The sequence below is a fragment of the Melospiza georgiana genome, chromosome 4 (genome assembly GCF_028018845.1).
Source record: "Melospiza georgiana isolate bMelGeo1 chromosome 4, bMelGeo1.pri, whole genome shotgun sequence".
NCBI classification, from domain to species: domain Eukaryota; kingdom Metazoa; phylum Chordata; class Aves; order Passeriformes; family Passerellidae; genus Melospiza; species Melospiza georgiana.
In genome coordinates, this window is record NC_080433.1 from 56,463,700 (window position 1) to 56,535,788 (window position 72,089).

Sequence of the window (72,089 nt, forward strand, 5' to 3'; positions counted from 1 at the left end):
TGCTTCAGAGCTAGAAAACCTCTGCACCAAAAGCTTCCAAGTCAAACATCAGAATAAAGTGGCCAAAATGAATTATATGACATGTATTTTAATTTTAAATGAAGGCACAGGTGTAGGAAAACTATCTCTGTGGCTGACTTATGACTCTCAGCTAGCATTCCCACCTGCTGGATCAGAGCCTAAACTTGTATTTCAATAGAGGCAGCAAATGCTAGACTCATATCAAGGCCATATTATATTATGACATTGTTATATGAAGAAGGATTAGAGTGCAGTAGAAAGTCTTCCAGGACTGATAAAAACAGAAGTGGCAAGCCCAAGCAGGGAGTTGTCCTAATTTTGATTTTGTCCTAATAATAGTCCTAATTTTGATTTTTCTTTCTGAATACCACATACACCATCTGAAATTATAAATCATGTCCCCTGAGACTAGTCCTTCGACAACCTGTAAGTTACTGAGGAAGATCTCAAGTGGGTACCTTTTTGGCTGGGCTAACAGTAGGTTTGATCAGTAGAAAAAGCAAGAGTCTTTGATCTATCAGAGTGAGAGCTTGGACACCTATGACCCTAATGACAACTTCAGTCCATTTAATAGAAAAAAATTGTTCTTGCAGAACCAAGCCAGAGAAATTTTTTGATGACTCTGAAAGGAGTCCTGTATGCAGAAAGTCTGATCATCAGAGCCCTTTTCCTAAGACATTACAGGTTTGCTTTTCTCAGATGTGGGTGGCAAGTACCACAGGATACTGGATTATGAACAGACACATAAAGAATTCAATTATCTATTAATGTTCCTTGGCATCTGTAGTCATAAAAGCATGATCTCATATACTGAAACTACTTTCTTTCAATAGCATTAGACATCATCTCTTCAAGCATAGGCTGAAGTTATTAAATACAAATTATAGCAAAAGACTTGCTCTGATTCTATCCAGATGGTACTTAAATTATCCTTCTCTAGACATATACAATCTTTATGTAAATTATTACTAATGGAAAATCTGAGAACCACAGAACCTTTGCTGGAGCTCTCTTGCATGGGAAAGAAGCCAAACAAGTGCTCATAACACTATATTGTTAGCAGAGCTGTATAGGAAATTAGTTCCATTCCGCAGTTTTTTCGAGACCAGAAATAAAAAATTCTCTCGCATTGCATTGGAACAAAACCAAGAATGTTCCAAGTGAGAAACATGACAGAAACAGCCTTTATCCTTTATTGAACTAACTACTCCCAGAGTTGAAGTATTCCCCACGGTTACAGTCTTCTACTCTGACCTAGGCAAAGCAGCATCAGATATTGCACTTCTGCAACTCATGTAAATACCTTAGTCCTAATGAGGGTTCTTTTTTTTTTGTGTTCTCTACTGTCATGAAAATTCCACTCCTAGTATTTGAACTCCTGCAGAAAAATTTGATTTCAAAGAACTGCTCTGTGGTCATGACAAAATAAAAAGCTGTTTGCCATAAAATTTCTAAAAAACCATAGTTTCCAAAATTTTGCCTCTGGATATTGAGAGACCTCTGACATAATTCACAACAACAAAACATAAAAAATAGATAACTTATTGACTTAGATGAAGTCCATGGAGCTAATAAATAAACATCAAATTTTTGATCTCTCTTCAGATGGAAAATACAAGTATGTAGATAGCTGCTCCAATGATGGACACAATGCTTCCAATGAGGCATTATCAGCGGATAAAGGGGAAGGATCACCCCCCTCAACCTGCTGCCCAGGATATCCTATGTCTTCTTTGCCACAAAGGCAAATTGCAAGTGTAGGATCAACTTGGTGTCCTCCAATACCACCATGTCCTTTTCTGCAAAGTTGCTTTTCAGTGGCTCAGCCCCCCGCAGGTAATGGTGCCTGGGGTTGTTTCTCCCCAGCTGCAGGACTCTGCAATCCCTGATGAATTTCAAGAGGTTTCTGTCAACCCACTTCTCCAGCCTGTCCACATCTCTCTAGATGGCAGTCAGACCCCCTGGGGTGTCTGTCACACCCATATGTTTTGCATCATCGGCAAGCTTGCTGTGAAAATGCGCTGCCCCATCACCCAGTAATGAGGATGCTTCTCTCATCTACCAAGCCACTTATCTCATGGATGCACCTCAGGACCATATCAGGTTGGTCAAGCATGAATGGTAAATCCATGCTGAATACCCTCCTCCTTTACGTGCCTGGAAATGATTTCTGGGATTAGCTGCTCCACCAAACATCACAGGGATAAAGGTGAGGGTCAGTGGCCTGTAGTTCCCTTGGTTCTCCTTCTCCTGCTTCTTTTGCAGATAGGAGTGACATTTACTTTTCTCTAGTCATCAGGCACTGCTCCCCGTCACCATGATGAATCCAAAATGATCAACTGGTCTCACAACAGCATCATCCACCCTTCTTGGCAGTCACGGATACCTCCCATTAGGACCTATAGATTTACATTTGTCCAGCTTGCTTTTGTATGCCCCAACCTCACCTTCTCCCACCAAAGGTATGTCTTCCTTGTTCCAGTCTTTCCCACTTCAGATATCTGGGATATCTGAAGGCCAGTCTTATTAGTAAAGACTGAGGTGAGGATGGCAATGCCTTTTGCATGTCCCATGTCACCAGGACCACTTCCCCATTCAGCAGCATGTCCACACTTCCCTTACTCCTCCTTTTGCTACTTGTGTACTCAAGTAGCAAGAACTTTATCTTGCTTCTTTTGACATCCTTTCTCAGATTCAACTACAAATGGGCTTTGCCTTTCATAGACATATCTTTGCACGCCAGACAGTGCCTCAGTATCCCTCTCAGGTTACCCATTCAGGTTTCCACCTTCTATAAACTCCCTTTATATGTTTGAATTTTGCCAGGAGCTCCTTTTTCTTCCATGAATGAAATATGTATGGAACTTACATACTATACAATAAGCTTTTCAAAGAACAAGAAGTGCATCTCTGGCTTTACTTAGTATTTTTCTGGTGCCATACATTTAATTTCTTATAATTTGTATTACCTTTTGAGGAGGTGTTTGAGAAGGTATTGAGTAGGGTTTATTAAATCTATTAGAGATTTAATAATGCAGGAACCTTCTTCAGATTTTAACTACACATGTTGTGACTGGGACTGAAAACCTGAGATGAAATAAAAGAATTAGCTACCTTCTCCAATACATCATTTCTGATTTATATCCAATAATTGACTTAGAAACCTAAAAGTGACATGTTTAGTTTCCATGCTAGGTGACCTAAGGCACACAGAGGTCATGGAGAAGTCCCATAACTCAGAATAGGCTCAGAGCCATGAAGCATACTGAGCAGAAAAGAAATGATAGTCAGCAAACAGCTGTTTCCCAACTCAGCTGAATCACCCATACTTGATAGAAAATATCTCTGCTTGTTAGGAAACAGAGACTCCTTCTAACCCAATTCTTTCAAAGGAAAGAGCACAGTTTACTCTTTCCTTATAGAAGAGTTTTTTTTCTTTTACTGTTTTCTCCCCTTCTCTTTATGCTCCTAAAACTGTCTACAAAGTTGACAAGTTCAAGTTCCTCTTCTGGTTGAAGGAAGCTTTGATTTTCCCAGCAAGTGCCATAATCATCAAGCTACACCACATTTTGCTTTGTGTTTCAAAAGTCACAGGGATGGTCAGGGAGAACAAGAAAGAGCATGACTGCAGCCTGTGTTGAGGGTTCTTTGGATAACAAACCCTCATTTGTCAAACTATAAGTCTACCCAACATCTGGCCAATGTAGGCCTTGGGACTGCATGGCCACAGAGACAGATCCACTGTGTCACTGCTTCAGTGAGCTCTTTTTCTTTTCTGTACAGTGGAACTACTTTAAAAGCATAGCTAACACAATGTGGCCAAAGTCTGGGAGCTAGTCCACAGTCCTAACAGATGGAAGCTGTAGTTTGATTCCCCATCATGCTGATGAAATCTTAAGACATTGCATTCTGACTTGGGGGAAGGTTCAATATCTACTCAGGCTTTATAGAAAAAGTGGGGCAGAGCCTCTTCTTTCTGTATTCTTTTAAAAGGCAACAGCTGCTACCAAAAGCTTTACAAGGTTCTTAAATCCACCTCTATTTCATGCATGGTTGGAAACTTCCTAACGTAATAAGCCTCTCTGTAGAGTGAAATACAGTGAAGTTTAGTTTCTAGAGTTGCAATGGATGAAGCGTGAAATAATTATCAAAATTACTGTGTCAATATTAACACTTGCAGCCTCTGAAATCTGAGACAGTAAATAGCAAAATAATTAAAGTACAATGGAAAACCATGTATATGCTTACCTGGTAAGCAGATAATCAGTAATGCCTCCAGACTTACAACTTTTGATCTCCGCACCCAAATTCCCTTCTGGGTTTTTATTGGACGTGCCACAAGACATTTTATTTAACATTCCTTTGTTTTATTCAAATAGATACAAAAATGCAAATATTATTCCCTTCTCAAAATGGAATGCTTTTTTAAAACTAAATTAGTGTGTTAAGCCACTTTGAAGCAAGACAGACTCCTTATATTTATATCACACTTCAGATTGTATTTACAGAAAAAAGATCTTAAAAGCACAGTGTCATTTCTTCTAACATATAAAGCACTGAGAAAACAGAAAAACTAGAAGAATTTCACTGGAAGCTAATCTCAAGTATTTGCTTGAAAAGTTTAAACAGAAGAACTGTTTATTAAATAACAGCTTTACTGGAAACAAATTTTCAGCATTGCTCAGTTATGATACCTTCCATCTGAGGATGGACATATAAATCAGCTATATAATCTACATATCTAATGTTTGGAGAAATGTAGTTACATTTATCATTATGGTATCTGAGTGCAAAGAAAACTGTAAAACCAGGAAAATTATCTGACAGACCATCCATTCCCTGCTGTCCTTGTTCCCAGAAATGTATATGGTAGAAGTATTGTCTTTTCCATTTTCTGCCTGTTGGCTTCATGAACCTTGCTGTGGGAGTGCTGGGTTACATTGTGCTCTTTCCTTAGAAAATACTAATATTTAAAACAGGTATTGGATTTCCCAGCTGTAATAAAGCCCAGCTCTGTGCCCTGGCATGTCAATGTTGCTCCCCTGGCAAACTTCAGAGTCTTTAAGTAGAAGAGTCGTATAGGATCATATTCACCGAATAGGGAATTATTTCTGCCAGGCAAATTAAAGCCATAGAAAACACAGAAAAAAGTTACAATCTTAAAATTCATTCTTTATGGGTCCCAGAGAAAGTGTGTTCCAACCAAAAAGTGTGTTTGCAAACCAGAAGTTTTATATTATTGTCTGCATTTTTCATTAGATACACAAATTTGTAGGTTTCATATATGAATTTGCAGATAGGAGAGTTGTTAAAAGATTACTATATTCTGGCACTAGATGACACAATTGCAACATGCACAAATCACAACCAGAGCATCTCCAAGTCAAGAAGTTTAAGAAAAATATGAAGCAAGCAAATGAAATTATTATTAACTCAGCAGTGTTATAGCTTAGTAGGAAAAAAAAAAAAGAAAAAATACATTATCAAAACCATTATTATGCAATTATACCCAGAGAGATAAGGATAAACAAAATACACTTAAATCATACAAGATTTTCTTTCACTTCTTTTTTGTTTCCTAGAATGAAAATATGCTGCTACATCCATTCCCAAATGAAAAGCATACAATGACAACTATGATGGTTTCATTTCTCTGCTCAGTAGGTCAAAAATACCTATCTAGTCCTTTTAATTGCTGGCATTCAACAGCACATTTACTGAACAGGAATAATCTCCTGCTTGCTCCTTTGACTGTAGTCTGAGGATGTTATGAGGCTTGATGGTATTCAAACTATAGGGTCCCAGGTACAGCAACATCAGGCACTCTTAACTTCCCCTTGTCTTTCACCCCCAAACCACCAGGAATTAACCACTAAACCAAACAAAAGAGAGTGAGAACCAGAAATGAAAACCAAAGTGTCAAACCCAACCAAACAAAATACATGCAACAGTTCCTATTGTTCACCTCTGTAAGGGAGACTCACACTGAATACAGCAGCATTACTTGGTGGACTATGTTCTCCCATTTTTCTAATGATACAGCGTGACCCCACCCTCTCTTAGTTTTTTTACTGAACTTCTTGGTGAAGATCTGCTGCATAGATTTACCTGCAGGAGCTGTTGGCCCATGGCATACACCACAATGCCAGTCCTAGCTGAAAAGTCAGTTTTGCTTTCATCTGCTACCAGACAACAAACAAACAATAAAACAAACAAAAACATTTTTGCTTTCTTTCAACAAGTGGTGTCAGACAAAAAAGATTAAATGCTGAGATATAAGTATCTCTGGTCTCTGGGGAAGAAACAAAACTACCTCAGATCTACTTGAGAAAAGCTAGTAATAGTGGAGAGAAAACACTAGATTCTGCAAATGAGTGAAAAAATATCAAAATTTTCACCATCAATTCCTAGGGTAGCTATAAAGTCTGTATGAATGTTTGCTACTTTTTCCAAAGATAAAAGAAAAATGAAACATTAAAATATTTATGGAAGTATTCAGTCTTGCAAATGCTTAAATTTTTTGTCATTTTGCATTACGTATACATTACGGGTAAAATACAATTCATCTTATCAGTGGCATCCGAGGACTGAACACACGAGTGTTGGAAGCCTGGGACCAGGCTCGGATTTCGTTCCCGGCAGGCAGGGAGGTGGAGCCTGGCCCAGCCCTTGCGGGCACGGCCCTGCTTCCCAGGAAGTCGCTGGGAATGCGGGAGCAGTCTCGGCCAGGCGGGGCAGGGTGGGACCTTGGCCGGCTCCTGCTCCTCCTCAAGTCCATAAACCACAGAATTGTCAGGGTTGGTGGGGACCTCTGGAGATGATGTAGTCCAATGGCCCTGACAAGGCTGGGGCGCTTAGGGAAAGTGGCACAGAAATGTGGCGAGGTGGAATGTCTCCAGTGAGGGAGACTCCATGACCTCTCCGGGCAGCCTGTTCTAGTACTCCGTCATCCTCAAAGTGAGAAAGTTCTTCCTTATGTTGAGGTGAAACGTTTGTGTTTTAGTTTATAGCCATTGCTCCTGGTTCTGTCGCTGGGCACCACTGAGAAGAGCCTGACAGGAGCCAGCTGACAGCCGCCTTTGAGATATTTATGCATTAATGTGATCCCCTCTCAGAGGTCTCTAGACTAAACAGGCCCAGCTGCTGCAGTCTCTCCTCATAAAAGAGATGCTCCAGACCCCAATGATCTTTGTGGCCCTCACTGGGCCCTCTCCAGCTGCTCTTTGTCTCTCCCGTGCTGAGGAGCCCAGAATGCAGCCCAGCGCTCCAGATGTGCCTCACTAGGGCCGAGCAGAGGGACAGGACCACCTGCTGCCCATACTGCTCCCGATGCACCCCAGGTTACGACTGGCGCTCTTGGCCTCAAGGGCACACTCGCATTTACAGCCCAAGATTTCCTCTTTTCTCATGCTTCAGGAGGCTCAGCATTTGCATGGGTATGACCCGAAGGCGAGAGCCCGCACCGGCAGCGCCCCGCCCTCACCTCCCGCCGTACCGGGGCTGACTCAGGGCCGGGCCGGGCCGGGCGGGGCCGGGCGGGGCAGGGCGGCGCGGATTGGCTGCCGGGCCGGCGCCGGCCGGCGGGGATTGGCTGCCGCGCGGCCTTTGTTCGGCTGCAGCCACTGCCGCAGGGCAGCGGAAGTTTGAGCGTGGCGGAGCGCGCGAGCGGAGACTCGTCCGTGGGAGCTGCCTCAGAGCCCGAGCCGCCCCGCCATGGACCTGGAGAATAAAGTGAAGAAGGTAAGGGGGGCTGCCCGCCGGGCTGTCTGCCGCGCACGCCGCTGTCCGCTCTCCGGGGAGCGGCGGACCCGCCTCGGCGCTGCAGCCCCCGCGGGGACTGCCCTGGGCTCGCCCCTCGGGTGCCGGGGTCAGCCTTTGCCGCTCCCCGCGTTCCCGCCCGGGCCCCGTGGCAGCAGAGCCCCTGCCGGGTGTCCCGGGGCGCGCACGGCCGGGCTGCCTCCCTGCTGCCGGCCCTCGGTCATCGCCGCAGCTGGTGCCCCAGGTGGGGACGTGCCGCTGTTCTGTCATTCAGTAAAACATGTGTTCGGCACCCCCAGTAAACCCCGAGATGTGATAGTTGTTTTCATGTACGTGCGCTGTGTGTGTAGTATGAAACTTAAATTGCGAGCAGCCGAGTCGCTGTTTGTGGTTATGTTAGTGATTGATTGCAGACCTGTGATGTGACTGAGTCCTTACAAGTGTGTTATCAGCGGTCCTGTGGATCACCCCCTTGAGCCAGAAGCCTGGCCTTGATTTTTCTTCATTTTTAAAGGTATATTGACTAGTTAGTCTGCGTCAAACTGGCAGGAAACAAAAGCGATAGGTAATCCAATTGTATTGAATCTCTTTCCAAAATTGACCATTTAAAACTTCCTATGTAAAACTGACTTCATGTGGGATACTCTTTGCTTCTAATTCTTTCACAAATTAAATGTACTGCTAAAGCCCTGACTTTTTTAAAATTAAAAAAACGTATTCGCAGTATCTTTTTTTGATACTATTTGATAAGGAGAAAAGGAGCTTTATATGTGAACATGGGTGAAATCTGTACACAACCTTCATGGATATGTGAAAAGAAGCCCTTTGAAATGCATGTTGAATGAATTTTTTGGGGGGGCTTATTACTGAATTGTTTTATTTAAAGGTAGCAACTTGCTTTAAAACACACCTATGCACTTTGTATACCTGTGTGCTTTTCCAGCTTGCAGGCTAGAAACTGACCTGGGGGTGGAAGTAGTTGTGTAGTGTGGAAGGACACCGGTTAAGGCTGAATCCTGGCAGCGGTGGCCTTGAGTTACAGCTTGCTTCAGGTGATGTCACCGTGTGATAGTGTCACTTGGGTGAGGACCCTGCTTTGGAGGAGCTGCCTATCTCAACCCCCGGTTATCAGGCCATCAGTTTATAGATGGGTGTAGCTAAGTACTGTTGCTGTCTTTAGGAGCTGGTTGTGCGCCCAGCGTTGTTCCCCTTCTGTGACTCCTTGAATGCAATGAAAAATAAGCTTCTTGAGTAGATTTGCTTGTATTTTCTAAGTACAATTTAAAACTTAGACTTGATGGCATCACAGAGTTTGTTTGCTGGAAGCTCTTTGAGCTCCAGGAGGTGAAAGACGCATATTTGTGGAAGATAGAGCATTCTAATTCAGAATTTATCTAAAGAGAAAATAAATATGGGGTGTGAAATCACTGATAAAAATTCTGCTGATAACGGAGTCATGGTTTGAGTGAACTTGTAGTTGCTGAACCTCTGCTTGAAATTAATTATTGGGTAGTTGTGTGTGGTTTAAATGTATTGACTATTTTGCTATATTTTTCCTGGTTATCTTTTAGTTCTCTTCTCCATCAACTTTGAAGGTTCCTGAAGACTTTTCTGAACCTGCTCAAATAGACACAAAAGCTAGTGCCACAAAAGAAACCAGCAAAGCTCTGTTTTATGAAAGTAGCATTTCTCTTCTGCTCTGCTTTAGTGTTAATACACAGAGATGTCTATGATTTGAAGACCGTGACATTTTCTCTGTTTCTACCACATGTATATTCAGAAACCTGTGTCTGTTATTGTGCTGTCTCTCCTCCCTTGCTCGAGTGTTCTCATCTTTTCTCTTTGTAACTTGGGTGAAGCTCATTTTCCAAGAGAACAGAAGAGGCTCTCTGAAAATCCCTACAGGGAGAACCGGGAAGCTTTACTAGGTTACCAGCAAGCTCAGTACAAAATTCTTCCTTTTTGACTACCAAAACTTATTCAATCAAAACTTCTTAAATTTTGTGAATTTTGTACACTGAATAGAATAACAGTTTCATGTCAACTCTGGAATAATTGTGTGTCTTCCTTTTCTGTCCTTTAATTCTAATTCTCAACCTGTTTGTTTTATTATCTTTTTGCTTCTGTCTTTATTTGGCAACTTCCTTCTTTCTTGAAAGGTGGAGGAACATTCTGAGAAGTGTCCAGTCAAGATTGTCAGAACCAGTGAATTACTTGGCTTTCAGAAGAAACTTGTCCTGAGATGGAGATGCCTGTTGGCATCAGTCAAAAGCAGCAGTCAGATTTTTAGTTAATCAGCAGTAGTGGGTTGCTTTACCACATGCTGTAGTTCTCAACTGTCTTTGTCTAGCACCCTGGAGCAAAATAGCTTCAGTTCTCTTACAAAATGTACATTATGTAACCTTTTATTTTGTAGTGACTTGTAGGTATTTGTTGCCTGGCAAATAACTGATAAATATTATGGAGTGGTGAGTGGCTAATCTTCCTGTTGGGCAGGAATTTCCTAAAGCACTGGGCAGAAGCAAGCAGGAATTGTCATGTTGTCCCCAGATGAGTAATTCCATTGCATTTTTGAACTCTGAGTTTAGATGTTGGCTATTCTGTAGCCCTGGTGTTCAGCAGAGCAGAAGGAAATGAATGCCTCTTGGAGCAGCATGTGGTGTGGAGGCTCAGACACTCAGCTGGTGCTGTAGAAAAGCTTCCCCTACCCACGACTGCTAATTTATAACTGTACAGGGTAATATAATGGAATGTTTTCTGTTTCTGGGAAACCTGATAGATCAAGTTTCCAAGGTCACATTCCTAAGATTTCTCTAAGTGTCAGTAATCCATGAGTCCATTCTTCCTTTTTGAGCTTCTGTATTGTCTCTTTGGCAAGTTGCTATATGGATTTGTATCTACATGTCTGGGTTTGTGTGAAGAAAAAAAAAACACTCGGAGAAAGTCTGTTTTCATTGCTGATATTAGGTTTGGTGGGTTTTTCTCCAAATGTAGCAGTTCTATCACAGTCTGTCTGATTGGAACTGCTTCCCTCCAGGACAAGACCACTGGGACTCCAACCATGTGCCTGTTCTTCAGCAGGAGAGCTACTGCCCCACCTGCACAATTTCTAACCCATCCTTTCAGCAGTGGATGCCTTATATACTTTCTTTTCTCTTGTGACAGAAAAGCAGCAGTCCTGTTTAACATACCCTTCTGAAGGAATCTTAAGGGCACAGTTCCTTTGGCTCACACTTTTAATTTAGCTTCTGTTTGGTTTCTTTCATGTGTTGTAAAACTCATCTTGCTGTCTTAATGAGTGGCCAAAGGAACAAGTACTACTGTGTAGCCAGATGTCTCCCTTGGTCTGAATCCTGGGCTCTGGGCAGCCACAGCCTGCCAGAAACAGAAATTTCAGCATGAACTTTCTGCACTGAGCAATATATATGCAGAACATATGCAAATGTGTGGTCATGTAGATTTTGTAGTCAGTTCCCCGTGCATTTTAGAGCTATTAAGTAACAGGCAAACATCTAGGCAGTGAATAGTGTCTTTTTGGCTGCCTTGTGAGTACTAAGACTTTCCTGATCTGTTACAATTTTCCTTTTGAATTCAGGGGAAACTGTACAGTTTTCTTCTTTTTCTCAGGGGGAATTAGATTTGCTCTTGCATTTGAGGATCATGAAGATAGTGTTTGCATAAAACTATTGCACAGCAGAGCTGAAGGGTAAGAACAGGAGCTCCAGCTTGAAAAGTACTTGTGCAAAAAACAGACCACTGTTTCTCCCAAATACAATATATGCTGTGTTCTCAAACCTTGCTTTGAGACTAAAGGGAGCATAAAGATTTAATGCTTTGTGCTGAATACTCTAGCAGAACTTTGTTCTGAGAGCCTGGATTGCTGCCCTGTCTGCCACCTCTGTGAACTTGGGGAAATGAATCAGTAGGTCACGGTCCTGCTTCTCAGCCGTGCTGGCAGCACGGTCTCATGCTTCACTAGAGAAAATAAGAATCTGGCACTGAGTCTGTTCTGTATAAACTTTCACAGTATAATACTTGCTTTATTAAAGGAACTTTGCTTGCAGTGGAGAGGGGGCAGGGCAGTTTGGGGGGAAGAGGTGCAACTTCTCTAGTGGGGAATTTGTGTGTGGTTATTTTTCAGTGGCGTGAGACCATGTTTGTTCTGTTACAGTTGGAAAACCAAACACTGAGTGTTTTAGACATTGCTAAGTCAACAACTGTAATGATCTTTGATAAATGAATGGTGAATAAAGTATGTATAGGAGCAAAGTCAACTTTTCTGTGTTTTGCAAAGCATCATTTAGTAATGTCTGCCGGGCTGTACTTCCTGTTGAGGCCACTGTTTGTTTTGCTGTTGCTGCTATGGAAACCCATTATAGTAGATCTTTTTTGCTGTTTCATATGTATAGTAAGATCAAGGAAATGTGCTTTTATTCAGGGATGAGTTTTGCCTGAAAGTGGAAGAACAAAAACATTTATATAGATATGGGGGAACTACTTCAGTTTTGTTCACAAGCTAACTGCTACCTGCATATGCTGTGGGGTTTGAGGGGTTTTTCCCCCAGCAGAGTAAAAAATTATGTGAATAATTTTTTGAGACACCTGTCTGAATCTACACCTCTAGGTTATTTTTTGTCCATCATCCCTGGATAGCAGCTTGGCAAATATGGCACAGCTGAACTAAACTTTTTGACTCTTACTCTTTTTTTTTCCCATGGCAAAAGTACTCTCCAGGTGTCTGACTACGAAATATCATCAAATGCCTGAATAACAAGTCAAGAAATTCTTTGAATGCAGGGCTGCAGGACTTTTAATATCATATGAAAGTTTCTTCAATAGGGTATAATTATAAACCAAGTATTTTGCAGCAAGGGTGAAAATCAACTAACTTTGAGTTACAGTATTCTGTCATAAAAGTAACAAAGATCTGATTCTGAAGTTGTTCCTGGAAAAAAAGAAAGAAATGTTTCTATTTTTCTCTAAGTAATAGTAATGGTGAGTTTCAATTTTTAATGAAATGTTATTGGTAAAAGTTGCATGAAAATACTTTTTTTACTTCAAGAAAATATACTGAACATGTCATGCAAATTACTGTCTTCTTCCTAGCAGATACAAAGTTTACGGTTATGAGGGTGTAGATGTAAATATCTATAATGTAGTATATTTTAAAATTGTATTTTACAATCTAAATAGATATGCATGTTTTATTTATATAAATAAAATAATACTAATACTAACTAATACTTATGTGTATTGGTTATGTGTATATATATATATATATGTATGTGTGGTTTTTTATAGGGATGTACATGTACAAGCCCCCCATATAAATAGTTTTTGCTGATGACCAAAGTTGTTGGGGTTCTTTTAGGTCCTGGAGACCTTCAGGAAGAGCAGAGCTCTGAAGATGAAAGCATGTCACACCTGTTACCTACCATCTCAAACTTGCTCAGATGAACAGGTTAAGGGAGTAAGGAGGCTTCTGTCATTCATGATATTTCCAGAATACACCAGATCTAACTGTACTCCAGTACTGCTGTGTATGTGTTTCTGGTTTTGTTGCGGAATTTTTTGTTGTTTTTCAAGTCTGCCTGACTCTTTATTTGTGCCTTGTTTTCAGTCTGAGGTTTTCTAGCTACAGCTTTTAAAAGCAGAAAAGAGGTTGCACTTTCCTGCATGACTAAAGCTCCTAACAATGAATGTGTAGGTTTTCAGGTCTGCTTCTCAAAACCTAATGTTAGAGGAGACGACTGTGTGAGAGTGCTGATGTCAGAACAAAATACATGGAGTATTGTGAAAATGCCTCTGTGGTTCTGGATGATGGATAGTGTTGTATTGGAGGTTTACAGATTGTTACTGTGTGTGTCAGCTGCATTCAAACTTAGCTAGTGTAATGCTGGACTTTTTGTGAATACAACACTTGTTTTCTATCCAGCTGAGCTGTGTTTGATAGCTGTTAGCCTTTTGAAGGTACACTATGTAACAGTGTCCTAAATATTTAAATTCTGAGATGGTTGATATTTAGTAGACGATAACACAATAAAATAAATTCCGGTGACTTTTGTACTATCAGGCTACTGCAGCTCCTTGATTTATTCCTCTGCCGGTCCAGATCATCTTGCAAGTATTTTTCTTGGATGCAACCACTTTTTGGCATCCTTCTTTGTGTGCAAAATGGACCTCTGTACCCAGGGTTCTTAATTCCAGTCAACTTTCCCCAAACCAAAACACATTTTAAAAAACCCCAGGGTCACAGTTGCCATCAATTTTAATGGATGTGTTAAAAACAAATATGAAGTGATTTGTGGGATACTGCTCTTTGTTACAGATCTGAATTTTTTTTTCCTTCTCATACAGTGTCTGTCAAAGTTTTTTAAGAGCATTGTCCAGATATTCATGTGTCTTTTGTAGTGGTTGGTTCTTCTATCATTTTAAAATCATAAGAAGTATCATTGCTCTGTTTTTAAAGTTTAAATGCTCTAACCTATTTTAATTTTCTGTTTGTTGTGTTTCCCTGCTGGAGGTGACTTCTGATAGTACAGAATACAGTGACACAGGATCAGATCTCAGCAACAGAGCATGCACAGCAGTGAGGTTTCTTAGGTTTTTCAGGGGTTTTTTGCCTGTCCTTCCTGCTTTACCTTCTCTGAAAGTGCCTAAAGCACATTAAGATGTACTAGAAATCTCTTGTTCTCTACAGGTGCTTTCCCACTCAAACACCCAAGTAGATCAATAGTTAACTAATCTTCAAATTCCTAGGATTTAAGGGTAAATCTAAGAATAGCTTTAGCATGGATCACTTCAGTTCTGTGCTTGGAGCACCTTCAAGCACAGGAGAAAGCTCTGCAGAAAGGACAGTGAAGAGGATTTAATTCTGATCTGGGGCTCCCTGTTAATTGTTGCAATCCATTAATGACAGCATTCTCACTGTATAGCCACATCCTTTCAAATTCTGGAGGGATCTGTAGCACTGGAAAGGTTTTTGATCTTTTGCAGAGGCTGAGTACAAGTATTGTGGCTTACTGTCTGTGGCAGGGTGAAGCTCTCCTGTCTGGTGGTACAGGAGTCCTCTTGGGGTGAGGAAGGAAAAGCAGCTGGAGCCTGAGTTAATTCTGGTCTCGGGGTGGGACTGAGGAGATTAGAAGTGTTAAATAAACTTAGGAATAAATCCTTCTGGTAAGCCATTTAAACTATTTCTTCAGAACTGCTGTTTCTTTTACACTTCTGAACGAACTCTTAGACACTTGAATATGATCATTTGAGTTTTTAAGATGATAGTAAGCTTCTGTGCATGACTCTCTCCTTACTGTAAGGCAGCCAGCTTTTGTCACTAGATTCCAGAGTGAACTGAAATGGGCAGTCTTTCACTAATTGTCACTTGGCTGTAACCACTTAAAGCTTTTTGCCCTTGGGTACTATGTATTCTTGAAAGCAGCATGCAGTGGATGATCTCAGTCATAGTTATACCATCTTCTGTACTTGGGCTGTTTAAATCAGTACTGGGTGTTTTGGTAGTACCAGGTGGGTTTGGTTAGCTTTTGTTGTAAAATGAAAATTGATGGTGGTAGACAGACAGACAGGAACCTTCTTCTGGCAGGATTCAGCTGGCCTGTCTGTGCCATTTCCTCCATAACTCCATTTACGGGGAAAATGGGCTCCCTGCTGTTCCAGACATGCATTACCTCTCCAGTGCTCAGCCTGCTCTGTATCTCTGGGTGTTTCTGCCTGCAGCTGGCCATGTTGTGCAAACACATGGAGATAGATATGGATAGCTCCAAAGAAGCACCACACTGAAGGTTTAGGCTTTCTGAATTTCCTAAACTAAACTGAATTGGCTGCTGAAGAACAAAATCATTTCTGAGGCTGATGCTTTCTTAGAGCTGAAGGATGTCCTGTTACAGGACTCTGGAGAAACAGGTGTAGTGCACTGACTTGTGGATAACAATAGCCTGCAGTGCTTTGGAGTTTGGCTATTTTAGATCTTAATTTTTGGCAAGTAGCCATATAGTTTCTCTGTCAGAACAGAGGCTGAGGCTGTGTGTGCATCTAGAATCACATCTAGTTTGGTTTTTAGTGTGCCTTTCAGTCTTGAGCTAAACCTTTTCCATAAGGTGCCCAGACATTGCGTATAGCAAGGTAAATCCCTTCTTTCTGTTCCACAGCAAACTGAAAAACCTGTTTCAAACAAGTCTCTCTCATTTGCTAATTTGATTTATTTGTCTTGAGCTGCACAAGCATTTACATGGTGGCGTGCTCTTTATTTCTGGGGAGGTAATATGGAATGCTGTATTTCTAAAGAAATCTGCCCTAAGACTGCTGGTTGTGAAAGTGCAAGTAGGCTGGCTGGTTGTCTCTGTAGTCTGGAGAGAGTATGTTCTGGGTGGAGCATTTAGATAGCACATATTTCCTCTCCTTAATTTGTTTCTGAAGAGGTTTTAAGAATTTTTTTTTTTTTTTTAGCTTAAAAAACCCCTTAAATGCTAAGAGGCTTGGAAATGATAGTTAAAATGGTATTTGCAATTTTTTTATATTTCCTACTTGAATTTCAGATACTGCTTTGGAAATTCTTGAAATGCCAAGCTTATTTCTCAGTAGTATAAAACGGTATAACTGTTGTCACAGCTACAAGTGATCCTGTGTTTCTAAATCTAATTGCAGTACTAATGAGTTTATGATTATTTCCCTTTCTTCTCATTCCACTCTTTTTGAAGGAAGGGAGAGCCTGAGCATAAAAAATGCCAGGTTGTAACTGAAGTAGCAGCAAGAGAGAATGGGTTAATGTTGTATTTTTTATTTTTTTTTTTTTGGTGGGGGGGTGTTTATTTATTAGGGCAGTGCAACCATATTTTAACAACTTTTTAGAGAGGATGACTTTAAAAACAGGAAAAACAACACCAAATGAAAAACAACCTGTCTCTCCCTCCTCCCCCCCTAAAAAAAAAGTTGCTTTGTGTTGCTTTAGCTTCCTTTTTCCCTTTAGAAAACATCCTGGCCAACATCTTATTCTCTTTGAGTGTGAATTGGGAAGAGTGCTCAGGTTTTTTGTGATTTGTGGTGTGTGTCTGTGTGTATATGGGATCTCTGGATTCCAGATGAGAAGAGTCCTGTAAATGACTATCTTCATTGAAGGTGAATTATTAACCAGTTAGCATATCAAAAGTGTAGCTGATGAAGAGCCTGATCTTCAAAGTTATGCTTATTTTACATATCTGCTGGTAGGTTTCAGGTTAGCACCTCATGTGAACTTCATGAGCCCTTAGGTTGATGAAGATGTCACCAGGATCACAGCCAGCTTGTATTCATCTTCCTTATACAGAAGAAATAATGTCATGTCCTTCTATCCATCCCTGCAGTAGCTTAATAGCTGCCAACATACCTCCTTCTTCTAAATAGCTCACAATCTTCAAGGTAGTTTTCCTCAGGGATGTCTGATGATTGTTGAGGCAGTGATCCTTTTAATTATAAAGTAACTGAAAATGTGATATTCCCTGCATTTTACCCTGTGTTCTGTATTAAACAAGTGGTTTGTGAATAATCTGTTCTTTATTTTGGACAGAGACCAAGTTGAAAAGTTGACCTGGTTTATATCCTTGTACATACAATAATAGTAGTATAATTTCTCTCAGTAAATGGCAAAATTAATATTAAAACTCTATCACCAGATGTAATTAACTCTGGCATTGTGTTGTTGCCAGAACTAAAGTTAGTACCAGAACTTGTCAGTTCTAGCTCAGTTTCTGTTCATGGTAAGAGCTAAACTGCAGGTGAGCTGTTTCTACCTACAGCACTCCTCCTGCTGCATGGGGTGTGAGGATGGGTTCCTCTCTCATGTTGGGCATGACCCTGCATACCCAGCTGTGGCTGCACTTCAATGGTCCTTAATCTGTCTGATTTGAGAACCATACTCCTCAAAGGTTGAAAGTGCTGCAGTGAGACACTTTATTTTACTGCATTATATGAATGCATAAGTTATCATGCTTCATGTTTGTTAATCACCTCAAACTTACAAGTGGCTGTTACTTGGTTAAATTTGCTGATGTGAATACTTTTACTCTGCACTATTGTCTATATTCTCTGATATTTCCTCTGCATTATGAATATGTCATCCATCCTTTTGAAACCCTTTACATATTGCTTCTGGCCACTGGTTTTGCTAACTGTGCTGTTTCTCTTTCAGAAAGTCAGCTGGTATGAGTCCAGCTGAAATGTAATTGTAAAAGGGATATGCTACTCTTAGTCGCTATCAGAGTAGCCTCAAATATACTTGGAAATATTAGACAAACCACTTAGTTGTTTCCTTTATTCGAGATTAGTGCAAATAAATCTGGAGTCTGTTTATTTCTTGGTCTCCTGTATTTTGCCAAGTCATATACTGTAAATCACTTTGTCCAGATAGCTGGATTAAATGTCCTTTGACTTGAGGTCTTCTGGCCTCACTTGCTCTGATTTCACAGCCTTAGGCCTAAGGAAATGCTGCCAAGAATCTGCTTATTTATTCTCTTGTGTGAAGTTGGTGTAGAGCAAGCTGGGCTGGGGAGAAGTCGTCACCAGAAAAGTACTGAGGCTGTCTCTGCCTGCTGAGCTCAGTCCTGTGTAGAGCCTTGTGTGACCACTGCTACTTATATAGTTACACTAGGAAGGTGTGCACCCCAAATGCTGTCCTTGTGTCAGCTTAGTCAAATGCTTAATCTTTTGCTTTAGCTGTTGATTGCAGATTATAAAAGCATCATCAGTAAGATCATTCCTGCACCATAATACTTGAAGCTGACTGTAGTCATCTTCCTCTGTACACAGATGGGCTTGGGCCATGAGGAAGGATTTGGTGCCCCCTGCTTAAAATGCAAGGAAAAATGTGAAGGATTTGAGCTTCATTACTGGAGGTAAGTGACACCAAATGTATCCTGAGCTGTGACTCAGCACTACAGACCTCAGTATATGTATGCAAATGTCTAAGCAACAATTTTTGTTCTTTCTCTCAATTAAACTCTTAAGATGTTTTTAAAAAGCTGACATGGTTCAGGGCCAGAAATCCTCAGATGCATTACAACAGAGTATCTCATCACTTGTGAGCATGCATTTTATCTGTCCTGAAGTGAATGGTAGTACTTCTACTGCAGCATTTGCTTTAGCTGACTAAACAATTGAAGTAGATTTGTAAAAATGTCTAGCTTTACTGTAAGAGACATGACAGGGAAGAAGTGTGTTTTATCTCTTTAATGAAATGCTTTTTCAACTCCTGACCAAACACATAAGCTTTGATCTGAGATGTTATGTAAAATTATTTTGAAAGTATTTGAAACTTTGTACACACCTACAACTTACTTAGATGGGGAGGAGGTGTCACTTGTGTGTGTCACATAAATTCAAATAGGTTAGATAATACTGAGCCTTGGATGAGGTACTGTTCCTAAATCAGTGGGTTGATGAGAGCAGCAAATAGCCTGTCATTACTTTTGCAGAAACTTTCTGTTTCATTAAGATCTTTCTTGCTTTACTGAAACAGGATGTATATATGTATATTAATGCATTTGTGTATCACTGGCCCAGTTCACTCATAATACTGGGTGTGCTCTAAAATGTAGCTTAGTAATTCTGATTTTTTAGGAGAAAGGTTCCTCTCAAAGGGAAAAGCCTGAAAAGAACAGAAAAATAGCTGCTAATAGCACTAGCACATGCTATCAATGAAAATTACTGCATTTAACCAATGCTAACTAGCTGAAGTGAAAGTGTTGATCTCTTATTGCAAAGCTCTTACCTTCTCAGTGATTTCTCATGGACATCTCCTCACAGCACTGACTCCTTCACAGCTCAGCCAACTCCATCTCTCCCCTCACCCAGCTACCCCACTCTTTTGTAGCACTCGTCTTCTCATTGGACACAGCTGTGCCCCATTAAGGGCAGGCCTGTTCCTAATCCTTGGTGATTGGTACAGCTGCAGCTCCTCAGGTGTGAGACTGCCTTCTGCTGTATTTTTATTTTCTTACATTCTCTCCCTCCACATGAAAGTTGCATTTGCAGTAGAATTTAGTTTTGTCTTATAAGGTAGCCTTTGTACGCCAGCTGTAGTGACATCAGGTGCTGATAAGGCCTAGGAGATTTTACATCTTCACCCAAATTTTTGACTGCAAGTGAGACTGTTTAGAAAACAATCAGGCAAATGAAAACAAAAAACAGCAAAAAACTTGTTATAAGTTGATACATAATCAAGAAGCTGTATTCTTATCTGTAATATGTAGCTATAGAAACAACTTACAAATAATGACAAGGATCAAGAAGTGTTTATGTACTAGTAGGTAAACGTGGTCATCTAAAGATAAAAGAAATAACTTATGGAAGGACTTTTTCAATATCCACTGCATCACTGAGGGGTCGTGTGTAGAAGTAATAATAAAATAAAACAGAATTACTGTAAGTAATGCAATAAAAGAGAATTTTTAAAAGTGCAGCAGTTAATAGTTTGTCCATTGTTAGATGAGAAATTGTATTACTTTCTACTGAGAGCTCTTTTGTTCATAGTCACTGTGGCAGATGGGGAAATTACAAGTGAGGGAGGAAACAGTCCAGTTAACTTTCTCTTTTTTTTTTTACTTAGTTGCCAATATTACACTTTGTAATTGCTAGGTTATTCTATTACATGAAATAATTTGGAATAAAAAGAAATAAAATGGATAAAGTGGTTTATTTACATCCTAGTATGATTGCAAAGTTAAAAGGTGTCTGCTTCTGTGTGGGTATTTAGAGGATTTTGCCTGTGTTTCTCTTTATCTATATTGCACTGTCTTCCTGTGGTTAGAGCTCATTGTGCCCGGTCCTGAAAACATACCTCATCAGAACATTGTCTCTCCTAGAAAAGTAGGAATTTGTAGACAGCAGTGGATTAAAGAGTAAGTAATGAAAAAGATGTAAAACCAGCGACTTTCTAGCTAAGATTTAATTTGGAAATTGAGTCCAAATAGGATAGACCAGGTAAGTAAGGTGGCTGGAAGTAGTCTGAGAAGCTTCATCTAAGTGTCAGACAAATGTGGCACATACCTCTGAAACAGTCAGAAAGTTAGCAATTGAGAGAGTTCAAGAATGGGTTGGAAAATAGCTGTTTCTCCAGCAGAGCTGCTACTGGGGACAGTAAGAGTGTGAATCTGAAGTCTTAATTCAGTTCTGTGTAAATAATTTTCAAAGGGAAAAATACATTAATATGCTTTGGATTATGCATGTATTTTTGTAGTCTACCACTTACTTAAATGGAACACATTGCGTCCCAAATAACTGTTTACTCAGTTGTTAGCCTTTAAATCTGAAACTCTGTTTTAAGTAGGAACAAACTGTAGCACAAGTGGACAGACTATTGTCTTTATAACATCAAAATCAGTTCAAGTTTACCCACTTACTTAATTGCTACTTGTCTGTAAAAGACAAGCGGTGAAGTAAGAATTGTAATTAGAGAAGCAGTTAGACATTGGGAGAATAATTGGGGTAGGGATTGACCCTGGTCAGCAGCCAAACATCCATACAGCTGCTCTTTCACTGTCCCAGACATCAGAGTGGGAGACAAAAAAGGAGAAACAAAAGTGAGGTGACTCATGCGTTGAAGTAGTCAGTTTAATAGGTGAAGTGGTGGGTGAGCAAGTGCTGCAAAGGGAATCACTGGCCATCCCCACCATCACAATGATGCCCAGCCAGTCTCCAAGCTGTAACTACTTAAGAAGTCAGAAACCCTGACGTCATCCTGTATTTCTGATTTGTCACTTTTTGTGATATTATATAGCATTTAAACCCCACTGACCAACTTGAGTCAGATGTACCCCTTCCCAGCTTCTCTGCCCCCACCTCAGCAAGTAGAGTTCAAAAACAGCAAAGCCTTGACTTTGTGCCAGAAGTGCCCAGTACTAGCAAGTCCTGTCAAGGCTGTTTTAGCTAGAGCCCCAAAGCACAGCTCCACAAGGGCATTATGAACACAGCGACCTCCATGGGAGCCAGATGCAGCCCAGCAAGCGGGGCAGTGGCCGCAGCGTGTGCCGGGCGTGGTTCTGCTGCGGGCTGTGCAAGGCTGACACTGCCCTCTCCTGGGGACAGCCGAGGAGCTTCAGAGCAGCGCACAGCTATTGGTCTGATACATGAAAATGCTGTTCCTCAAAGAGCCAACATGTAATTTCTTTTGGTACTTCCATACAAAAGACCTTCAGTTTTACCTCTGGGGAGTCAGATTGTAAAGTGCACAAAAAACCCAAGTGTACCTATTGAGTAGCAGGGCTTTACAAGAAGTTACTACGCCCTTCTTCTCTATACTGGGAGTATTTGGAATATATCTCTTCTGGGGTGGAATATACTGTTTTAAGACATTTGTGCTGTAAATCTTGACACACTGTATGGGCAAGTTTTATAGGTGCAGAACTATAAATTGAGGCTAGTATAGAAATGGTGGCAAACCAAGCCTTTAGTAAAATTTATTTGTAAATTTTGACGTTCTGATGGCCTCACTGTTGCAAGCTGAATATAAAATGAGAGATGTGGTATACAATGGTAATTGAATGGTTACAATTGCCTGATTTTATCTTAGTGAGTTAATAGCTTTTGCTTTTAAAATTGTCATCAGAATCATGTTTCTGTCCAAGTGTAACAGCTGCAGAAGGTGGAGAAGGTCTTTTTAATTTAGATATTAGATTTATTTCAGGCTGCAAAACAGCCCCCACACCTGTCCAGTGGGTCAGGCTGGATGTAAGAGATTGCTACTCAGTTAGTTAGATATTGCTCTTTGGGAATGTATTTCCCACTAGAGGGAACTATGGGGCTGGAGTGAGAAGTTGCTAAAAACAGGAGAGAAGGTTGTGATTTATCTTGGTTGCGTGTATACCAGAAAGTGGTAACTGTCCCCTATGTGACTTCCCAAGATGTTAAAATAAACCTCTGAAAACAAGGCTCTTAAGCTTGGGAATGGTCTTTTTCATCATGTGGCTTCTCTGCACAGATACAGTATGTGGAAGGCAGGGAGAGCTCTAAGTTTGCCCTAAGATTTTCTAATACTACAGCTGGCCCAGAAGCATTGAGATGCAGTTCAAAGCAGTGGCAATTACTTATAGCTGCATTAATAGCAAGAAAACATGACAGAAGGAAGCACGAAATGATAGACTTGGGTGACGAAGCAAAATGCCTTCTCAGTTATTTCATTGATGATGCAAAGCTGGGAGGAGTGGCTGATACACCAGAGTCCTGTGGAGCATTTTGACAGGTTGGAAAGAATGGGTGGAGGAGAACCATCTGAAATGCAGCAAAGGCAAATGCAGGGTCCTGCACCTGGGGAAGAATAATGCCATGCACCAGCACAGGCTGGTGCTGAAGGCTGGCCTGCTAGAAGGCAGCTCTGTGGAGAAGGATCTGAGCATCCTGTGGAATACAAGCTCTCCCTGAGCCAGCAGGATGCCCTGGGAGCCAAGAAGGCCAGTGGTGTCCTGGGGTGCATTCTGCTTGTGGAGTGCTGTGTCCTGTTCTGTGCTCCTCAGTGCAAGAGAGACGCAGAGCTCCTGGAATGGGTTTGGTGGAGGGCAGCAAAGATGATGAAGGGGCTGGAGCATCTTGGAGCATCTCTCTCTAGAGGAAGGGCTGAGAGAGCTGAAGTGAGGGGACCTCATCAATGTCTATCAGTATCTCAAGGGAGGGTGTCAAAAGGATGGAGCCATGCTCAGCTCAGTGGTGCCAAGCAGTAAAGCAAAGGGCAATGGACAGAAACTGCTGCACAGGAAGTTCCACCTGAATATAGGAAAGAGCTTCTGTACTGTGCAGGTGACCAAGCACTGGAACAGGTTGCCCAGAGAGAGGCTGTGGAGTCTCCCTCACTGGAGATATTCAGACCATCTGGATTTCTGATTCTATAATAGGAGGAGGTTAGTTGTTGTGCATGGAGGGCACAAGCCTCGGGACTTGCAGGCCTTTGAGGATTTCTCTGTGCTTGCAGCTACTGCCTCCTGTCACTAGGAGCCAGCATAGGAAGGATCATGAGCCATCTTATTTTTCCTCTCCATACACCAACCATGTAGGCAATCAGGAGCAATCAGGAGGATGGTTTACATTTGATTTTGGAGAAGGAACTGGAAGTCTTTGATCCTTCGTGTCAGTAGACATTCAGGACACAGGAATTCATCACTAGAGAGAGTTGAATCTCCATACCTTTCTTCCTTGTTCTTTCTAACTACTGAAGACCTGCTAGCAAGGCATTATCTAACAGACCTGTCTTTACAATGATATGCAACTTTTCATTGCATAGATTTTGAAATTTCCTCCCTATCTTCCATGTTTTGAGTGGGAAAAGCTTTTCAAATTGATGCTATTGGGGGAGAGGGGGGCTGTCAACAACATTGCTCTGCTTTGATGAGGTCCTGAGAGCTGTGAAGACATAAGCAGGGGTACCTAGCACCTCCTTACTATATACTAGATACTCCAAAATACAGTCAAAAAAATTACCTACCAGTCTATTCTAAAGAGAATTAATTGGCAATATACCTTCTTCACAGGGGACAGTGAGTGACTAATGTGGCAACTAGTGAAAGAAATTAGGACTAAATTGTGAACAGTACTATTCAGGAACAGTTATGTATGTAAATATCAACTGGATATCTTTTAGTGCTGGAAATTATTCAAGAGGAAAGATTATAAATCAGGACAGGATGCTTTTTTACTCTGTTAGCAGCTGTATGGACATCTTCTTGTGGCTGAGATCCAGGGGGAGCGTTGGGGAGGATGGGAAATGGCAACAACCTAAAGGATTTTCCTTCGATTTACTGAGATATGCTGACATCAGTTGTGACTCAGCATTCTCCACATTCTTTCTCTATTGTTTTGTCATGTATTCAGAGGCATAATGGTACACAAGTTCTAAGGCCAGTATTACACTTGTAACATAGCCCCTGTAACAGCTTCTTGTAAACTGTTGGCAAAGAATTATTCACTTAAATTTGAAAGAGCAAGGAAGTTAAACTAAAATGTACACAGTCAAATTCTTAATTTCAGTGGGTTCCTGGTGGGGAAGATGAGTGAGTATATCATTATTTTCAATGCAAATATAAAGCACAGTAGTTCTATGCCAGTTTTCACAGTGAGTCCCAGGAAGGACCTAAGGACAAATTGTGTGCTTTCACTTCTTCACCACTACTGCTTTATGAGGAAAGCAAAAAAAAACTCTCTCACAGAGAAACTTCAAGCCTTCAAGGTGGGACCAAGAATAGTAACAGCAGCTGAGTCAGGCATCTAATGGGAAGTAGAAACAGGATCTCTAAGCTATTCTGAAGGCATACTATTAGGAGAAAGATATGCAATTTCATGATGGAGCATGAGCAAAAATAAGGTGTTCTTGCGGCTTTTCCAGCACACATGAAAGTCTTAGGATGAATTCCACCACAGCTTGTGGAGGGTGGTCTGGTCTCTCCCTGCTGTGAGTGCTGCTTTACTGTGGCTGGATGCTGTAGTGAGGGTGGAGTGCCCAGCCTGTGTCACACAGGCAGTACAGCAGTATGAGCTGTTCTTACTGAGCTCTGTCTTGCAAGCAGAGCAGTTCTGGACAGCAGGATTGTACTTCAGTTGTGTAAGTCTGTGCAGGGAGCCCAAGAATGTCTGGTCTTCACTGGTGTTATTAAATCACATCCTATCAAGACACAAGTCTAAAACTGGGGGTTACTCTTGCTAAAGATTTAAGTTGTAAGAGTAAGTAAAGTGTTTAGTGTCATTGTTTGGATGGACAAACTGCTTCAATTCCAGTGGCATGTGTGCTTTGAGGCATAAAGCTGCATGGTGATCATGATGTAAATCACTAAATCTGCAAAAAGCAAGGTCTGATTCTGTCACCTGGTATTAGATCTCAAAAAAGATATGACTGGGAATTGGTAATAAGGTATAATCACATGCATGCCATAAAAGATGAGCCAAGTGAATGTGAATTGCTTTATTAGTATATTAAATAGTCTCTAAGTATTAGCTATGTAAAGGACTTGTGTAGACAGATGTTGAAGATCTTGCAAAATTTTATGTTTTGAGTGCTTAAGATGCATAGTAAAGATTTTAAGCCTAGTGGAAAATGCTAGTTCATGGTTGAATGTTGTGGTAAACTGGGAGATTGCAGTGAATAGTGTATGGTAGCTATTCAGGTAAGTATCAGCTTTGAAATTCTGCACATCTTTCCTTTTGTAGAAATGAGTTGGAAGCTCTCAGACAATCTACATCTCAGTTAGTGATCTCTTTAGGTATTTGTGTTGCAAAGTGAAGTCCCTTCTGCTTAACATTCTTATTTTGAATGAGTGGCTCATTTTTAGAGTTTAGGTATTTTTACTTGGAGTGGGCTTTAAAACTTAAGTTACAACCATGTATGTTTTTTGTGTAACCAAATGACCAGTGCAGCATTCACCACACACTGAAATATTATTACACCACATCCTAAACTGGTGTCCATACAGAGAGCATATGTTTGTGGCTGGCTGTGTATCACTTCAGGTTGCCAATTAAAGGTCCTCCTTCCTTTCCTGTTACCTCAGGGCCTTGCTGTAGTCATGGCATGTTCTTGTTGTGTTCCTGTGACACACCTTGTGGTACCTAACTTGCCTTCAAGACTGTAGAAAGCAAGATGCAGAACAATGTTAGAGTCTGATGAGTTTTGGCAGGCAGGGTTCAGAAGCATTTTATAGCTAAAGTTTATGCTATTTGTTGTATGAAGGATAAATAATGGGGTAAACCACTGCTCATTCCTCTTCAAACTCCAGAGATCCAGAAGGTTGGTATGTTTTCTTAGTCTGTAATAAGAACCTTTAGTTAACATCTAGTTTCTCTGATTTCTGGCTGACTGCTTTGAACTGAAGTTCTGGAGACACTTATAAATAATGAACTAGCTTGTCTAATCCAAGGTTCTGTTCATTATATGTGAATTGTTTAATTATGCTCAAGGCAACAAATTACTTTCTAATATTCGTTAGCCAAAGCAGTTGAAATATGTTGTATATGACAGAATATAATTTATATCCAAGGAAGTAGATATACTTCTACCTTTTAAGGCTGTTTTCTGTGAAAAGTCTCTCTATAGCTTGTGCCAGACTACCTCTGACTTGGTTCAGTACCTCTGTTTTGAAAGGCTTTATCTATATAAGCCTTTAGCTTTTCTTTCATCTTCTCTTTAAATTCTGTGCTTTGAACAGAACTTGGTGCAATTATACTTTTCATATGTCTGTATGCATTTTCTTCCTTTCTTGGAAATATTTGTTTCCAGGCAATAGCAACCTGGTGATAACCAAATATCATGCATACAGTGAAATGCATATGAAGAAAATAGTATAGTGCATGTAACTTTGAATGTATGAAGAGCAGCTGAAAAACTAAAATCTCAAGCAAATAATTGCTGGGGGAATCATGTTGATGCATTGAGTTATAGTAAATCTGGTAGGTGACTGATAATGGATATGTATGTGTTTAATCAGTATTGAGATGCAACTGAAGAAATGACATAGCTTCATATTAAAAATGCATTCGTGTAGTTGACTGATATCTATCTGATAACAGTATCTGTAAATAAACAATGTAAATAATACAACAGGACACATAAAGGAGGTGTTTGACATATTACAGAAAAAGTGTGTATTTCCTAAACAAAGCACTGAAAGCAAAGGTTTGGGCTCCTGGTGATGTTACTACACAACCATATGGTGTGAGATTCTAATTTTGTTGCTGTTTCCATGAATTTCAGGAAAATATGCCGAAACTGCAAGTGTGGCCAGGAGGAGCATGATATCCCTTCAAGCAGTGAGGAAGATCGGAAAGTGGGGAAGCTCTTTGAGGATACAAAATACACAACCCTCATTGCAAAGCTGAAGAATGATGGCATTCCCTTGTATAAACGCAATGTGATGATACTGACCAGCCCAGTGCCCTACAAGAAGAGCGTAACCATTGATACTGTGACTTATGAGTGGGCTCCTCCTGTTCAGAATCAGACACTTGTAAGTCCAACTCACATTTTTTCATGTTCAAGTCAAGAGTTGGTGGGAGATAAACTAGTAGAGCTTACTGGAAGGATAAGTATGCCTCTTGTAGTCTTCCTTTCTTCCTCCTCAAAACTGAAAATATGGTGCCTGTTTAATGAGTCTTGCATCTCTCATCTTGCTTTATGGAAGTTTGTCTGTAGAAATTCTTAAAAACCTGGGGAGATGAGGTTGTTTTTAATACACAGGATTAAGAGTTATCTGCTAACTCCCTGGAGTCCAGTTTCTGTAACCTGCTCTCTTTCTATTTTTTTTTTCTTTTTTTAATAAAGTTGAAACATTTGCGTGGAGTGTAGGCTTAAAGGAAAAAAAAAAAAACAATACCCAACACCACATCAATTTATATAATTGTTTCAAGTTAAGGGGAGCACTTGGTCTTGCTTATAGCTTTTACTGTATATGGCAAGAGCAAGGTCGGTGTTGACATCTAAAAGAGCAGCTCTCTTCTAGTATATTTTCAGCTGAAGTAGATGAGATGGTAGATAGCCTTCTGAGGATCTTGCTTCGCTTTTCAAACTTTGATTACTAATTTATTTTACCAAAATGTTGTGCAAGCCTTGCCAGAATGACATTATCTCAAATTATTCCTTTTCAGTGAATTAATCAAACCTTGTGCATCTAAGATTTACTTAACATTCAGTTGCCAATTTGGTTTTTAGCCTTGTCATTGCTTTATTTAAACTAGAGATTTTTTCCCCTAATTTAGCTGGAGTTATTTCTTCAATGGGCTGTATGCCCCAAGCAGAATATTTCAGTTTTTACTTTTCTAAGACTATACTCGTGATCAGTATTCACAGATAGAGACATGGTGCTGTGTAAATGTTATTTATTCAGAGAAGTAATAACTCTTTTCTGTATGTTGTAAAAGGCTTAAAAAGGAGTCTTTCTCTTACTCTGGGAAGAAGCCAGTTAATGCATCTGCTGTATTTTATCTCCATTACTTTTTCAGGAGCTTAATGTTTATGGAAAAAAACCCTTGTTTTTGACAAATTTGACTGTCGCTAAAAACAGTAGAGGTCAGTTTAGTTGTGTTTGCTCATGAGAAGGGGTGTGTGGCTGGCGTGCCATCTGATGTGTGGTTCCTGCTGATTCAGGCTAAGCAGTACATGCAGATGCTGCCCAAGGAGAAGCAGCCCGTGGCCGGCTCGGAGGGCGCGCAGTACAGGAAGAAGCAGCTGGCAAAGCAGCTGCCTGCCCACGACCAGGACCCGTCCAAGTGCCACGAGCTCTCCCCCAGTGAAGTCAGGCATATGGAGCAGTTCGTGAAGAAGTACAAAAAAGAGGCACTGGGTGTAGGAGATGTCAAGCTCCCTGGGGATGTGGAAGTGAGAGCTCCTGATGAGAATAATTTGAAAAATGGTGGTGGCAGAGGTACCTCATCTACTGTTGGAACAATGGAGAAGTCCCCAGATCGGAAAGCATCTCAATATGTAAGTATAAGAATGGAAAGATAAAGCAAGAAGGTATATTATCATCTGAGTGTTCTTTATGGTCATTTTAACTGGGTTAAATTGTTTGTTAATTTGGAATAGCAAAAATCTGGGGAGGGAAAGAAGGAACTGGAAAATGTTGTGAATGTCTGCATAGAGCCATGGTTTCTGAAAGTATTTAATTCATTGCAGCAAATAACTTCCTAGGTGACACTTTCATCCTCAGTGCAAAAACATGTTAGCTTGGAGATAGTATATTAGGGTGGCTTTTACAGAATAACAAGCAAAAAGTTTGTGTCATCTTATGGACTAATTGTTACATTCTTCTCCTCTTGAAGAGTTAGTTTAATTTTAGAAGCTTGTTTTTTCCTCTTTTTTGGAAGAGCACTGAAATTACCCACTTGACAAATTGTGTTTAAAGTGAAATTAAATTAAGGAATAATAAAGTAACATGCCTCCATCTTGTGTCCAACAAGTTGAATCATACAATGGCTCTTTTGACTAGCCTTCTTTTCATATTCAGCTCCATTTTCTTATCTATTTTTTTTCCTTTGGCATCTGATTTCTCCTTGTAATAGCCCAACAAAAAACAAAGTATATAAAACTACCCAGTTTTCATGGGTATTTCAAAAATTGTATCCTTAAGTATTTCTGACATAACTACTGCTGTGCATATCTCAATTACCAATTACAAATTCAAAATAGGGGTAGGATTACTGAAGGAACATTAAATCAGTTTAGTGGAGGTAGACATTACTTAGGAGTGTCAAAAGCTCTACTATAAGTTGATTTCTAGAAAAGTTGTTATTATGTGTATGAATCCTTAAAAATATTTGTCTGCAGGTTGCTTAGAGAAAATTAATATACAAGTTCTAGATGGAGAAAAAGGTTTGGTTAACATTGGTTGTAGAATTTGAGTTTTGGTATTATTAGGGTGTGTGATGTGTTTTTTGTTGTTTGTCTCTGAACTGACAGAAATATATATATGATTTTCATATATATGACTCCTGGTGTGAAATATAAAATCAGCACTTAGGTTTTAGCTTTGAACATGGCCACTTACCCTAAAAATTTTCAAGCCATTTGGTTACCTGTAGCTATTTGCCTTTTTTTTTTGGTACCTGTCTTGTTATAGAGAATCTAAGAAACAAGTTATTTTACCATGGCTTGATTAGGTTACTGTCATTTTGTCTTATATCAGCCTTTCCTGCTGGTTTACTTTAGTTTCACAGCAGCAATTCTTAACTTACCTCCTCAAGGAGGATCTACAGAAATGCACATCTTGCATTGTGATAGCATAAATGAACATTTGAGTTTCTTATCTGTTGTTAGGTACTGACTTTACACTGGGTTAAATAACCAGGATTTAGATATGTTATTTTTAAGTATTTTGGTGGGGGTGTCTTACTTTTGCAATGAGACTTTCTTTCAGCTTTACGATTTAGCATTATCTCAACTGGTTTTTAACAGTTCAGCATAAATTGATACAGAAGAGCTCTTAAATACTTAGCAGAAGAATGCCATCCATGTCCACACTTTTTTATTGGTTCTGCATTTTTCCTCATCAGATTTTCTTGTACACTGTTTTTCAGACTAAGTTTGAAAGCTGTACTCCTGTAGCTGTGGTAAAAAGAATCTCTTGAAAATTAATTTACATTATAGGAATAGACTGCACTTATTTGAAACTATTAAAAAATAAAAAAGTAAAACAAACAACACTAACAACCAGGTCTCCACTATTAATGTAAATATACCTATAGTAATTGTCTCTGTGTTTGCAAATACAATTTTTTTTCACCATGATTGAAAGCTGAATTAAAGAAAAATATGTACTTAGCATATTTTCATCTTGTAAGGAAGGAAATTTTTCTGTACCTTTTAACCACCAAAGCTGGAGATGTTCTAAGTGGTAGGCAGGTGAATCACATTGCCTAAGCTTAGGTCTAGGCAGCTACTTAACCTTCCTCCAGTGGGCTTCTTTTGGAGTCTGAGGTCTAAAGTAAAAAGGTCAGAAACCTTTATATACATGTATATTTGAACTTTCCCTTTCATTAATTTTCCTACATTCTGCATTCTGTTTCAGTTCCAAGTTTTTCTTCTTTTGGTGGCTTTCTGTCTATCTTTTGAAATTGTCAGGTATCTGGGATCTGATCAATATGCCTTGTAGCCAAGGCACTTTATATGTATTTTATTTTTATATGCACACACAAAGCCATTTGTGGCTGATGTGAGTCATAGAGGAAAACCTTCCCAGGATGTTCAGCCCAGTCCACGGACCAGCTGGAGTGCAGGAAATGCCAAACTGGTGATTAAACTGTAGATAAAAAAAATTTGCTTCAGTAACATAAATCATCTGATGTTTTTATTTGGTGGCACAACCCTCTCTGTAGGCAGGTATAGGGCAGATTGGGAAGTCTCTGGAACTATTTGTAGTGTAGCTGTATATGTATGCTTTGTAATTTATCCTTAGTCACTCTTGTCCTAAAATCATTAATCACAGACTGTTGGACAGCAGCCAGGAGTGACTAGCATCCCTAGAACATGGCTTTAAACAGAATCAGTTTGAAATATTCACTATTTTTTTATTTTCCCCACCAGTGATGCAGATATGGCTTGGTCTTCTCATGACCTATAAGTACAGCCATTCCTTTGTCATGCATTCTATATCCCTTGTCATAGCTGGTTAGCTTGGATGAAGGATCATTATTCTGTCCTTGTTCCTAAGCATGTAAAGTTTACAGAGCATAACATGAATTTTAATTGCATGTTGTTTTCTTTAAACACTGGACTGCAATTGCAGAATGTGAATACAGCAAAGTACAACAATCCCTTTAAGGAGCACTAATGCTATGACAGTGGAATGTGCATCATCCTGAATGGCTTAGTTGAACCTCACCTATGGTACAGATATATCCTGAACCACTGCTGTCTACTCATGGGATTAAACTAATGCTTTAATTTCAGTCTGGAAAGATGGAATTTATTAAATATATTCATAGTATGTAATTTTTATAAATAGAGCTCTCAAAGACTTAATTAACTTGGTGATAACCTCTTTCCAGTCCTGCTATCACTGCAAACTAAGCATGAAGGAAGGTGACCCAGCTGTCTATGCAGAACGTGCTGGATATGACAAATTGTGGCATCCAGGCTGTTTTGTCTGTGGCACCTGTGGTGAACTGCTAGTAGACATGATCTACTTCTGGAAGAATGGTAACCTCTATTGTGGAAGACATTACTGTGACAGTGAAAGACCCCGCTGTGCTGGATGTGATGAGGTAGGAAATATCCTAGTCCTTTCTTGTAGCTCAAAAGTTTGTTCTCCTGATAAGTGTTCAGGAGTTTTACTAAAACATTTCAGTGCAGGAAGATGATATGCCTTCACCAGTATAGTTGATATTTTAGTTACAAAGAACTGAAACCAGTATGGACGCTGCACATTCAGGAAAACCCATAGTTTGCTTTGGATTTGGTGGTGATTCTGTATAATCTATGGGGACATAGGATGTGATATGTGAGGGCAAATTCTCCAACAAGTCACACTTATGCAGTTGTTTCCTTATCAGGGACACCAGGGGCCAAACTGACCCTGGGCAGCACCAGGGAACAGCTCTCCTGGGGCCTCTGGCATCTCTGAGCTCTTGGGAGCAGCATGGAGGCTTTTGGGGAATAAACAATGGTGGAACCACTGGGAATTCCCTGCAAATCACAAAACATCCAGAGGCTAGGTTTATTAAAAGGTACGCTGTTCAAATGAATGTGCTTGTTCACTTGTACCCTTGTTTGTGTCTTCCTCCTAGCTAATATTCAGCAATGAATATACTCTCGCAGAAGGGCAGAACTGGCATCTGAAACACTTCTGCTGTTTTGATTGTGATTGTGTCCTGGCTGGGATAACCTATATAACAGTGAATGACAAGCCAGTCTGCAAATCCTGCTACATGAAGAACCACGCTGCGGTAAGGTCCTTACAGATGTCTTGGTGTTGTGAAGGAAGGGAATGTAAGTCTGTGGAGTTTCAAACTCTTACTTTTTCTCAGTCTGGGAGTATCTGAAGAGTATAAATTGAATATTTAGGCTTGAGTCAATCATCTTCTTCCCCTTCAGGAAAAAGTAAACCAAAACCCACAACTTTAGGCAGACAAGTGTTTTGTGACTTCATAAACTTGAACAAAAACCACTGCTGGGGTGGAGGGGGGAACCTGTTGGAAAAACACCTTGAACTTAGCCAGTGGTGAAGCAGGGTTTGGTAACAGGAGTAAAGTAGATGAAGATGAGTAATACCTGCTAAATGTTTATCAGTTGTAATTCATTGAGCCTGCTGGGAATCAACTTCAGCTGCTGCTAAAGGCCTGTAGTTAAATACTGCAATCTAGGTACTTTTGTTTCATTCATTTCTACCCACACATGTTAAAAAGGAGAGTGATTGACAGGATAAAGCTAGAAGTTTGGAAAAGAATGGTAGTTCTTGATTTGTGGTTATTCTAGCAACTAATCTGAGATGATGGTCCATTTATATCTATAACTTAGCTAGCTACTAGCTGGGGGCTCAGTCTAATGTGCACCTAGCTGATTTATATAGTGAATGGAGAAAAAAGTGGTCATCTAGATGGCAGTTAATAATATTCTGAGGTTGAGGTGAGGAATTGGTTTTTTTGGAGAGGCTTTTTTTTTCCTCTTTAACTTTCTCAATCTAAATTATAATTTATGAACAACCAGATTTTAAGATAAATTGCCTTCAAGACTTTCTAATAACCCTTAATTATTTGGCATAACCAAAGAGATGTCAATGCACAGGAAGATTTGTAGCTAATCTCTTCACATATTTAGGTTAATATATGAAGATCTGTGCTGTTTGACATAAAAGGTTTTTATGATGATTTGGGTATCGGGAAGTCCTAACCATAATAACTGTCTAAGCTTGGTCCCTGCAGCAAATAACTCGTGTGTTCATTTTATTATTCTGTGCCCTCAGCTGAATTCTAATCAAAACACTTCAAAAATAAAGAAAAAAATCAAAAGCTGGAGGCTTTTTTTTTAAAGGCTTCTTTTAACACTTGTCTCTCTCCTCCAAAAGCATTTAAGAGTTCCAGGTTTTATTGCATTTGAAGAGAGCATGTGTGTGTTTCATTTCAGTGTTGTTTTATTTCTCACCAGATCTGCCAGGGCTGTCACAATGCCATAGATCCAGAGGTTCAGCGTGTAAGCTACAACAACTTCAACTGGCATGCTAAGAGGGAATGCTTCCTGTGCTCCTGTTGCAGCAAGTGTCTCATTGGCCAGAAGTTCATATCTATGGAGGGGATGCTTTTCTGCTCAGTGGCATGTAAGGAAAAGATGATGTCCTGAAAGAAGACATGCACAGAACTAATCAAGGATTGCTGTGTTCCAAAGGCTCTTGCATTTCTACTGTAAAATATATAGTGTCAGGGCATTTAAAATTATTGAAAGTATTAAATAGCATTTCCCAAAGATTTTTTTTTAATGTCTAAAGCTTCCTATGTAATCCTCATTTCTTAGCTATAATAACATTTTCTCTTTTGGAATACTGTTTCTGAATCTCACTTCAAATTACTTCATATCACAGAACTGTAAGAAAAAATGTGTTACAAACTCTGTACATTCTAAGGGAGCTCTTCACTCTGAAGAATCTTTCTGCTGTATCTTGTCTAATGGAACAAGAAAATGTGAAAAATGCTCCAATTTATCTTGTTTTGTACGATAAATGTAACTCTTCCACCTTTGGTTTCACTAATTTATCATTTTTATAGTTTATCTGCTTTCATCAAGCACTTTAGATAAAATGATCGGTTTTACTGCCATGTACAGCTTTGTTTTTCTGACTTCAAGTATGCAGACTGAATGACACTTAAAAATTTTGCCTTTAATAATTTCTTTGGGTTTGATGCATGGGTTCTTGGGAGAATAGTGACTTCTCATGTCTAGTATTGAAAGTAACTCCTCCAGTAGAAAAATGTTGGCTCATGTTCATGCCTGGAAAAGCTTTAATTTTACAAATACTAAAGTTATGTTATAGATTGGGGTGGGGGGTGTTGGTGTTAGAAAATAAGAGCAGGTCTTGCTTACATTAAAAAAAAAATTGCCAGAAGTAGTGGGTGTCACTTTAAGCCTTTCAGAACTGGCTTCTGTTTTATATCATGAATGTTCCTTTCCTAAGTTGTGCCTTCTATCAAGAGGGATGTGGCACATAGTACTGTATGCATTTCCAAGAATGTATTTCTGCAAATGGATCCTGCTTTTGATTTCCAAGTTCTGAACCAAAGCATGAAGAAGTCTTTCCCAGAAAACTTCCTGTATCTGAATGAAAAAATTCACAGCTGTGTATTAGCTTTGCTTACTAGATAAACCAAATGTGTGGTCCTTTCTTTTATTTCATAATTATAGACCTACAGTGAAGCTTCTGAGATATCTTTGTGCCAAACACTACATGGGGAATCTTTGGCCTAAAAAAATGATAAAATAATTAATTTTTAAAGAAAAGTCTATGCAATTCTTATGTTTGATTCCTGTAAGTTTTATGGTGATTGTATTGTAACATCTATAAATAAAACTAGTGGTTTTCACTTTAAATTGTCTACTAATTCTGTTCTTCAGTCTTATTCAGGGGAGGTGAGGAGGAAAGGAAATGTTCCCTTGCTTACCTTGGACATTATTTCCTAAAAACTGAACGCCTGTATCAGTCACTGTGCAGTGGTTACTGTCCTCTGTAACATTGTTCATGTGCTTATAGGTGCAAAACAGTGGATCTTGTTCCAACAAATGCACAACTTCAGAACTTAGTGTTATTTTTTGTTCATATAAACTATTTTGAGACATTGGATGGGAAGTTTTGAATTCATACAAGTGAGGTAATGTGTTGAGAAAATAAATTGCATTGTGATCCTTTGAGTCCTGTGAAAATAAGACTCACTGAGATACACTGGGATTTTTATATGTTATCTTAAGTTATAAACTTTGCATCCATGTTCTTGAAGCCTGTACAGCTTTTCTCAGAGGTCCTCAGGAAGTACAAAAATATATGTATTTCAGCTCATACCAATAACCTGTATCCTTGCCAGATTTCCTGGTTTAAACCAAGGAACACCAGAATATCTCAGTAAGAGAAGGTTTTTCAATGTAAGTGCTACTTAACCTGCACCAGGTTTTGTACTTTAACCTGTACAGGAAATGCTGTGTCTGGGGGAGGGATAAGGTCTTATCTAATGATTATCCATAAGGTAGCTTAACAGTGGCTGGGTTTTATGTGTCTTGAGTACATCTGTCCTCACCTACTCACTAACATCTCTTCTGAAAGATGCAACTGACTTCTATAAAGAACTGTGAAAAGACCTTTTGCACCTTTCCTTGCCCTTCCTTTGCCACGCTGTGTAACAGCTTTCTCATTAATGTGATTACTTGGACTGATAGCAGTCACACTTTTCACTTTAAATCTTGTTTTGAACAGTTTTGTTTATTAGAATTTATTATTGTATAACCTTCATTTACAAAGCTGAGCTAGAGATACCTCAGGAGTTACTTATTCCATCAAGACACAATTGCTAAGGAAATTTATGTCAAACCAAACAATTTCAATAGTCCATCAACTAGGACTAAGTTTTTCCAGGCCTCTTCTCAAGCATGTTGGCTTGCTGGCTTTAGCTGGCACTTTTCTTGAGTATCTTCCCTTGCTTGCTTCATCCCTCTGGCTGTGCTCCCTGGAACCTGATGCATCTAGGTGTTTCTCCTATGGGGTATCCCAAGTTTATTTTCTCTTCATGCAGTAGTTGGAAGGGATCATGTCTTGAGAACATCAGGTGTAACGTACAGATTGTACAGAGAGTACACAAAGGTACTGCTTGTTACTTCACAATAGGTCAGAGATTATTAGGAGTGCTGAGCTGTTCTTGTAATGAGCTAGGAAAGAATTTATGTTCCTGCAGATAATGCTTTTTTGTGTTAGCTGAAAGATATATCAACATAGTGGAGCTTGAAAACAAGCATTAAAGAGATTTTATTCTGTCACTGTCATAATAAAAATATTGGCCGTAAAGTGTTGGGGTTTTTTCTCTTGGATTTTTTGGCTATTTTATTAGAAGTCCCTTTGGGCCTATTTATCTTAATAAGCTAAGAATAGAAGCTGGAAGCTTTTGCATACTTCAGTAATAAAAATATATACTTTCCAGATGAAATTTTGACCTCTCTTGAATGTTGAAGTTCTTTGCTGAAGAGTAGATCTTCGTTGGTTAGAAAGAGTTATAAGCAGTCATTTTAACAACTAAATCTTTTTATTTAAGGAAGAGCTATCCTGTGCATCTGTAAAATTGAGACTGGTAAAAGCTTTGCAAAAATTTTAAAGTACAAAGCTAAGGAAACACATCTTTAAATTAGGAATGTATTTGTACATGGTAGGAATAATCTTTTACTGAGATTTGGATTACATTTCAAATTTAGTATGGTTGTACATATGCTAGAAACAAAAGAAAAACATCTTTTTATCAGGTCTTATATGTATTTTTACCTCTGGAAATCTAAAGTTTATGTATTTAAAGACATGCTAAAGAGCAATCTACACAGCAACTTCCCATTTGCTTCCAGAATCATGGGTTTTGAATCTGAACATAGTTAATGGTGTGAAGCAAAATTATCTGACTTTGTAGTAGTGATGACCACTAGCACAGAAGTGTTTGCTTGCAGAACTAGAAGTACTTGGACACTCCAGACCCTCTGTTCCCAGAGCTGGTGAGGTGGGGGTGGCAGCATGGTAACACTTTGCTCAATAGCTCTGATAAATCTAGCATGGGTTTGGGATCTAGAGCGAGGAATGGGTGGCAGGAAGGAGGCTGGCAGTCCATGAAAGAGGCAGCAATTCACCCAGCAGCAAGCTCTCCAAGGGACCAGGGACACAATGGCTGCACTGAGAGCAGGATGGAGGGAGCTAGTGTGCGTAACAGTTCAAGGGCAGAAATTCAGGTAGAGTGTCCTCAGGTCCTGGGCATGCTCTCCCACCACAGCAGTGTCCCATGCCTTGTTGAATCTCAGGGGAAAGTCATCTTAAAAATCACCTCCACAAGAGCAGTCCTCTGGATCCCAAGCAGAGGGACTTCTTTCTCAGCCCAAGCTAAACACTGACAGAGAAGATTCCAGTCTGGTTGACATCAATATATATGAACGTTTTTGTGCAGTGAAAAAGGATAGGAGAGGCCAGTAGAAAATCTTTTGCTAGGTTTTGACACCTCTCCGTGTGTCAGGACTGTGGAGTGCCCTAGAACTGACAGGAGCACACTCCAACTGCTTGTCACATATCCATCAGTTTCCATTGAGTGCAAATGTTATTTTCCTTATTGTTTTCAGTGTGAAACACAGGGAAGGTTTGTTCACCTTTTTCTGTGTCTCTCAGTGAGTGAAGTGTTTGTTTCCAGAAGTGAGAAGTCTTGATTCAAGACTGTCCTCAAGCATTTTATCTCCATATTCTCCCTCTCACCTTCTAGGAGAATGTCCCAGCCATCAAGCTGTGGTGTCAGCTCCAAGTAGGCACCCTTCATATCATCCATTATAGGTAGACCAAAGCACTTAAGAATTCCATATTCAACCTGAACTACCCATGATACTATGTGCAGCTAGTACTACACACAGTACAAAAGCTAATGATTTTTAATGTTAACTGGAAAACACCAAGTTGTATTGCTATGCTGTTTGCACTCAGCTGTGAGTAGGGTCACACACAAGTAGATTTGGTGATTTTTGTCTTGCAAAGAGCTGCTTGTTAATGGTATAAAGTTGGAGCCTCTCTGCACTCATTGCATCTACTACATTATTGCCTAAAGTGCTGAGGCTGAAAAAGTCTATGGGCTGGGGTCTTCTACCTCTGCATTTACTCCATCCTTCAGCCAAAAAGTAAATTGAGTTTGTTAATTAAGGATAAGGCCAAAAAATGATACTTAGGAGAGTTAAGTGTACTGCCAAAGAGGCCCTAGAAGTGCTACATGGAAAACATATCTAATTAACATCAAGTACTGAAAATAACAAGTTCATTCTTTCCATGTCTTTCTTAACATAAAATGGTGGATAAAGGAGCTTTAGGGACCTGAAGTCCAAAACCATCTGAGCCAGGACTAGGCTCAGACTGTACACTGCCACCCTGTGTTCGCTGCCTCACTCACACAAACTGAGCCAGATAGGTTTTACCTCTGGCAAGCACCAACAATACCTGCTTCAGGGTGCCATCACCAGGGCTGCAATGTGACTGCTATGAACAACCATGACAAAGTGTTACAGATCAGTTTCCCCCTTTGCCTCCCCCACTAAAAACAAGTGAAAAAAAAAAAAAAAAGAGGATGTTTCTGCTACAAATTAAGCCCAGCATTGTTCAGATTTGGATTCATGCCCAGCATTGTCACAGAAAACTTTTGCACCCAGTTTATGAGAAACTAGTCAAGCTTCATAAATTTGTTAATGTTTCATTTGTTAAAAAAAAATGGTGCCACAATAAAGCATCGAGACTATTTATTGGTTGCCCTGACAGAGTTGTTTACATGAGTCAAGACATGATTTTCTGTTGGCACTAAGTGGACTCTTGGAAGCAGCCACCTGATGTTCCTCGGTTCCCCAGCAGATGCCGTCTGTGCTGCGCTCAGCGCACGGGCTGCGGCATCCGCAGGGCAGGGCTCTGGGAAACAGCAGGAAAATCAGTTTTGAACTGAAGGACATGCTCTGAAGGCTTTCAGGAGTAAGCTGAGGACAGGGCTATAAGTCTAGAAGGCAGTGTAGAACTGGAAAACAGCATGACCAGGAATTTGGATGGGAGAAAGAGGCTCAATGAAGATATTTTAGAATTAACATGAGCAGAGTGAGAAAACAGAGGGAAAACATGTAATAAGCCAGGGCATAATCCTGAATCATGGAAGCACTGTGAAATACTTTTGACTTGCTATTAAAAGGTAAGAAACGTGGAGTGCTGAAGTTCAATTGCTCTAGAAAAGGAAAATTGATGATGCTGTTTAATTGCTATGAGTAGAAATCAGGCCATGAGGGTAAGAAACGGGCTGCAATAATCAAGGCTGTGAGATAAGAAGAAGAGGATTTCAAGATGACAGGTGGTGAGGAGAGGTGGTTCTTTAGCCCTAATGAGGCATATCTGGAGTGCTGTGTCCAGTTTTGGTCTCCTCAGTACAAGACAGACCTGGAGCTTCTGGAGTGGGTTCAGCTGAGGACAACAAAACTGACTGAGGAGCTGAAGCATCTCTTATGATGAAAGTCTGAGGGAGCTGGGCCTTATCAGCCTTGACAAGAGACAGCTGAGTGGGGACATCATCAATGTCTACCAGTATTGAAGGGAGGGTGTCAAGGGCATGGGATCCAGGCTCTGCTCAGTGGTGCTGAGCACAAAAAGCAACAGGCAGAAACTGCTGCTCAGGAGCTGCATCCCATACTCACCTGTGTATAAGAAAGGACTTCACGGTGCAGGTGACTGCACTGGAACAGTCTGCTCAGAGAGGTTGTAGAGTCTGCCTCACTGGAGATATTCAAGAACCACCTGAACACAATCCTGTGCCATGTGGTCTGGATGACCCTGCTTGAGAAGGGAAGTTGGACCAGATGACCCCTGTGCTCCTTTCCAGTCTTACCCACTCAGTGATTCTGTGATTCAGCAGTAATCCATGCTCGTAATGTTGCACACTTACATCTAAAAAGTTATGTCTTACACCTGTATGGTGATTAACAGGTGTGCCTCATTTCAGTAAAGCAAAAGTGGCCTTGTGTGCTAATGGTGTGTTGCAGTGTGCTGCCTGAGGTCAGCTTTATGACTCTTCCCAGCAAGGAGATCTGGTTCTGGGGAATTTCACATCTCATTCAGAGGAATTAGAGCACTGGTAACAGCTAAGCAACATAAAAGCAAAATCAAGTGTCCATCTTTTAACTGTGGAATCAGTTTTTGAGGGCTCATTACATCAAAGATTTAATTAATTTACAAAGATTTAAACTGAAGAGACCTCTAGGAGTCACCCAGTTCAATCCTCTGCTGAAGGTCAGATAAAATTTGTGGACACATTGTTACTCAGGGCCTTGTCCAGCCAAGTCACAGTCACAACCTGCTTATTCCAATGACAATTGTAATTTAGTTCTATTTATCTCCTGGCCTGCTCTGGTTTTCACTGTCACACATCCCTGAAAAGGTAACTACCAGCTGCCATTTCTCCCTCCAGCTAAGATTATTGCTCCATAGCATCTTTCTTACAACAATCAAAGCATTTCCAAGTATCTGAACCAAAGCTGCTTAGCTCCCAGAGGCTTTGTGATTGACAATCTAATTGTACTATATTAATTTGCAGCAAGAGCTTCTCCTTTAGAGACTTCAAAGAATCTAATTGGGAAACCATACTTGTAAATGTATTTATGACTTTTATCATCATCTTCATTTACTGTGTAGCAGAGACTCCACACAGGCAAGAACTCTGAGGGTTTCTGTGGCTTAATACATTCTCTGACTAATGCATTTCCCATGATTTGGGAATTCATTAGATCTTGCCCATGTGAAGTTTATGTTGTCTATTAAGAGGCTGAGGCTCAGCAGAGGTTCAGCATCAACAGACAAAACTTGTTTTGCAAGTTTTTTGAAACTTTTAGGAACTTAACATTAGATGTCTATCCCCCTGCCAAGTTTGGCTGAGGTTGCAGGAGAAGAGGCTCCTCTGTCTCACACACAGACCGCCTACATGGCAAACACATCCACACGACTCAGTCCAGAGAGTCTTTCCAAAGTACCTTAACCAACACTTCAGTGTGGTCTGCACCCATTTCTAGCTGACACTAGCAAGCTTCAGATCAGGCAGAAAAATCCACATTCAGCATTTGCAGCATTTCCTACGGGTGTGTTTTGGTGGGGTGACCCTCTGTTCAACCTTATGGCTCTAACCTTTACCGCATTTCACATTCTGGACCCAAAAATGGCACATTCTGAAAGGCAAGATTCAGGTACTGACACTTTTTAGTTATTTCATGCAGAAATTTGACTCAATGGAAGCTACTGAGACTTATCTTTTTTCAGTTGGATACATTCATCAAATAAAATATGGAAAAAAAGTCAACAACATAGCTTAAAGTTCCAGCTGAAACAAGCTGGGAGGTATTTTTAATTACTAAGTTTGGTGGTGTATTCAGGAGACAAATCAAGAATAATCAGTAAGAATAAAATCAGCAAACAGTTCATCAGTTCTTAGAAAACATTTTAATGACCTTTCAGAATGGGGAGCCAGAACATTGTGGGCAGAATGCAAACAGCATCTCTCTCATTCCAGGAATTCAATGCACTTTTTTCGCTTCAAAAACTCTCAATATGATAGGCATTCAGAAGCTTTTCAGGCCACTTTTGTGGACTTGCATCTATTCCATGTCTTTGTTTTATTTTGGTTAGGTTTTTTTAATGTGTTAGGGAAATTATCTCTAAAACTGAATATTCCTCTATAGATACCTTAGTTGCAGCAAACATCCTAATTTAACTGCAATGCATGGAAAGTATCAATATAGACTGCTTGGAATACTTTTTATCCTCTTACCTCTTTCTAAAAGCACAAGGAATCAGCATAGTTTAGCAGACTGCAGAGTATGACTGCAAAGCAGAAACATCCAACATCTAATTCCAGTTGCTGGCTGAATGCAACAGACATTGTCTAAATTCCTTGGGCATTCTGCTCCTCCATTCCCATCCTATGTGGGATGGCTGTAACAGCAACTTCACGGGGATATTTTGAGGCCTGGTTCACTCTAACCAGTAAAGTTTATTGAATCTGTAAACTGTATAACTGCAGTGCAGTTCTATAAATGGTCTTAACAGTCTTTTCTGAAATACCTTTTCTTTTCATTTTGAAATTCTCATATAAACTGCCAAACAGAATCTGGGCTTTATATTTAGGAAGCCTGTAATCATTCCATGAAGTTTAAGAAACCTGGCAGTGTTCTGGAAAACTTAGGAGGTAATGGAAGGTTACCAGAGGAATGCAGAAGTGCCTTGTATGGTAGTGGAGAGTAGAGCCAGTACATATTATGATAATACAGCCCAGCTCTTGTCTTTGGGCTGGGCCTTGGTTGTATAGCTCCGCCTGCATCTGAAAGGCATGGCAGTGTAAACATCACCCAGAGATTCTCTTAAACATTTGTAAATAGTTCAGCAATTTTGAGAAACGGGGTGGAGCCTGCAGATGGCTAAAGAAAGAAGCATTATTCTCATGCTTGCTGAACTCACTGTCCCAAGCCCAGTTCTGATCCTAATGTAAACCACTGCCACTTGCCTTCAGGCACAGTTGTACAACGTGTGTCTGACCAGACTTGGAAGGCACACGCTGTTCCAGAGAGGGCTGTGCTGCACCAGCCTGACCCAAATGTGATACCCCAAACTGAGGATTTCTTTCTACTTGGCAAGAAAAGGTGCAGTGTTGAGTGTATTGTGGGTGGCTTGAAAGAGATGAATTTTTTTTTTTTACTAAAAACTAGTTCTGGAAACCAGAAATCCTGAGACATCATCTTGAGGCTGGGTTTTCTTTTTCTCACTGCTAATCACTTAGAGAGAGGGAAAACTTTTCTAGTTCTGTGGTTTAATTTTCTTTAATTAGAATGGCAGCACCAATGTTTCTGGAACCTTCTGAAGTCAATTAATAGTTTTAAAATAACTTGAAGATGAAAGGTAGTAAATGTTTACTCCAGGTGACTGTGTTCTCAACATTCAAGTTTCACAGAACTCAATATGGAAATTTGCTTGGCTGACAATATCTGGCTATTACATCTAGGCCTTGAGGCTCTAGTTGCATGTTGCCACTCAGCTCCCCTGCTCTGAATCTTGGCTCAAGGTGTGGTATCTTTTATTTCAGAAATACCCTGATGCTGTTACTGCAGGTAAATTTTAGTTCTCAGTTCAGCCAATTGAACTTGTATACTGAGTTAGCTGCAGCTATTTATTTACTTACCAGAAGACAACATTTAAATAAAGAATGAAATAAAATCAAAAATAATCAAATAAAAGTTTTTAAAAGCCCAATATCCTTTAATCCAACATAACCCCAAATGGTCTCATTAGGATTGCATGATTAGAAGTGCTATTTGCTATAGCAGCACTACACTAGTCTGCACTCCTAATCATTCAGAGAACATCTATGGGTGGGCAATCTCATTAGTGCAGGAAAAGGTTGTATTAGCAAGTGTTCCATCTTTCAAACTGATAAGAACAGGTCCCTGCTGACAGAAGTCTGTGGAAAGGGAATAGGATGTGGAATTTTAGGCTCCCATTTCGGAGGAGCCTGCCAGCAGTCCTCATACGTGGTGGTACACAGGTCTCAGTCCCATTAGCAGAGGTAATAGGAAGACAGAGCTCTTTGGGAGGGGTTCTCCAGGGACTCCAGTAACAGGACAGGAATTAGAAGCCTCCGAGGAATGTCAGAGTCCCACCCCATCAGCTACCCCATATCCTTCACTTTCCATTCATAGCGATAGGGCTGACATCCACAAGTGAGGCAACACTGAGTCATCAGTCATCCAATCCAGCAAATTACTTTCACAGGATTCCCCACAGCTCACAAAGCAGACAAGAAATGTGGAGGTGTTATTTTTTGGTCGAGCACGGTCCTTTCACGCCAGGCCAGTGACTTTGCCCCTTCTATTGTTAACAGTGACCCCTACAGGAAACCTCTCTGGGGGAAGGCACAGAAGTGAGACCTGGCCAGCTGCCTGCTCATACCGATCTGCAGCCAGTCCAGCTGACTGAGGCAATCATAGGATGATCACAGTTGGAAGAGATCTTAAAGATTTTCCAGTCTAACCACCCACCCAGCACTACCACTGTACCCACTAAACCACATCACCCATGCCAGATGCAGATGCCTCTTAAACATCTCCAGGTATGGTTAGTCAAGAACCTCTCTGGGCAACTTAATCCAATCACCCCAACAGTGATTTCTTTTTTCTAACATCTAATCTGAATCTCCCATCTCAGCTTAAGGCAATTTCCTCTCACTGCAGGCACAGTAGAAGAGACCAGCCCCACCTCACAACAGCCTCCCTTCAGGTAGCTGAGGGGAGTGATGAGCTGCTCCCTGAGTGTCCTCAAGACTAAACAAACCCAGTTCCCTCAGCCACTCCTCATAAAGCATGTTTTCTAGACTTTCACCTTATTGCCCTTCACTGGACAGGATTCAGTGTCTCCATGACCTTTGTAAAGTGAGGGCCCCAAAACTGAACTGTCCTCAAGATGTGGCATCACCAATGCTGACTACAGGAGGGAAGGTCTCAGGTTTTGGGTGGGCTCTTTTCTTTTGGGGCACTGTGTTCTTACTCCAGCCAACAACCAAACTCTGCACAGCTGGTCACTCACTGCCCCACCACCAGGATTGGGGGTAAAATCAAAAGGAAAAAAGCTGGAAAATTCTTGAATTGAGATAGAGATGTTTAGTAGGGAAAGCAAAAGCCATGCACACAAGCAAAGCAAAACAAGGAATTAAGTCACTGCTTCCTATGGGCAAGCAGGTATTCCACCATCTCCAGGAGAGTAGAGCCCCATCACAGCTAATGGTGACTTGGGATGACAAATGCCATCACTCTGAACATCCCCCCTTTCCCCTTCATCCTCCCACCTTACATACTGAGCATTATGTTGTATGGTAATATATGGAATATTGCTTTGGTGAGTTTGAATCATTTGCCCTGGCTGTGCCTCTCCCAACTTGCCATGCATCCCCAATCTTCTCACCAGCACTGCTCAGCAACAACAAAAACATCTTGATATTATCAGGACTGTTTTCAGCACAAATCTAAGCCACAGCCCCTCAGCCCACTATACTTCAGCTCAAACCTGCACACAGGCTGAAGTCAGAAAATGCTGTGAGGGAAGAATTTGCTTTAATAAGGACAAAAGGCAAAAAGCCCATTGTCCAGAGTATCTGCATGCTTTTGACACTTCCTCTAGTTAAAAAAAACAAAACCTTATAGATGTTCATATTATCAGAACTGCGCAGCAGCTTAATTTCAGCATAACATTGAGGCTGCATGCACTCTATGCCTGTAAAAGTAGCACAGGACAATTTATAGTTAAGCAATGAGGTAAAGTCTGGAGAATAATAATAGAAAACAGAATTGGAAAGAAGACAAAAGTTATTTCCTTTGGAAAATGTTCTTTTGTGTCTCCAAATTATCTCTCAATCCACCAAACTGGGCTAGGTGTTGTCTTAGAAGGAGCAATTAGAAGATTAACATTTAACTTTAGTAAGCACATAAGAATAAGACAACTTCTTTAGACAAATAAATGATGCTTCTCATTAGCAAATAGCTCAAGGGAGTAATTTCTTTTCTTCTTTGTATAAAACATTGGTTCATCCTTTACAAGTTTTCCATGTTTCTGGAGCACATCTCTAGCACACTGACCAGTCAAAATCTGCCAACTTAAGCAGACATTTCACTTCCCACCAAGGGTGGAAGAGTGGAGATTTGGGCCACCACCTCAGACAGGACTTTTGTCAGAGTTGTTTGCAGTAGACTCACAAAATATGTGAGTCCATCTTGAATAAGCAGCAATGGTAAACACATATTGTGGCAACTAGAGTCAGAGCAGAAAATGCAAAGTTCTGTTTTGTATTAGCTGCAAATAAGTATGTAATAGTCTTCAAACTATGAAATGTTTTCTTTCCTTTGTTTTGACTAGATTTGTAATATGTCAAACAATATAATAAAAGTCAGGGCAGAGCTGCTAAAGCCAATCCTCTCTTTGGCCTAAAACAACAGTAATGCAGGCAAGAGAAGTATTTTACTGTCTCAGTCATTTTGGAAACTAAACTGGATGGCTAATTGAGTCAAAGTTTAATTTCCTGAATATTTTTCTGAAATTCAACATTTGTTTTTGCCGGATGATAATGTGCTATACTCACCATGTTCAAAGTCAAGGCATAACATTGTTTAGTAGTTTCTATTTTATCTTTGTGATATGAACACAAATAGTCTCTATGAGTTAACTTCTCACAATCAAACTGCAACAGAGTTTATGCAAGCCACTTATCAGGATTGCTGTGAAATGGTGCTGTACAATATGGTAAATACTGCATGAAAAACATTTTTGCGTTGCTTAGACACAAGACTTCAGTGAGAGCAAGTGTTGCTTGCCAGCTTGCAGGGGAGTCAAAAGGGCTCAAAAAGGTGCTCTGTTCCTGCAATATCTAATTTTTCCATGTGTACTTTATAACTTGCCAGGAAACAACCCGGCAATACTGTTGCAATTAAATAGCAGAATAGGTAACATTGGAGGTTACGGGCAGCTGATGCTGATGTTCCCACTGTCCCTTTGAGTGTCTTCCCACTGACTGTAATTGAATCTGGATTCACAAACTTGCATTTCCTTAATTGCACCTAAGGTAGATGCCTAAAGCAAGCATAGTATTATCACTAAGTAAATGTAATAATTGTGTGTTAAATCTATTCCCACTTCAGTGTCTCTACTTTCCCCTTTTCCTGCTTTTTTAAGATAACAAAAGAAAATAACTTTCAGATGCTTAGTATTCAGCCAGATGTGAGGTATGCAAGCTCTTTTTCCTACCCCTTCACTTCCCTCTGGTAAAGGCAGATTAGACAAGTGGTAAACAAATCCTTTCAAATCTGGTCCTTACATTTTAAAGCTGTAACTGCTAACTAGAGCAGTGTTATTGATAGGAATTTCAAGTGCTAAACATCCTTAGAGATACAGTGTTTAATCCTGAAAACTGATGAGCACCCTTGACCTGACCCAGCACTACACTTAAAAAGATGTATGGCACTTTTTGTACATAAGACTGCTATAAAATGCTTTGCTGCGTTGGGTGAAAAATAGATAACGGCAAGATGAAGTTCGTGTCACTTATTTTAGCCATTTAACCGTAAGATGTCAATGTGAAGCTAATCATCAAAACTCAGCCTGGTTCTAAAGAGAGGAGGTAAAAGCATCTCCAGAGGGTGATTCTAGTTCAGACATCTATTTATGAATGACTGAATTTTTCCTGCTCATCCCTCTCTTTCTCTCTCTTGATGGTTGCCCTTTGGTTTAGACTACACAAGTGACTTTCTGAGAGTCAAAGTAATTCAGTCTAATTACCTATCCATTTCTGCAGAATTTGTGATTATTTCATTTAGTCTATGTATCAGCTTAAAATATTGATATAATTTGAATGCAAAGATAAGGTCTGTGTCCCTCTGTAATTACATGTAAGCAGGAAGAGAAAATAAATGCTATAAGCCTCTTGAACTCTTTTTTAAATTATATTACACAAGAATGAAATCCCTTGACCACGAAATTGTCAGAGAGAGATAATTTATTCTCTTCTTATCTCTTACTGTATCTGCAGATTGCTGTCACACCCACAGTGATAAATTTATACCTAGTTCTCTGATGGAAAGAATTCAGGCAGTGAGAAGTAACTGCCTGTTAGGAGTGCAGCTCTTATCTAGATGTGGAGTCTTTGCTAAAAATGAATTAATAACTTGTTAAGAAAAAAAAAAAAAAAGCACAGCACTTCCATTCTTATCTATTAGAAAGTTTTTTCAACAAGTGGATCACAACTAAAGCTAAAGATCATCAAAAAGCAGCCACACAGCACTGTGGAAAACTCTGTAGTTGAGGTTTGCCAAAGACCTCCTTGTGTGGTCTTGAGATCCTCTGAATTCCGATAAAAAACCATAAAAAACTGTGATAATATCTCAGTGCACTTAGTACTGAAAGGGACAAATGGAAAGCTTGATCAGAAACATCTAGGATGAGTGAAATGTGGATGGAAGATGTAAACTTTTGCACAGTACCTGGCTTCATTTTAATTTCCACATAGTATCAATAAATAAAACTTTATCACAAGCTTGACACAACATATTTTTGAGTGCAGTGAAGGCATTTTAATGATATGTTCTCACAAGCTCAAGTTAACACATCTCAATTGTCTGTCAGTGTCTGGATGTGCACGTGCTCCCAGCCCATTGCAAACAGGCAGCTTACCAACCTTTGTGGGTGACAGCTTATAAATCCAATTTCCTTTGCATTTGCAACAGGCCAGGAGCACACTTGGAGCAGTCAGTCTCTACCAGATCACTGGTAAAAAGCCAGTCATATCTTGCAGTCAAGAAGGCAAATTGAATTAAAAATGGGAGCCTGAAGAGCTACTGATTCTTTCACCAGTGGATTTTGGGAGTGGGGGGCGGGGAAATGGTAAGATTTTCCCTTTGACTACTTTTCTCTTTTTTCAGCTGGCAAATAATTGTATTACAGTGTAAGTCTGAGCCACAGTTTGATTAAATTGTTGTGATTTTCTTCCTACAATTCTGGCCTATATTTTTACTAATCATTGAAGTTCACACATATTTCTTCTAAATAAGTTATTTCTGTGGGGCTGATTTACAAACTATTCCAAACTATTTACATCACTTCCAGGTTTTTCTTTTAATCACACAGAAATGCACTTTTTTTGAAATAAAGCTACTGATGTGCCTTTGTTTTCAAGGCCTGTGTTTCTCATCTGACAGCTTATATATCTGATTTGAGCTTACGTGGATACTTGACATTAATTAATTTAAATGACCTTTGTAAGTTTCAATTTATGAATTGATGCCAATTCAAATGTAATTTTCTTGTTGGGAGAAGTGACAAAATTGAAGTATACTCATTGTAAACCATTCTGCACTAATTCTCAAAGGTGATGCACTGCCCTGCAGTGTGGTTAGCCTGTATGGACCCAGAGAGGTCACCGGGGTTCTTGTGAATGCAGGAGTCAGTGTGGGATGCAGGGCTGGGGCAGAAATATCTGTTTGCTTTACCTAGAAAATGGATTTAAAATATTCCTGGGAGGGCTTTCAGGAACTGCCCAGATGAATGTGTTCCATCTTGAAGATGGATAATGCTGATAACACACAGATGTTGTTTATTTGTAGAAACCCATTTCTTAGATTTTAGAAATGTCAGGGGTATACTGAGGAAAAAAGTTTCCAGTGTGGTGCAGCCTGCCCTTGGTAGCAAGGCATTTGATCCCTTCCGTGAGGCACAGTCCCAGTAAGTGACTCACAGAGAGTCTGAAGCAGATACAACAGAACCATGCAGAGCTGCTTTATTGGCAGGGCCGAGAGATTCTGGGAAAAGGCATCTCTGGAAATTACTTTATAGCGACAAAGCCCACACAGCACCTAAGCAAACGTCCAACATCTCGTGGGTGAGAGCTTCAGCTGCTGTCAGAACATGTTCCCCATAACATTATGGCCTTGGGACAGCGTAGGAGGTCACAACAAACCCCATTTACACCAACACCCCATCTCCAGCAGTGACCACAAGTCAGTGTCTAGGGAAGGGTGTGGGAACAAGGAAAAAGGAGACATATCACGGAAATGCATTCTCACCCTTGAGTAATTTTCAAATAAAAGTAAACCCTACGAGAAATATGGGTATGTTGTAGGCTTCAACATACATGTTGGTTTTCAACATATTGGTTTTGTTGGGTGTTTTTTTAATTTGGTGCTATTTACTGATTTTTCCTCATGGCTTGTCCAGTTTCCTTTTAATGCTCTGCAAACTTTTACCATTCACAGAACCCTGTGGCAAGCAGTTCCCAAGCTGAACTATTGCATGAAGAACAATAATCGTGCTCATTGTTTCTCATCTATGTCCCTTAACCTAGAGACAAAAACATGGACAATTGTGGCCGTCCATTGAGATTTTTCACAGTGACACTCATTAAGAAGGTACTAAGCTCTGCAGCTGTTTTATCACCCTTGGGTCCTGGGTTTTTTTTTTTACTGTGTCCCCTCCCAAGGAGTAGCTGAGGTCAGTCCCCAGCTCTCCTGCAGGCTGCCTCTGCCCTCTTGGGTCTGTGACCTTATCTGTATAGCCAAGTGTTGAAAGTACTGGCAGTTTAATCCCTTAAGCTTAATTTCCACGTTCCCAACAATAGTTTGCTTCCCCCACCCTTTGCTTATCTTGTATATATACACAGAATTGTTCACTGGGAGGGAGTCTGCTTTTTTCTTAGTATACAGAGACCCCAAATCCAGAGGAAGGACAAATAAACTTTTAGGTTGACTTTGAAATTGAAATACTTAAATGAAAAAGAAAAACAATTTCTATTCTGCATCTGGTTATGAACTCTAATGGTCTTTCTTCACCTTATGTGGATTAGAATCTTTTTTTTATGAAGCAATAGTAGAGCTGCTCACATGGCACAAGAAAAATTGGGGAAAAGAAGGCTTGAAGAACACTAAAAATCTTGAAACCTATAATCAAATAATGAATATCACTAACCACAATCCCTTTATCTTTACAGAAAAATGGCATGTTATTTTTCTGTTTTATTTTTGACAGTTGCTGGTCTCAGGAGGATTATGCTTCTGAGGAAAAGAAACTGGAAGAATAAAGTACACTTGTGTGTCTGCAAGTAATTGTCTCCTTGGTCTAGTATTCATAATCATTTTACTGGAAGATGGGTCACACTGTGAAATTCAAGAGCATTTGCTTTGGGAGTATTTCAGGTGAAGTCACACTAAAATTGTGTGTCAAGGTATTATCAGGGTCAGAGTAAAGAATCTTGGAATGTGCCATAAGTACATTCTTCAAGATAAGCACCTCTTTATGCCTTCTCTTAAGTCAATAACACTATAGCTTTGAGAATGAATTGGGGTCTATTCAAAGATGCATTGACTTCCAACAGAAATTAAATCAATCTTCTTTCAGGTCAAATAATGCATCTCTGAATTCAGACCAAAAAACATGGTTTCCATCATTTTATCTTTCCCTTGATAGATAAAAACAGAGTGATGAAAGAGCTGTCAAGATATCCCTGGCTCACCTTCCACTGAAACCATTCCCCACAGGTGATTGTTTATCCTCTCTGCAGACCCAGCGAGGAAGAACGTGCAGCATCCCTTGGTCCTCTGATGCCACTCATTGACCATGCACTGCTAAGCAAAGCACACTGTTTGCTGGCAAACACTCTCAGTTTGGTAATTTGGAGATCTGCTAATTAAGGAAGATCTTTCTTAATAAAGAAATTGTTCATGGAAACTCTTATTGTAATGCCTCCAACTCAGCTAAACCGATTGTCATGCTTTATTTAAAACTAATGCAGATCTTTTCCCTTCTCATACTTGAAGACTTTTAATACCCTAGAGAGCCCTGATTTGAAAGAAGAGTGGGTTACTTTGCAATGTACCTTTTCAAGTACTTAGCTTGAGGAACTAGTGTTTTCCTCACTTTTCTCCCTAGCATATCCTTCCTTAGCTGAGGCTCTTAAGAGACCAGCACATTTATAACCTTCCCAGCGTGGCAGCACAGAAATGCAGTGAGGACAAGAAGCTGTCTGCTCACGGGTGCAATGCTCAGGCCACCACCAGCAGCAGGGAGACCAGTGTCCCCTCAAAATTAGGGCACTGCCAGCCCACCCTGCAGGGCCCCATTGCAACTTCCCTCGGCACCAAGGCTTTTCACAGCCTGTGAAACCTTCTGCTGGCTAAACGCAGAAGGGAAAAACGCTTAGAAATAGCCAGCTTAGAAAAGTATGTAACAAATGCAGCTCTAGTGAGGAATAATGTTTGTTGGCATTCCCTGAACATATTGCAGATCATTTACAGGTCTCAGCAAAATTCCTACAGAGTGCCAGGTCCAGAAGTGAATTAGTGTGCTTCGCGCTGGTGAAGCCATTTTCTTTAAACAAAATACAAAGTTTAGGAACGGCAGGAACTTTCCAAACTGCGCTTTCTCCTTATCTGGATAAGGGGCAGTAACCAATTTATAATTTCTGCTAGTCATGCTTAGCTTATTCTAATTTCTTTAAGCTCAAATATCATTGAGCAATTTCTAAATGTATTTTAGGTCTGTTACCCAAATTGCTGCCCTTGAGTTGCTTACCAGAGTCCCTGACTGCCATCTGAATTTTTTTTCTTGTAATTTGCATGAGAAATGGCTGTAATCTGGCAGGATGTACTCTATCCAATAGCCAGGCGTGTTGCAAAAGCCTCTTGTTATTATTGTCCTGCTTAGCAAAGTTATTCGAGGAACTTTCAGTGCCTTAATGTTAAATGGTTATCTAGGTATCTGGTAAAAGGCAACAGTGTTTCCTGACTGATTCTAAAGCGTATGGATTCTACTTTATTGTCATAAATAGCTCATATAAAAGAGTTCCTCAGACCAACTGCAATAATAATGCAGCATGCAGCTACAGTCCGAGCTGCCAGCCAACCAGAGCATGATTCTTTATCATAGCTTTGCATTGTTCTGCTAACTGCATGATGCCAAAAAATAATAATAATAAAGAGAAATCCTTTGTTCCCTTTCACTAACCTAGAAGGTCACAAAACAGACAGTTCCTTCTTGATTACACTAAATAAATAAAAGTCTGATTCATAGAGGGGAAACAATCATCTGCCAACTGCCAAACCCTATAAAGGGTAAATCTGTTTTTACTTTGTGAGCCAGATTGATGAGTCACCGAGGCTATGACTACTACCAGCAAGAATTAAAATGTACCCAAGAATATAACCTCCCTTTGTGCTGCACGAGGGCACCTCAGCAGCCCCAGAGCAGGGACCACCCCAGCATTTGCTCTCCAGAACCAGGGGCCCTCCCTGTCACAGCTACTGACATACTCTGCTTTATTCACAGGGAGGTGAATAATCAGGTTCTTCATTTGGGAAATCAGCCACCATGGAAATAAACAGCCACCTCTGCTCCCTCCTCCCTGCCCTCAGAGCAGGCCGTGGTGCGCAGCGACGCGCGCTCCCATGCTGACAGGAGGGCTCTCAATAGGGAAACCCTGGAAAACTCATCCAGAGAAAGACAGTGGTAAAGACTGGGGGGGATTTTTTGGATCTTCTTGCAAAGAGTACTCTCCAAGAGGCTGGAGAAAATGGGATGAAATTAACCGGTCACTTTACATTTTCCACATTATGAAACAAAAAATGTTAAAATAACGGCAACAAGAGCAAAAAGGATTTGTTCATTCATTTAATTTCTTTAAATGGGTGAATTTGCAAGTCCATTTTAGTCACTGACAAAATTCCTGTTGATGGTAATTGTGCCAGAATTTCACCACCTGCACTTATCCCCTGAATGCATATTTTAGTAACTTATCAAAACTAATGCTGTAAGACTTTTGTTTTTAAGTACAGATCTTTCCAGCAGGACACATCACAACTCAACAGAAAGAGTCTTCAAAGAGATAAGGTAAATCTTTGTCATTCCTTAATTCAGCTATGTTTTACTTCAAAAATTAACTCCTGCACCCTCAGGGTCCACAGATAAACCTTAGAAATTACACATAAGAAGAGTCACCTAAAGTAAGCTAAAATGAAATGAGGGAAAAACAACTCTTGCCCAGGGATGAAAGCAATTGTCAGTTCTCAGGTAAACATCTGTTTTGTCAGCCCGGCATTTGGGACCCTTTGCAGCAAGACATGTCATGGAAAATCATAGAAATCATTTTGGTGAGGATGTTCCAATGAGAAAAATAGAAATAATGACACTGTATTTGAACACTGAATCATTAACAGAGAAGAATGCAAATACCTGTATACCTTTTTTAGGCCTTACATGAATCTAAACAGCAGAATAGTTTCAACCTGTACCAGAGTGGAAGAGCTGCAATTGGTATTCAAAGCTGGTTAGAGCAGGTACTTTTATGTTCTCTACTGAACCATAATTGAATGGTGTAAGCTTTTGAGAGCAAGGTTACAAGTGCTGAACTGGAAAAGGGTACCCTATTTTAATTGAATTTTATTTTGTTTTATTTAAAATTCCATATATTATTAATTTTTCTAATCCAACAAAATTTTTACCTTTATTTAAATATTTTAAAATAATTTTATTTTTATTGCCACTTAAAGCATGAGCCTTTTAAAGATAGTGGGGTTTTATGACTAAATTTTGTAATTCAGCCCTTAAAAAAATGATATGCACAGCTCCATACCTTTGGTAGATTTGTCTTGAGACACTTTTCTTGGGAATCCAGAAACTAAACATTAAAGCTACTTTATATTTTTTTTAGTACTTTGATCTTTAGACTGAGGGGGATGGAGTTAAAAAGATCATTCCATGCTTCTTCTACAATTTCAATCTTTCACCATTATTTCAATCTTTCACAGTTATTGTAACAGTGATAATTGGATATGTAATTAAATATAAAGAAACATGCAAAAAAGCACAGAAACATATTTGGCCTATGCAGTCACAAAAAGGTAGGGGAAGTTCAGATACCAAACCCACCTGTCTTGCCAGCATCAGTTTAGATATAAATATCTACTTTTTTTTCCTGGTGGTTCCATCAGAACAAATTAGCATAAATCCCTTGGGAGAGCAGGGTTATAAGCTGCAGTCATATTCCTGTCTATGAAACCTCTGAATAATACATGTAATTTGTGACTCATATGCCAAGAATCCCAATTCAATGTATCTATCAGCAGTACTAAGAGTTCTATTTTTTTTATAAATGAACAAAATGTTATTTCATATATATATATATATATATATATATATATATATATTAAAAAATGGGGGAGGAAAGCCAGTTAAATGGAAGTGGAGCAGAGTCTGAAAATCCTTCCCTAATCTTGTGCAAGTGGTTAATTTTGCTGTATCTCAGTTTTCCTGACACAATAAGCTCATAATCATTCTCTGCCTTGGAGAAGTGTTGTGATGGCAAACCATGTTTATCTGAGAGGTTTATATGCACTATGATGAAGGCAGCCATAAAAATAAGTAGGCTGATAAAAGTGATTCACTGGCTGAAATAAAATGATGCTTATTAAATTAATTTCAAATTTCATTTTCTCGTCTGTGTATAGAGACCTATGGCATGGGAAATAAACCATGGGTTTACTGCTGAAGAGTTAACCCGAAAAGAAATCTTTTTCTGGTTTCCATTATTGTGTTCATCTCTCTTGATCTCAATCACTTGATTTAATTTTTCCACATCTCTTTGGAAATTTCAAGGTTGTTTCCTCCCCATCCTCTCCTCCCAAACTAAGTATCTGGACAGATGTGTGGGCACACACTGCTCAGAGAGCTGGGTGACAGGGCAGGATGGAGCATGACAAGGCTGTGAGTCTTTAAAGGAGCAGGGCTGTGCCCCAAACTCAGAGTGTTTGCAGGGGCAAGATCACAGATGCATAGAGGAACCTGAGTTGAACTCAGAAGAGGCCTGGGAATGGGGAGAGATAAAGCCCAAAATGCCAATACCAGAGAAAGTTGTGTCCAGTCTTACAGCTTCGTATGAATGGTGACAAGCTTCTATGTCACAGCTGAGACAGGCACAATACACAGAGTGTCACCACACAATTTCAGAAAGCTTTAAGCACTCACCCATACAGAGCAACACCACACCACTTCAGAAGGCTGCAAGCATTTGCTCTCCTTGTTCTTTAGCCCAACCTTTTATACCCCTCATGTTCATGCAATGGCCCTGTGTGCCCTCTGCTCCCTTTGGTGGTTGGTCAGTGCCCCTGGGCACTCCATGGCTCATGGCTGTCAGTGCTGCTCACCTGCTTTTCACAGCTGTGCCCATTGGGGATGAGGCTGGGCAGCAGCCCCACTCCCAATCACTACAAACTGTGTGCCTACACTTCTGTGTTATTTACAGTGAGGAATAAATTATCGTTTGGAACTTTTTTGGCTACTACTTGTTTCAGATATCAGAAGCCTCTAAACAGCTGCACTGTAAATCCAGATAATGCACAAAGCTGGAGGCCTTCAAGCTCTGTGCTGAACTTGGCACCTGAATAACACTGGTTTCTGTGGATCAGAAGCCCCCAGCTTCCACCAAGAAGAAGCAAACAGAAGGCAGAACATGCAACCAATGTCTAAATGAGAAGAGCAGGAGAGCAGTGTGGATCAAGGGAATCTGAGGAGTGATCTCTGCATCCAATAACCTGAGAAGCAGCCTAAAGGGAAATATAAGCATGGTTATATTTCTGATGGTTACTGCAGAATGTATAAAGAAAAAAGAAACAAATGGGGACACACACAAACAAAACGAAAAAGAAAAAAAAAAAAAAGTAGAACATGAAGTCCCCCACTGAAATTGTGCCAAACAAAATTTAGCTAGATTAGTCTTCTGTTTGCAGAACTGTAAATTGCACCTCTGTATGTGTGACGCAGCGAGAAACCTTAATAAAGCCAATAATCAGAGAGGAGAACTTGGAGTAAGGTTCACAGTGGTAACAGGATAAAATGTACAGCCAGCACTGAATGACTGACTGCTTGCTTGATGGCATGTGGTTTTGTCCCGGGCAAGAAAGACTGTAAAGGTGACAAGCTTTTATGTTCTTCCAGCTTTATGCAGGGGTGGAATAGAGAGTTTGAGAGCTGCCTCCAGGACAGACAGAGGGCAAGGTGCAGGGAGGCAGCAACAGAACTGCTATTGTGCATATAACAGCCAAAGCTGATGAGAAAAGTGCTTTCTTAGCATTCTGTGAATATCTCCCACAAAATTACCAGCTCTCCCTACTGTCTGGTCTCACTTAGGAAAAGGACAAACCAGGACAAAGCCCGGAGGTTCCTTTCTCTTTTTGCTTGCCTTTGTTTCTCCCTTGCCTTTGAACAGTATGTTGAGACAAGAAGATCCATTTGGGATGCTTAGAAAATGAAATAGGGACAAAAATGGGGAAACAGTGTGGCCTATCATATTCCTGGCTTAAGCAAATGAAATGGAAAGGGGGACATTAGCTTTCTGAATTGTTCTGTACCACAAATTTGTGAAACTGCATGGAAATGAAAAGATAGGTAACAAAATGAAGAATTGTCACACCTTCACTGAAGGGAGTAGCAGGAGAGAAAACCCATAGGTCCTTAATGTGTTCTTAAAAAAATTAAATGCAAGCTCCTTCATGAGAAAAGAAGGTTCCTACACATGCAGTGAAGAGCACAGAGATCAGCATGACACCAAAGTGTATCAAACTATTTCTATAAGCAACCAGTACATGTGATTCTTTTTTTTTTTTCTAACGTAACAGTAGTGGGATGAAAGTTAAAGAACATTTAGAGGAAAAATTGAGCTGTAGCTGTAGGCAAAGAGAGTGGAAAAGAATATGGAGTATTCAAATCACAGTCTACATGTGAGGAAACATAAGAACTGGAAACATTGCACAGGCTTATTTGAATGGACACTACCAGAGACATAATGCTGAAAAAGCACTGATTAATAAGGTTCAGATTAGGCCCTGGCACAAGGAGAGGGCAGTGGCAAGGAAAGAAAAAGGAAATTATAAAGCAAACAGAAGGAGCAGCAATAGCAGTGTTGAAGTACTAACAATTTTTTTTGAGCAATACTCAAGAGAAAAAAATTAAATTAATTAAAGCCAAATTTGAATACAAAGCCAATTACTAATAGAACAAAATAAGCTTACATATTTCTGTTATTATTGCTATTTTTAATTGGGCTGACTCCTACCAAGTATATTTTCCTATTTGATATTGGATTTTTGCAGATTTGATCCATAATATCATTTTTACAGATAATAGTGGTAGGGGGAAAAGAGCAGAAGGAAGATCAGATCCCGAGCATATTTCTGCTTTTTACTCTGACAAGCACTTTCTAGAATGAAACTAAGTTCTGAACAAGGGCAAGCTACTGCTGGGGAAAGAAACCAGGTGACAGGTTTCTGCAGGGCTAACACAGCCATTGGTTATTGGAGCCATATCTGTTCAAAAAATATGCAGAAATAGCCAGGATGAGAGAGGTGAGCAAGTGAGTAGAGTGGGACATAGGGGGAAAGGCCAGAAGAGGCTCCTTTTAGAGAAGTTGCACTTTAAAGAGAGAAAACTGTCCCCTCTTGTTCCTCACTGATTTCAGGATAACAGGATTTTTCATACATTCTTTGCAACCAAACCAGATTTCCATTAATAGGTACCTAACTTTCCAAAGGCAGTAACTAGAGAGGACTCTAAATACGTAAAGTCTGGACCAATGTAGTTTATTGGCCCAAATGCTACATGCAATGCTGCAAAACATTGTGTAAACACATTAGGAGACCATCTAGAGGGAATTTATTCTCTGCAAGGAACACCTTTCAGCTATGTGTGTTTTACAGTTTTAACAGTATCATGCCAGTTTTGAAGACTTATGCACAGTTTATAAATTCATTTGTGAGTGCTCAGCCTCTGCCCACTATAAACCATGGACCTATACCAAAATCAGGGTAATAATCTGGAGTTCCTGATTAATGGGAATCATATTTCAATTTTTTTTTCCATTTGTGTAAGCCACTGGTACATGTGTGTGTAACTGCTCCAAAATAACAGAGGACGAGAGCCTGGAAAAATTATTAATTTACCAGTTCTTCAGTTTAAGGAATAAAGATTTCTGTCTTTAGTTGAAAAAGACAAGGGCTTATTTGCTGACGTTAACCAAGGTGAGATTCATGCAGCCCTGTCTGAAATCTAGTATTCTTTGCAGAGGAGAACAACAAATCACTGGAGATGGATTATACATGAAAAGCCAGAGCCTTCAACCCATTATGAAAAGTGTTCTGAGGAATGAGCCTTGTCACAAGCACTTCACAGAAATCTCACCCTGCTGAAAAATGACACTGTCAGCCTTTTGCCACTCTTTGAAGAACTTTGTTCTTTATGTGTTTTATTTCAATAACCTCTAAATGTGAATAAAGCCATAGACAGTCAGTCTGAGGCATACATTCGCCCACATATTGTGTGGAGAAGAGCAAAATTAGGTCCTGACCAAAAAAGGCAACATGGAGAGTGGAAGTAAATATTCTGCAAAGAAAGGACTGCAGTGTGGGAATCCCAGCAACAGTTTTTATTCTTTGCCTTCATCTTCAAGTTATTATTTGATTTTTATTGGAGGAAACTTTCCCCCCAGTCTCACCATGTGCTTTCTGTTCTGTTTCAGAATAAGAGAGATTCAAACCTGGGTGAAGAAGCGCAAGGATAGTGCAAGAGCTTAGACAACAATGAAAACTTTTATTCTAGGACAAGAAACAGAACAGGCTCAACTGCTTTGGTGTTTGTTGTAAAACTCTGGCCTAAAAGCATTTTTCCTCTTAGTCCTTACTGTATCAGCCTTCAGTAACAGCTCCTGCACGTTGGCTCAGCAGCGCGGGTGAGTCAGCGGCCCAGAGAGCGCGAGCGAGGAGCTGAGCGCGCACCAAGGGCACTCGCAGCCAGAACTGGGCTGAAACCAGGCAGAACAGAAAAGCTCTTCACCCAACATGGTCTTCTCCTTTCAGCACATTTAAACATCCCTGTGGGAAATGCTCTACCTGTGAGTCAGCAAAATGCCTTAAGCACAGTTCACTGGAGAAGCCCTGTTTAAGTAACAACAGAAATGTATTAGAAAATAATGTATATAGGAGTGATGGTGGAAATTCTGTGTTTAGGGACACAAGATGAGTGGAGAAGAATGGTTTTGTTCTCCTAACTGACAGGGTTATAAGGCTGCAGCCAACAAAGCCAGCCTTGGGATCAGGGAGGGCCCAAGCTGCTGCTGGTGGTGGGACTAAATCCTGAGCTGTGTCCTGTGGTCTCTGGCTACTGATGGGACAGTCATACAGAAAACTTCTTTCAGCTCTATCTCAGCTGTCAGACAGTGAGCTCAGCTGGCAACCTGCATCCCCTGCACTCGTCTCTGACCATGGTTATTTGGTAAATTGTGTATTAGTCAGAACATATCCTCCATGAGAACCAGCTGTTGCAGCTTCATTGCTGCCACTTACACCAGCTTGGGATAAAGCACTTATTTACAAAGTACCACTACTTTCAGAAATTTTAAAAATCACCCCAGAAGGAGCTTCAATAGAAGTATAAAAATTCCATGATCTCAAGAGCCAGGTGTTGATGTATGTTTCTTATGGAGAGATGCATTGTTTCTTGCCAGGTGCCATAAAACTAGACTGTCCTCTAGATTGCAACATATATGTTCAAATGATAGTGTAATTCATGGCACAGAAATAAAGAAAAAAAAAGGGACAAGTAGTAACAGAGACAGATGAATTAATAAAGCCCTAATTATGGGTATCAGAAAAATTTTTAAGGGAAGAAACATCCTAGCAGTCCCTGAGGCCCCTTTCTTCCTCAGGACAAGGCTTACAGGGCTGTGGCAACACCTCAGGTGCCCTTCATTTATAGTGGTCAGCACAAAGGACCTGAGCACCTACTGACCAAGCCTTCCCTGAGCACAGGGCAGTGCCTTCCTGGCTGGGGATTTGTGTGAGCAAAGCACTTGTGCTCTACTCCCACCCAAACCCCACCTCAAGGACACTGGGTGGAGATGGAGAGGACAAAAGAGACAGCCAGTGCCCCAAGCACATCTATAAATCCTGGTCACACCAGAGGAGAGAGAACATTTCTACTTTATCACCAAAGAGACTTGGTATTTTGAGAGATAAAATTTTTTTAAAGCTCTGAAAGGGCAAACCCTGTAACATTTTCATTTTCCTATTTTTCATTAAATCTCCTCCACTTTCTGATTACATTCCAAATTATCAGACACAAGAAGGTATTAGTAAACAATATCTTTAACCAAAATGCAATTTCCTCTCATGTCAAAAAGAAAGATAATCTGTGTAACTTTGGGGATTTGGAGGCCTTTCTATCAGAAAACGTCTTTTCCTCGCATTAGCTAATTCAAGAGAACCTTCTAAATAGTCCTCCAGAGACAGCAGTTCCCTTTTATTGCATTCATCTGTCTTTTATGGCTTTGCTCTCATGAAAGATTAATAGCTGTAAAGGTCAAGGGTCAGTGTGAACATTTAGTCTGACCTGCATAGCATAGGCTATCAAATTTTACCCAGTAATTCTTGCACCGAATCCCATTAATTGGAGATAAAGCAACATACATCTTTTAGTAAGAAATATTTTCTTGATTTAAAGGCTGCAAATTATGAGAAGCCTGCTCCATAAATTTGTTTCATGGTTTATTTACCCTGACCTGCAAATTTTCTCTAGAGCTTATTAAGATTTTTTCAATGAAATATTTTACACTGGAGAAATTTGGGTACTATCAAAGGAGTGTAGTCCGTGAGCTTTATCTCACCATTTTAATTCCACAAAAGAAATAAAACAATAAATAGAATGTGTCATATTCCTCAACACTTCGGACTGTTTGTTCTGATTTGCTTTCTGGATATTCTTTATTCCTTTGTATCAGGACACCTAGGGAACCAGGCTACTCGTGTTACCTGTGCAGCGCTGGGCAGTGGCAATGCTTCTTGTGATGTCTCTGCCAGACCAGGTGTTCTTGGACACACTGAGCTGGAAATCACAACCCCATCCTCATCACATGCATGTTCCCAAACACCAGCAAAACCCCACAATTTCTATCAGTCCTGTGATCCTACTTAAAAGAGCCACAAATCCCATTTGTGCCTCCTGTGCCTCTGGCCTCAGGAAACTCATCCATTGCCATTTCAAATAAACCACACAAAGTCAATTAATGTGGTTACAGGCTCGCAGAGCAATCCGTTCACTTTCTGGAAAAGGGTTTGGGCTCAGCCTGTCGACAGACGGATGGCAAAGCCTGAGAGCCTCTGGTGATGTACAGCCTGAGCTACACAGATTAGTCTGACCTGCAAAACAGTGGAACACACAGACACCGAAGTGATGATAGTACTGTCACAGGTTTGGATTACTTTACAACCTTTCCCAACAGATTCCCTTTCTCATGGACTAAAATTCAGCAACAGGAATTTATAAGAGCACTCTGACATGGTTTTCTAACTAATTTGTTTCCTCTCTGTGATATAAACCATAAGCTTCTAGATATAAGAAGCTGAAAGTCTCGAAGGAAACTTTTTTCCAACAGATAATTTAGATTATATAAGCTGAAGAGTCAAATAAAAATATATATTTTGAATCAAATCATTTTCGATAAAATTAGCATAATTTCCTCTTTTAAAATAGCATAATTTGTTTGTGTATTTTTAAGATTTTTAATTTTGTAAGTAAATTTTTGTACATAGTCAACAATACAAAATACTTTTCCAAAGAAATATACCAAGCAGCTTTGCACTAAAATATTATTTTATTGAAAATTTTTAAAATTTCTAGTTTATGCAGCAAGGTCAAAGTTTCAAATATTACAATCACAATTTCTGACCTCACTATGACTATATTTACGTATTGGTAGCAGAAATCCGGACAACATAAGTCTCACAAACTATATCACTGTGGTAGAGGGCAATGGAAGCCATTTCCTCAGATTCTTGGTCAGAGGCCTTTGGACAGACATGAGAACTCAAGCACGCTCCCCACCTCTCCCCCTTGTACAAGGATCTCAGGGAAGATGTTCTCCTCATCTTGTCACCTCTGCTCATTGGCTCAGCAGAGGGAGAATGAGCCCAGGTCCAAGTGCCCATGGTGACACAGGAAGCATCAGCATAATGAGACACAGAACCTGTGAGTTCAGGAACACAGGCACAAAATTAGAAAAAACACATTTAAAAATACCAATTTTAAGCAATGCTTCATTTTGGCACTTTATGCAATATGTCTTTTTCTTCTTTCTCTGGTAATGAAACATTGGGAAACCAAAGGTTTTGTGAAGTGCTGTGAAAACATGATAAATGAAAGTACCGTGCCTAAAGTGTTCCCAGCTCAATCCCATAGAGCAAAAGCAGATTACACATGATGACAGCAAGACCACAAGAGTGAGGTCTGGTGAGCCAGTAAACGCATTTTGGTTACAGCCACAAACACACACAACTTGTTTAGCCTTTCAGTCACGTTGGCTCCTCAGATGACTTAAAATGGGAATGTTCCTTTATGACAGAGGTGTCAATAGCAAGGAAACTATGTTCACTGTTTCTTAGATTGGAAGTTAGGAGGTGATCCTTGCAGATGTCAAGCAATAGTGACCAACTGGTGAGCAAAACTGAGCACTGAAATTAATTCTCTGACATGATGAAAATTGCTGGGATAGACCTCCCATTCAGCAGCAGATTTTTTCTTTCTGTGTCTGATACTCCTAAGAGCTATTATACTGGGCACATTCTCACAGTCCATTGTTAATTTTGAATAGTAGTTAGAAACGCAAGCATTTTCAAGAACTTCCTGTTTTTTGGCAGTTCGATTTTTTCCTTTTGTTAATGAGTTCTGTGGTTATTTTTATGGTGCTTATTGTCTCAACTTTTTAGCATCCTATTTGAAGGCAGAAAATGGTTAGACTTCATGGCCCATTCTAAAAACTTGTCATTCATGTATGTGTGCTGTGGGATCTGGAATCCATAACATTCTGTTGGAAGAGCAAATGCCTATGTAGCTGCCATCAGTTTATTGAGAAGGCAGTGTTTGGCAGAACCAGAAAAATGCTCCTTTTGATTCTCAAAGTACCAGAGGGAAAGCTGCTTCACTCCAGAAACACAACTTTGAATTACAGTGCCTTGGCATAGGTCGTGGAGGAGGTTTAATAATGGGCTTCACATGGCAATAAGACTCTAGAACCTTCTCTGAATATTTTACCTTACTGACACATGGTGTTTTGCACAAATAATAACAGGGTAGCCCTGGCACAGACCTGCTGGGCACAGCTGTAGGCACACAGTTTGTGGTGATTGGGAGTGGGGCTGCTGCATAGCCTCATCCCCAGCGGGCACAGCTGTGAAAAGCAGGTGAGCAGCGCTGACAGCCATGAGCCATGGAGTGCCCAGGGGCACTGACCAACCACCAAAGGGAGCAGAGGGCACACAGGGCCATTGCATGAACATGAGGGGTATAAAAGGTTGGGCTAAAGAACAAGGAGGGCAAATGCTTGCAGCCTTCTGAAGTGGTGTGGTGTTGCTCTGTATGGGCAGACACCAATACCTGAAGCCTTCTGATGTGTTTTGGTGTTACTCTGTATGGGTGAATGCTTAAAGTTTTCTGAATTTGTATGATGATACTCTGCGTTTTGTGGCTGTCCGGACTGCAACTTATGCTGTGACAGACAGACTAGGGATGTAGCAGCGAAGTCTGCTCTCATTTATTCAGCTTGATTTTAGGAACTTTCTACATCATTTCCTACAAACCTGGCTTTCTAATGTAATCCAAGAATTTGAAGCGAGGAGGTGAAGGTGCTGTTGAAATGTATTGTTTATGCATAGAAATCACTGCTTTAGTCTCAAAGATGACAAGTAGAAATCAAAATGACCATTTGACTTACATATCTTCCCAATTTATTACAATTATTTAGGAGATAACTGTTTGACATTTTTTCTCTAATATCCAGATCAGTATTACACTTATTGAGAGTCAAATACCATTTTTGTAAGTGCAATAGTGACAGCCTATAATAAAACCACCATTTTCTTATTCTTTCTTAATGATACTTAGGCTTATACCATCCATAAGATTTTTACTTCTACTGCTGCAACTTAGAGCACTAAATAGCAACACCGGCTCAAAACTTGATGATGCTTCTCTATGCTGTGCCATGGGCTGTTTCTATTTAAGGCTACATCACATCCTCATTGCAATTTCTTGTACAAAGAAATACTATTCAAAAATTGTTCCACTCTTTTCAGTTGACTTTTAACATGTTTTTAGGTCTGTAGGAGTGCTTGACACTGGGTTGTTAAACACCTACATATAAAATAATGAGGCCCCATGCAACATTTGATTTGAGAACATTGGTTGGATAGCAGAAAAAGTAGAAAAATCTGTCTACTTAAGCACAACAATTTTGTTTGTTTGTTCAGCCTACAGAAGACAAGGCCTCATTACTATCTTCAGCACCTTCACAAGGTGAAGTGGAGGGGCAGGTACCAATCTCTTCACTCTCATGACCAGTGACAGGACTCAAGGAAAAGGCATGAAGCTGAGTCTGGAGAGGTTTAAACTGGATATCCACAAAAGGTTTTCACCCAGAGGGTGGTTTGGTACTGGAACAGGGTCCCCAGGGAAGTGGTCACAGCCCCAGCCTGACAGAGCTCAAGAAGCATTTGGACAATGCTCTCAGACACATGGTGTGATTCTTGGGGTTGTTCTGTGCAGGGCCAGGAGTCCAACTCTGATGATTCTTGTGAGTCCACTCAACTCAGCATCTTCTGTGGTTCTATGGTATCTGACAAGCAGGCAATTTGGTCAACAGATCTCTATCTTGTAGAAGGCATTTAATCTGTTTTAAGTCCATGAAGACACAGGTTCTGAACGATAAAGCCACTGACTGGATAATAGCCACACACATCTTCTGTGTTGGTTTAGGGTTTAAATTTTCTAGAGCTGAAAGTGGCAGAAAGATGATTATTCATACACATGACACAAAAGGCTCCTCTCAGCAGGTTAGTTCAATCCACTACAAAATTACTTATTTTCTATTTTTTTTCCCTGAGATAAACACTAGCCTTTAAAAAACAGCATGTTTTTGCCACACATGGGCATAAACATCTTACTGAAAGACATTCCTGGTACTAAGAGGCCAAACACAACAAGAGCCAACAGAAGAAGGTCAGACATGTCAAAAGAAAAATGTAGCTTTTGAAAAAAACAGTCTAAAACCAGGACACATAATTATTTAAAGAAGTCATCACATCAAGTGATAAATTATCTGTCTGTTCACATCTGTAATCAAGACTGTATCCCTTTCAGTACATGCTTCAACCAAAGACAAGCTGTAGGATCAGTTGCAAAACAATGAGACAAAACACTTCAGCCTGTATGAAGGAGGACAGTTTTTCCAGGACTTTCTTCTGTCCCTGAATACTCATTATTCCTTTAAAACCTTCTCAGTCTTTTATTTTCATATTTTCTAATTTTAAACAGAAAGGTTCTTGTTCAAAACTTTGGGTGCCAGCCATCACTCATAAACAATATTGCACAATAAATAAATAAAACACCCAACTTAAATGCAACCAAGTAAAGCTATGAACTGTCTCATCCTTTTTTGACTTTATGAATACAGTTGTTTATTTGCTTTGTGTTTATGTCCCTTGGGTTGGTAATACAGCACTGTTCAACACCTGGTTGGTGACATGACAGTGGGATTGAGGGCCTGTTCAGTGAATTTGCTGATGACACCAAGCTGTGTGGTGTTATTTACATGCTGGAGGGAAAGGATGCTGTGCAGGGAGACCTGGATAGGCTTCAGAGGTGCTCCCTTGTGAAGACCATGAAGATCAACAAGGCCAAGTGTAAGGTGTTGCAGCTGGGTTGGTGCAATCCCAAGCACAAGTACAGGCTGGGCAGAGAAGGAGTTGGGAGCAGCCCTGAGGAGAAGGACTTGGGGGGGGTTGATGGATGAGCAGCTCAGCACGAGCCAGCAATGTGCAGCAGTTCAGAATGCCAGCCATGCCCTGGTCTGCGCCAGAAACAAGGCTGGGGATTCTGGGATTCTGTCCCACTCTTCCACTCTGGTGAGAACCCACCTGGAATGGTGTATCCACCTCTGGGCCCCCAACTTAAAAATGACATGGACCTGTCAGAGCAAGTCCAGAGGAGGCCACAAAGATAATCAGAGGGCTGGAAAATGAAAAGAGGGCAGCGGGTTGGGACTGTTTAGCCTGAGGAAGAGAAAGCTCCAGAGAAAACGTAGAGCACTTTCCAGTGTGTAAAGAGAGCCTTCAGGAGCAATGGAGAGGGACTTTTCACAAGGGCAGGTAGCGATTGGACAGAGGGAATGGCTTTGGACTGAAAGAGGGGAGGTTTAGATTCCATATTAGGAATAAATTCTTTACCATGAGGGTGGTTAGGCACTGTAACTGGTTTCCAAGAGAAGTTGTGGATTCCCCACTCCAGGAAGAGTTCAAGGCTAGGCTGGATGGGACTTTGAACCTCTTGCCCAGCGAGTGGCATCCCTGCTCATGGCAGGTGGGTTGGAACTAGATGGTGCTTAAGGTCCCTTCCAACTCAAACTGTTCCATGATTTTATGATAAATATTTTTTCTATTTTCCTAACTTTCATAGGGTTTCTTCTTTATTGACTGACTTTTGCTCATTGTAGTAAGTGGTGATTATCTCTTCCTGCTTCATTTCTGCACATGGCAGCCTCATATAGAAAGGATTCTATTCCCTTGCCATTGGATGGCAGTATACAAGTCCTATTTGTTTTCCATCATAGCTTGCAGTTGGGAAAATCAATCCAAACTGACTCCTGACAAACTGAAAATGGTTGATTGCTCCTGACATCAGTGCTTCAATGTCAGCTTTTTTTTTTTTTTTTTTTTTTTACATTTATCTGGAGAGTCCTAGCTTCCAGAACTACATAGTTTGTCCATAAGACACTAAATTAAATTTTAAGAGGAGGTTTAGGACCAGAGAGGTCTGACAACTTGACCCAAAGCCTGAAAATGCCAGCTGAAAAAAAAAATCCAAAACAAAACAACAAACCAGCACTGCTTCAGTTTCAAGCCAGCCTGCTGCTTTTTTCTGCTTAACTCACATTTTTCTAACTCCAAGTATAGATAATACCTTACATTGTGCTTTCTCATGCAGTCCTGGTTAAGAGCAATATCTGATTTTGCATTGGGTTCTTCTCCTCGGTGTCATCTTGACTATAGACTACACAAGCACTTTTTGAGTGTGAAAAACATAGCTCTGTGGGCAGGAGATACATTGAAGCAATGATGAGCAAAGGATAAATTCTTGTCTTTATAAATCCAGGCCATTTATGGAGAAGCAAACAGAAATGCTGAGGCATATGCAGGAACCAAGGCTGTCCTGCTGGGAGGAGCGTTGCAAAGAGCACAGGGCACTCTGCTTCCTCTGTGGAGGTGGCTGCATCCTGGGGGACATGCAACAGCCCGTGCCACCCTTCCAGACAAATCCTCCAGAAGCAGGCGGCTGCAGGCATGCTGTCCCTGCTCCTGCTGGACACCAGCACAGCTGGGCAGGCACAGAATCAGCCTCCAAGCCCTGCTCCCTGAGAGGGGATCCCTGGGCAAAGGCAGGCATGTGTTTGCCCAGCTGATCATTGTCGTCACAGAGACAATGTGATTTTACAAACAAGGTGCATATCTCTTAGACTGTTCAGGGCAGTGAGACATTTCCTATTCCTTTTCTATTTGCTCCTCTGAGCAGAGATTGTTGTTGTTACTAATTGGATAGCAGTTCAGTAAATAAACATGAGCTTGTGACTCAAGCTCTACTAACCCTCTGCAATGGGAAATAGGACCTCTGAGCACTGAAGTGTCTATCACTCCTCCAACAGTCAGGACAGCCTCTTAGTCACAGTAACTAATGGTATTTTTGACCATAGCCCTGCTTTTTATAAATGCATCTGGGCTGTTTATCCCAGGCTAATCCCACCCTGGATCTGAGGAGTGCTGCAGTTCAGCTAAATGCTGCTAATCCTCCAAGGGAAAGCACCCCTACAAGTGTTTAGGATGACTCCTCTCACTAGATTCTGACACCAGTGAGTGAGATACAGCTTTACAATGCTGTATCCCCTGGGACGGAGCAGGGACAGCCTGTGCAGGATGAATCAGCGCCATACGTCAAGCACTGTTTGTGTGTTTCGGAGTAACCAGGCAAAGTCTTTTAACTTTCCATCCTACAGCCCGAGCAGTACTTTCCTGAATGTCAGCCAGGAAAATTTTGTAGATTTGGCAGTAGGACTGTGGGAAGCCTGGTTGAAGACCAGCCCAGAGTGCCGGAGCAGAGGCTTTATATAAAGAGAGAGAATCCAAACACCTTCCTTTGTTTCAGGCTACAAATGAATACAAATGGAGCCCTGAGATTGCAATCAGGCTCCATTGTATAAGCACAGGCCTTTCCATTACTCCATTACAGCTTTTTGGCATGTAGAGCTTCATTATTTTTCAGCTGGAAAACTAATTAAAATGAATTCTTTCTTATTTATCGGAGTGTTAATGCTTCAGTTCTCAAGTCTCCGCTGGCTTCCAGCCATTTAATTTTGGTCCCTAGGGCAAAGCCTGACAAATTAAGATAAAGCCATTACTTAATGTTCCCCTCCTGAGAGAAAACAAGAAGTATTTCCTGTTCTTATTAGTTGCACAAAGTCAATTTCCATGGTAAAATTTCAGCGTGATCAGAGCTTTTGCACCCAACATCTCTCTCCTCCCGCGCTCCCCCCTCAGCTGCAGTGGCTGAGAGCGTTGCCAGGCTCCACCTGGGCTTTCCTCAACACCCTGAAAACCACGGGGTGAACAAAGGCTGTGCTCAGGTGCTTGCCCTTTGCCATTTGGAACCACCCTCTCCAGTACCTCCAAGGTACTTTTGTTTCAAGAGTGCTGTGCCTTACCTCCAAGGAGAACCCAGCCCTGGGGATCCTAGCCATGCCAAATGGGTTAGTCAGAGCTGTGGTATGGGCACTGCCCAGTTCAAGTGCATTCAAAGCTGCCAAAATCCGCCTTCTTTTTTTTTTTTTTTTCCCTCCAGTGTGTATATCACAAAAGTTCATGCACTTTTCCAGCAGCGTGTTGACTTAACCGAGACCTGTCCGCCCCAGCTTGGGAGCCTGGTGCAGCAGGTAACAAACAGCCCCTTCCCATGGCAACACAGCTCAATGCCTGTGCACCAGGGCACAGGGAGACTCCAGAGAGCAAACAAGGTGCTGAGCCTCAGCTCAGGAAAGCAGCCAGGATGATGCAAAAAGTTTGGAGGGGAAGCAGAAAAACAAACAGAAAGGAAACCCAGCAAAGTATCGGCAGTTGAGGGGGGACAGGCAGAGAGCAGCAGCACCACTGTTTCCCTCCCATCAGTGTCCCTGGTACACACCTCACACCCCTTGGCCACCAGAGCTCTGCCCTGCATTGCTCTTCAATGCTCTCTTTATAACATTCTTGCATTTAAACAAAGCTGACACCATTGAAGCCGAACTCCATAGCAGAAGTTCACCCAAATATTTTCATAAAGCCAGCTTGTTTAGGGAAAGATTTGGCCAGACAAGGACGCAGCTTGCTGAGTGCTGTTGGGTTGCAGTATCCAAGATTGTTGCCGTGTTTGGGACTGAGAGCAGATATTGCAAAATGTCTGTTGGCTCCCTGGTACAGCACAGGGCTGGCACACTGGGCCAGGCTGTGCCAGGGCCCCGGAGGAATGAATTTATTCTGTGACTCCCTGCAGGGTTGGGACACTTTGCTTCACAGGCCGTGCTGGTGCAAGCCCTCACCAGGAGCCAGAAACATCTCATGCAAGTGCCAGCACACCTCTGCTGTGCTGACTGTGCCAGGGCCAGCACCTCCATGCCATGCAGGGACAGGCTCTGCCATTCAGCCTCCTCCCGTCTGAGTCAACGCCAGATCCTGCTGCCTGGCCAGAGGAAAACACAGCCCTGAGATGCTCCCAGCCAGGGCCACCACTGGGGCTGTCAGGTCTCCAAAGCTGAGAGCAGGAGGGGAAGGCAGGGAGGAGATGGCTGCTCCACAGCAGCTCGGATTGGGGACGGGACGGCGCTGGGAGCTCCCGCGTTCCTGGGGCAGGCACAAACACAAACATCCTCGAGGGCAGATGTTTGGAAAGGAAGCAAAGCACGCAGCTCCACTTCTGCTAACTTAGGCCAGAACAGGAAAGCAGCTGAGTGAGGCATGCAAGGAACAAAACCTATTCATCAAAGACCTTCACACTGCCTGAGAGAACAGCAATACACTCCCTGTTCACCTTAGCCTCTCTCAAAATCAATTATTCTTTGCTGATTTCTTTAAGTGTTACTAATTAAAAATACACATAGGATTTTAAGATGTCCTTTTAACTACTTTTTTAAAACTTCAGCTTTTTCAACTGAATTATAATTGTGTATTTACAGTTTTGTACAGAAATTCATTGCACAATCTCAGGTTTTCTAATCTCAGCAAAAACCTCTGATGGGTCATCTTGTCCTACCACCTATTCCTGAATTCCATACAGCTTGAACTGTACTGTACTGTACTGTTAAAGCAGCAGGCAAAGTCATGAAGATAGCAAAAAATGCATCCTGATACCGTGTGAGATGATTCAAGGGATTGAAACTCAGAAGTGAGCAATAGGGAGAGT

The 72,089-nt window shown here is 40.6% G+C and overlaps 1 protein-coding gene across 1 annotated transcript; it reads left to right on the forward strand.

Annotated features, from left to right (window-relative positions):
* Window positions 1–7,679: 7,679 nt before the first annotated feature.
* Window positions 7,680–35,713, forward strand: TES (testin LIM domain protein). The gene is made up of 7 exons (XM_058022877.1): window positions 7,680–7,761; window positions 18,574–18,659; window positions 27,491–27,743; window positions 28,880–29,215; window positions 32,278–32,493; window positions 33,016–33,174; window positions 34,373–35,713. The coding sequence occupies exons 1-7, from the start codon at window positions 7,735–7,737 to the stop codon at window positions 34,562–34,564; spliced, it is 1,269 nt and encodes a 422-aa protein (XP_057878860.1). The 5' UTR covers window positions 7,680–7,734; the 3' UTR covers window positions 34,565–35,713.
* Window positions 35,714–72,089: the final 36,376 nt, after the last annotated feature.

Bases quoted from the DNA above. Each gene is read 5' to 3' on its own strand.
- TES (XM_058022877.1), top strand. From the start codon at position 7,735: ATGGACCTGGAGAATAAAGTGAAGAAG. The intron at 7,762-18,573 runs GTAAGGGGGGCT...CTCTGTACACAG, and splicing joins TGGAGAATAAAGTGAAGAAG to ATGGGCTTGGGCCATGAGGA. The intron at 18,660-27,490 runs GTAAGTGACACC...CATGAATTTCAG, and splicing joins TTTGAGCTTCATTACTGGAG to GAAAATATGCCGAAACTGCA.